Consider the following 72,089-nt stretch of genomic DNA (forward strand, 5'->3'; position numbering starts at 1 on the left):
TAGAGGATGTCTTAATCTCCTTCTGTGAGATCCATTGCACTAAAGTCGACAACCTGTAAATAGCCCCGTGTATTTCTGGAGTAAGGCATCCTGCGATCGCGATCGATAGTACAAACTGCCACAAATGAGAAAGCATTATGAACAATGGCTACACTCCAAATAGCAAAATGCACACGCCAATTACAATCCATTCGTAGTACAAATCTGGCATATCTTATGCCAGTCATGGTATTTTAGCCCTGATAATTAGTTGTCTTTAGAAAATGTAGACCTAAGAGAACGCATCATACCCGTTGGAGTGCGGATAGACTTGACTACTTGCTTCACAATGCGCTCTTCTTTAGTGGACAAAACCCAAGGAGCGAAACATACCCGTCGAAGTCTTTCATGTGACCCCTCACAAAGAGTGGTTTAAGTCCTATGGCCATAAGTCTAGTTCTTGTGGGAATCTTGTTATTGTACATGGTGCTAAGTCTACTACCCTCTATCCTTTGCATATATCTAGGTCAATTGACCATATTTTGACTATGATTGTAGTTCCACATGTATCTATTTGTCATCATCGTCTTGAGCACATGTCTTTGAAAGGAAGGCCATGTAGTATGTATAAGAAGTATGGCATGCAATGCATGGATGAGCATTTGGCTCTTGTTCATTCAGATGTATATGGTTCTAGGCCTTGTTAGACACTAGGTGGTGTGAAGTGCTTTGTCACCTTCTTTGATGAACTCATTTTGAGATGGAAAGCTCAACACGTGTGGACATTGATGATGGACTGTCTAGTTAGATGTTTCTACACATCTATACATAGCACATCATGTCTATACGTAGCACATCAATGGTCATTATGAACTTCACACAGCCATTGACTTATCACTTATTATATTTAGTTTATTGCACCTACATACAATCGGTATAGTTATAGTGCCAATCAATTAGTATAGTAAGTTATGCAGTGTTTGACTTAGTAAGCCACTTTCCTTTATGTTGTATCTTATCTATACTTTGTGTACATTGTATTGTGTAAAAAGGGAAGAACAAGAAACCAACAAGAAAGTGTTTTGGCCTCTATCTCTCCTCTTGTGTTCTTGAGTGAACTTTCTCTTGTGTGTATGGTATGTGTTTGTCGTAGCAACTAAAGCAAGTTTCCCTACCATGCAATTCGTGACATGGTATCAGAGTAGTGCCATTGAGAGAGGCTGGTTTTGAAGATTGAAGTAAAGGAGAAGAAGCAAGGATTCAAGCAAACAAGCAATAGGTAAGAAGCTCTTTCATTCTTCCACTCTTTCTCTTAGATAGTGCCTATGGAGGCACCAAAAGCGGGGCAAAGCAAAAATCTCAAACTGCTATGAGATTTGGTGTGCAAGTCTTGCCCACTCCTTTTTGGGCCATCTAAGGTCATTTTGAGCTCTATTTTAGAGCCATAAGGTTGCAAACATCAATTTCAAGGTACACTACAATTTCAATTATGTTGATCAAAAGTGGGTGTACATGTTACAAATTTTGAATCTGTAAGTCTTGAGGTATTTGCCAAGAAGTAAACACAAGATTTATCTACAAATAAGTTACAAATTACATGTATTATTGAGCAGTCAGTGAAAAAGGAGGCTTGGTGTATTGTTATGCACTTGTTGTGAAAGATTGTGTAAGACTTGCTTACTATTTTGTATCAATTTTGTGATAATGGCAAAGAATCTGGGCAAAAATAACTACCCCTCATGGAAGTTCTGTGTAATAAACTTTCTTATTGGAAAAGGCCTTTACATGTTCATTTCAAGTGAAGAAAAGGAGCCAGAGTTGAGTGACCCTACAATTATAGATGAATTAAAGGCTTAGAAAGAATGGAATGCAAAGGACAAAAAGATGATGTACTAACTATCTAGACTATCTTATATTCCAAGGATACTCCTTTTTTATGCACCCCTTGAGCAATATGCTACCCCACTATGTACATGAGACTCATGCACAAAGGAGGATTAGAGTGAGGGCAAAGTTAGAGCCAAATTTTGAGGTTGAGGCTGAGGCTAAGGAATCAGGGTCCTCAAAATTGAACGACGAGATAGTGCACAGATCCTCAGAGTCCAGATGAGTCATGACTCGTGATATATAAGAGTCAGTTTAGCAGTGCAGAGTCCTGACTATAGTTGACAGTTGTTCATTGATGTTGATACTTATAGCCTCATTGGACTTTGGAGTTTTGAAGAGACAAATGAAAAAGATACCCACATAAATCCTTACATATTTAATCACAATGATGGCAAAACAATTCCTATGGAAGACATGTCTATACCAATTATGGTGCTCGATAAAGGACGAGTACAAAAGCATGGGACAACCAAGTGAAGAGATGCATGTTTGAATTACAACCAACTATTATAAAAATTAACTATTGTTTTTATTTTATTTGAGGATGATTTTATTCACTAGGTTATTCTAATGAAACGTTGATCTCTTCACCAATTTCCTGAGTCGCTTCTAGAGTAAATTGTGTTTAGCAATGTGGTGTTAGCATTGTTTGTGTTGTGAATAGTGATCATTCGTTAGATATTCTATTATTATATATTAAGTTTTTTTCCCTTCAATTGGGTTACAATTGGCATTATCCATGAAGCATAAAAGGGCACATTATAGTGAGATTAGTCTTTCTACAATGTGGTAATTAGCATTCCCCTTTCTAGTGGTTGAATCACTCATTGTGCTTATTAGTACATTTATTAAGTGATATAACTCTTAGTTATGAGTGTATATGATCAACATCGTATGAAATCCAAATTCAAGCTTGAGTACAAAGCTTAATATAGTAGTACTTTGTATTATCCATGTGAATTATCTATTATTTCTTGGTAATAATAAAATTATGGCCTCTAAAGTAAAATGTTAAAGTTATTACGTAGCTTTTCCTAGAAACTCTAATCCTAATTCTATATGGTTTAGAGCACACTAGGCCCACATCTCTTAGTAGAAAAAGCATAGAAGACTTAATCTAATTCTACATAAGTTGTATTTATACTTTAGGAGCACATTACACCCACATCTCTTACTTGTATCTCTCTTAAGGAATACAACTTTACGCACATCCACCACACAAATACATGCACAACTATAACAAGCATACATGGACGAATCCCCATAGTTGTTCCCAACATCCATCATACCATTCTTCACAAGTTTATGCATTTTTTCAATATGATTTTGTCTTTGTTTCCATTGATTTATTGATATGTGTGTGGTAGTCCCTTGTACAGTTCTATCTTGTTCTCTCATTTACTTTTGTCTTATGTGCTCCATTATGCTAATGAATTTTTCATGAATTAGAGCTTTGGCAATGCTCCTATCAACAATTTTTTACTTCATGTATACCAATTTGCAGTAGTTAACTAGGCATGTTTCTTCATCTTTTTTTTACTAGCACTCATGAGCTCAAAAGAGCAATTGCCAAGCTTAAACTTTGGCATTTCTTATAAATATGCATGTTGTAACTAGAATGATCAACCAGACATCAATCATATTGATTACTAGTGAGAAAGACTAAAAGTTTATAGAGATAGTTCATTTAAATTAGATATTTAAGCTAAATCATCCATAACAATGCTATTTTGTCTACATGGTTGCTTGACTTGCATGTTGCATTCAACCCTATCTATGATTTGGTTTCAATCATCCTTTCCAACATAACCGACTCTTAGCATTACATTTTTTGCTAGATGAATAATTCATTATGTTTATTAAATGATATGATGTTTAGTTGTGACTATAGATTATCAACATTAAATGAGATCCAAAATTGAGATTGAGCATGGAGTTTGAGATATTATCATTTTGTATTATCCATGTGAATCGTCGTGTCTACTCATTTGAATGAGTTTCACTCTATCTGCAACTAGCTCACTTTGCAAAAGATATTTTTTGATGATAATAACATAAAGTCTATGTTTTTCTTTGTCCCTCTTCTAGAGTCTTGGGATACCTTATGTTCTCCTAGTAGCACTAATACTCTTGAGGATGGTTTTACATGCTTGTATGCAGAGGGAGTCTTGCTTATTGAAGAAGTGAATAGAAAGAATGTTAATGCAGCCCGTAGCTCTCATGCTCTTATAGTTAAAGATAGGAATCATACTACACACAATTACGATCACCGTGGTAGAGACCCACAATAGAATAGGTCTAAGTCTAAACCTCATGGGTAGAGTTGCAATAAATCCCACAGTCCATGTCATCTCTTACTTATGACTATTATGGGCAATAGGGACATGTGGCCACAATGCCACAAGATGCACCAAGATAAGTGTGAGAAAAACAAAGAAAAAGTATAGGATAATGACATATTATGAAGTCCACTGTCAAGATTAAGGAGATAAATTGGAGTATAATTCTCATTATTATATTTTGACTACTTCTCCACTTGATGCCACACAATTGGCTAAAGGCCGCTTTTTTTTCTCTTGATGTTGGTTACTCGATTTAGATGCTTTCTTTCATGTGACCTTGCATCTTAGTTGTTTTATACTTATTGTACTATTTCTGATTTAGTACACTCGAGGATGAACATGTTTGTGATATTGTTGGCATTGGTGATATACTTACCATACTATTTTTTATTTAGTATGCTTGGGGGATGAGTATGTTTGTGATATTGTTGGTCTTGTCGATGTGCATTTGTAGTTTCCCATTGGTACTTTGTTCTCCATGATTTACATCATGTACCAGCTTTGACCAAAAGCCTTATCTCTGCAGGGGACAGTTGGATGATGCTAAGGTATCATGTTTCTTTTGTTGAGTCTGCATGAAAAATCACTCATGCTAATCTCATTTTTGCTAGAGATACTAAGATTAGTGGTATTTATCCTTTACTTATCTCTAGCTTTATTGATCTCACGTATTGGCTATTATTGACCTCGCTCATGTATCTTTATGGCATTGCCATCTTGGGCATATGTCACTCAAAGGAATGAAAATTTTGACTTGTTTATAGTATGTCGTGCCCTTGGATTACTCATGTTTTGATTCTTAATATCATTGTTTATATGGCAAGCAAACACATAACACATATAAGAAGTGTTGGGGGTAAAGGCACCTTTGCCTAGCCACCTGTGTATTACTACACTGACAGTATCCACCCCACTGCACACTGCAGGTGGCGGGCACCCATCACCATCACTTTATTCTTTATTCTTCTAATGACAGTTTGAATAAAGGAAGGCCCGGTCACACATTGTGATTGTTGGAGTTCCCATTTGTGTGTGTCTCTCTCTCTTCTTGCTCTTGCTCTCTGCCATAGCTCACTTCCAAGCAAGCTTCGATCCTTCTCACCTTTCAATTGGTATCAGATCATGGTTGCTTGAGCATTCGAGCTTGGTCCATGACTCCTTCAGCTTCCTATTGATTGCCTACACTCATTGGATCTCCTTCCCAGTGACCATAGCCGACTCTCTCGAGCTCCCGTCACTCCCCGGCTTCCTAAGCACCTACCCGGCCCATTTGGGCACCCTCAAGGCATTCCTTCAAAGGTATTGAAGCATTCTTTTGATTATTTATTTCAGTTTGCAAGGTACAATAGGAAGGGACTGCAAAAAATCTTTTTTTACTTCAGCCCTCCCTTGGCACTCATTGGCAACCTTATTTGGGCACTATACACTTGATTTATGCTTGGCATTTGATCCCGAGCCTTGGCATTGAGCATTGATGTGATTTACTTAAGGTTTGGGATTGTTATACATAGTTTACATGCAGCGCACAATAGTGCTACATTAGCATTTTATGTCTGGATCATTTTGGCATTGACATTTGATGCCTGGTTTGTCCCGAATGCTCCCCGAATGCTAGGGGAATGTATTCTTATGATGTGAGATGTTTTTGGGGCTGAATTTTCTCAGCCACTAACTATTTTATTTAGTCCACAGGCAGCCCAAAACAAGGCAGCCCCCTATCATTACACTTTATACTTATGCTACATGGTCATTTGATGCCCGATTATGCCAGGTTGGTGGTCCTCGAATGTTTGGGGAATGTATGCCTATTGATTTGCCATCATTTTGGACTGATTTTCTTGCTGAAAATACTCAGTTTTAACAGTAAATATTTGTTATAATAGAGTGGGCTGAAGCTATCTTACATACCTCTGGTTATGCCTCTTGGTTTCGGGCTATGTCTTTAGGATATGCAATGAAGTATTGATCTTCAGGGTACAACATCAAGCTTGTCTTTGGTCCGAATCTTCATTTGAGCTTGAGCTTGGCTTTGGAATGCATTTGATGCACCGTCTTGGATGTACATATGGCATATATGTTACCTATGTCTAACCGGTCTTGACATGCTTGGCCTATGCCACTACTACATGCTAGTTACATTATTTGGAGTCGATTGCTACTAGAGCCTTGTCTTGGCTTGCATTTGGATTCCCGGAACTTACTTGTGATATTTCTTGGCTTACCAAAGTTGTATTTGGGATACAGTTGATGTCTATGGATGCTATAATTGGAGGCTACATAGCCTATATGCTCATAATGTCTTATTGATGCTTGGTCTTGGATCTTTCATCACTGGTGCTATCATATGTCTTTCTTGAGCTTCTAAGCTTGATCCATATGGCTTTTGTGCCAAGTAGGTGGTTTATGCTATTAAGCGTTGATCCTTCTGAGAGACTGGGATCTTCTTCACTTGGATGTTGCATGGTTGATATGCCATGGTTCGCATACATATACTTGGGCTGATTTGGGCTTTGCACTCCCTGAGCATACACCTCCTTGTGTCAAGTCTTGCCATTGTTGTGTACACTTTGCTGGAGCCCCAAGAGGAACACCAAAGAAAAATGGAATTCTCTTGCAAGAAAATCTATCTTATAACATCAACAAGCTTGTTTATTATGTTTTATATGATCACAATGAAGAAAAGAACACCAGGCACAACAAATCTTCATGCAGCATCATGTAGATCTCCCACGGATTTGATAGAATCAACCATATTCTTCAATATCTTCACAAAATCCATCAATATAACAAAGAAAGCAAAGGAATACACCATCTTTGAATGGAAATACATCACATAGTATTCATCTTCAATATCTTCATAGTCTTCTCTCTCAATCTCTCACATACAATCACTCTGTTTTAATAGAATTGGCTCTCTCTCTCTCTCTCTCTCTCTCTCTCTCTCTCTCTCTCTCTCTCTCTCTCTCTCTCTCTCTCTCTCTCTCTCTCTCTCTCTCTCTCTCTCCCCATCAATAATACATCATATCCTCACTACAATCTCTCATAATCACTCTCAATAATCCTTATTAGGTCGTGGATACCCCTCCCAAGAGGTATGTCTGATATGAAGAGTCACCAGAGCCACTACAGTGTCCTTTCATAGCTCACTACTGTCACTTCACTCCAGTCTTCACTTGAGTCTTCAGCAGCTACTTCTTTCACTTCTTTTAGCTCTTTTGCACTTGTATTCACCTCTTTCCAAGGCTAGAAAACTTTCCCAAGCTACACATACATTCTACAGAACACATACAAAAGCATACAGAACAGTCTACAGAACAGTAACAGAACAGCTACAGTACAAAGACAGAACAGAGACAGAAGCTCTACAGAAGATCTACAGAAGGTTACAGAAGGTCATCAAAACCTCATAACTCATACTTAAACCATTCCAAACTCTCAAAAACTATTCAATAAGCTTTCACAATATCTCAATCTTCATCAATCATCAATCCATCCCTCCTTACAGAAGACAATCAGAACAAAACAGAAGCTATACAGAAGGTATACAGAACCTATCAGAACATCACAGAACCTCATATCTCCACTAATAAACATCATGAACTTTCAAAACACAATCAATATCATCCAAAACACTCTCAAACCACTTCCAAACCAACCAATCATCTCATAAAATCAACCATTCGGCTCTCAAAAACAACAAAAATCAGTCAAAAAAACAAGTCATTTCAACACTCAACATATCCCCACACTTAATAAGGAAGCGTCCTCGCGACCCAGGAAAAAGGGAATACAAGTTCATTTAAAAGCTCAACTTTGATCTTCAATACATCTTCAAAAACAATCCAGCCAACCACGACCCCAACTTATAACCTGTATCTGATATAAAAAATACAACGAAAGGAAAACCCTTTATACATTAACACTTCTTATCAAACTGGAAATCACAACAAACTGGTAAAGGATATAAGAGTTTTCTGCTTCTTCTTCATCATCATCATCTTCAACTATCCAACCACGACCCCATCACCACAATTCTCCAAAAATGTAGCTCGCACGAAAGCCAATCGAATAGGCAACCACCACGATCTTTTTACATAAATTAACCCACAACACAAACACTACACACAACACAACCATCTAAATGACTCCTCCAAAAAGAGAGATTTTCATTAAAAATCATCCACCATACATTGGAAAGGGTATCAATGAAGATGATCCCTCTTGAAAGATTGATGATTCGGGAAACGATCCATAGACAAGGATTCATCTACAAATGTTTTGGGAGGATTCTGAAAAAATTGAAGACAGCACATCCTTTCCAACAAGACAAGGTATCTGCTAGGCAAACAAAGGGCATGAAAATACAATATATCCAGCTGCTGGGAATCAATGCTCACATTGACATTCATGCACAACTTTGGAATAGGCTTGGAATCATTATGAGAATGCCTATGCATATACGCCAGATACCAAGCAAAGTGAGCAGTTAATTGGACTGAAGGATCTACAGACTGTGAATACTGCTGAGCAAAATGAATATAGTTCTTGTATGCTTGACTGGCAACTGTCCATTCTCCTAGAATTACTGGCCAGTTTATCTGAGGTCCTGTAAGGGAATCATTCGAGCTCCATCCCCTTCTTCTGGAAATCTGATTATCAAACCCATCATAGTCACTAACCAACTGAGGTGGTTGAGATATAGAAATGTTAGGAGAGGGAAGTGGAATAAGGAAAAGTGGATGAAGTGAGGGGTAGGCAAAATCATAAAAGGAAGAATGATTTAAAGAAGGAGTAGCTGAAATTCGTAGGGAATCAGTTAAAAAGGGTGTTAACTGATAAATAGGAAATGTAGAAGGTACATGAATGGATGGAGAAGGACATGGTGGAGAAGGGGAAAATACTCTATCCTCAATAAAAGAACAGTATGTAAAGATGGGAATTTGAGGAAAAGAGGGAGGTTGGAAAAGAAGGGGTAAAATGGTTGTGGAATTAGTTTGACAAAGGGAAAGATATATATCATAACGCTGAGCCATTTGTTGGTAATACATGAAGGTAGGAACAGAAGGTCCTAAGAGAGATCTTCTATGATAGGCATCAAAAAAGCTAGAATCAAACGGATTATGTTTTGAAAGATAAGCTAAGAGATCCACCCTCAGTTGATTAGTGCTCTGGGCATAGGTAGGGGCTGTGTTCTGTCTTTGATTCAAGACCATAGAATCAATCATGGTATGCCAGGAATTATCAGGGCAATTAGCCACTTTGGAGGAGTAACTCTGGAATATGTCAGCTATGCGCAACTCCAAATGGTTGACATACAAAACAGCTTGTAAAACCACGTCACCCACATACCAAGCCATCTCCATTTCATCTGGAATCAACAAGTCTCCTCGTAGATACATGTATGACATCAACATGGTATCTGTCGTGACAGAATCTTCAAACACCATCCTTACCACCTCTATCAGCAACTCAGCAAACCAAGCCCCACTCCATCCATCCTCTGGAAGAGGTAAATCCATCGTGAAAAGCTTCATGTAGAAGGCCAACTTCTGTAAGTGGTAGTGGACAAAGAAAGAATGGTCTGGAGGAACATATTCCTGAAACTGCTCAAATGTAGACCATAGCAAATCCATCCTGGATTGCAATCTTTCCACTTTATCTTGGAAGAGAGGACACAAGGTAGCCTGTCTCTGAAGAGCTGCCAAGTCCTGCTGTGAGAGAGAAGGGATCAAGGGAACATGAGGGCTTGGAGGAACAGACCGTGACTTTGCCAGTTGATCTTGCAACTGCTTGATTTGGGAAGCTTGTGATTCCATTGTGTCATTAGCAGTCTGTAAGGCAGAAAGTTTGGCATCTAAAAGAGTTTGGAATGCTTGCACTTCTTTGGACATCCTCTCCTTCTCCTCTGAAAGGCTAGTAACCTCTGATTGAGTCTCTGTTAACTGAATCTTCAAAGAAGATATCTCATCTCGTTGGGTTGCAAATAGTTGGGTTTGTTGCTCCATCTGCTTAAACAAATCTGCTAGGGTATCCTTAGCAGAGGCTAACTCGGATGTTGCCTTATGCAACTGGTCCTAAGACTGCATCAGCTCTTCATAAAAGGAAGCGTACAGCTGTTGAACACAGGCTGACACTGACAATTCAATGGAACTCTGAATGTCTTTACAGAGGAAAGGGATTGCATCTCCCGAGACTAGACTGTTCAGTGAGGGGACTGATATATCCAACGAACCTTCTCGATGTGCTCTGAACAGGTTATTACAGGTGAGATACCCAGGGAGATCACTGCCAGAGGTAGTAGGAATGGACACTGAAGGAAGAACTGAAGGAGCTTTATCCGTTACCCGCTTCAAGCGTTTGCGCTGTATGACCAGGGGAGGCGGAGAATCATCATCCTCTATATCAATGGGTTCTGACTCGTCTGAAGGTGGAGGAGGAGGTACTGGATCTGATGGAGGAGGTGGAGGCACACTCTTCTGTAACCCTGAGTAGGTCAAGAAGGCAGACAAGTATGATCCATAGGTGACATTGGTAACATTGCCCCTGGTGACTTTGACGAAACGTTGATCCATCTTAGTGAGTAGGTAAGTGCTCCAATCAATAGCTACTCCTTTTAACACCATCCTTGAAGCTGTGAAAAGCTCTTTGGACAAGTACTAGGATGGCGTTTTTGCAGGCATAAACATGTCTTGGAGAAACTGACAGACCATCTTCCACACAGGATCAGTGATCATGGAAAAGGAAACTCCTGAAGAGTTGATCACCTTCTTAACATCTAGCATTTCCCTTGTCTGTTTTTGTAACAGCTTCAAAATCTCTTCATTAGAGAAAAGCTGGCGAGTGGTAACAAAGGGTTCACCTTTGGAAGGAAGAGACAGAGCCTTCCCTAGGCCTCGAGGTGTCAAAGTCATAGAAATGCCCTGGACCAGTCCCGACTTCTTACTGTAGGAGGCCAGAAACTCATCACACATCGATGGATCCTCTGGAAGCAATGGAAAGAAGGTAGCCACAAAAGCAGTGAGTCCCGCCTTCATGAGAGGCTCAAAAGTGAGTAGGGAAGAGTAATCCCGACTAACTAGTGGGACATACTGGATAGGGGGAGGAGCGTGAGAAGGCACCATTCAGATGGTTACACACACACCACAAACACAGACAAACAAGGAGAATGCCTGCAAAGCAACAAACAAAAACCAAGGATAAGATATCAATCAAAGTGGTAAAACGTGACTCGACCAACTATCCCCAAGCAAACCACAACCTAGAAAAAATTCGACATGACCTCTACACATATGCGACCGAAAGCTTCATGCTATGCAACATGCAAACACCCAAATCCCCGTATCAGGCAATAAAGAAAAAAAACTACACACCGTACCCTTAACCGTAACAAAGACACTGAACCAAAACATCACCACAACCCACACACATCAAGACCACAACTTTGATAAACCGGTGTTTGACCATGGAGATAACTCCAAAGACTGTGCATACCCATCCCACGAAACTGGGTTCATTAAAAAGGGGAATTAAGTGCAGCGAGGGGGAATTAATTTAATGAAAGGTTCATTTTAATAAATTATTAAGAATGGGTGAATTTTTATTAAGTGATAAACCTTAGCAAGAAAACGGCGGTTCCTTCTTAAAATTTTAATTACCAATTATTAGGTTAAAGCGGTGCTTGAATCCGAATCCCGGACTGCGATACCCAGACTGGGTCTCTAAATGCAAATTCATTTATTACAAATGAAGGTGATGTGGAGCGCTTTTTTGCTAGCGCGTGCTCTTGTGACGGCTGGTCCATTTTAATTAAAAATATTAAAGTGCCTCTTTAGCGCACTTAGCGCGTGCTAAGTGAACGGCGGGTCATGCGAAAGGAGCCATCTTTCTTTTTGACTAAGAGGATGAGGGATGAATAGGGGGAAGAACTCGATTCAATGAAACCCATCTCTAACAAATCCTTGATCTGCTTTGCAACCTCTTCGCACTCACACTGAAGAGTCTATAGGGGGTTTTATTCACTGGCTTGGAATGGGGCTCTAGGTCAAGTGGGTGGTCCACTTGTCTCTTGGGAGGGAGGAATGTAGGCATCTGAAATAGGTCATTGTATTCCTCAAGTAAGGCCTGCAAGGCTGAATCATGAGATATTGCAGAGGGCTGATCAGAATTGTCCTTATTTAATTGCAAAACAAAGATTTGTGAGCGTTTCTTAAACTCCCGTTTGAGTAGCTTTGTTGTAATGAGCTGAAAATTAGCATGATCTTGAACTTCCTCTAGGTGGATAAGATGTCCATGCATCATAAACTCCATGTAAAGCTGAGAGAAGTCCATCGCAATCTTCCCCAGTTGTTTTAGCCAATCACAGCCCAAGACAATGTCAATGGGGCCCATATTTAGGGCAATCAAGTCAACCAGTGCCACATAATTCTCAGCCAAGCATAAGGGAACTGTAAGACATACATGTGTGCTGATTTCTTCTTCTCCATTTTCTACTTAGACCTTCAAGGGGTGGTGTAATGCCATAGGGGTGCATTTCAACCGATCAATGGCTAATTTATTGATGAAATTGTGAGTGCTTTCACTATCCACAAGGATAAACACATGCTTTCCATTGATACTGACTTGAATGTGAAGGGTATTGGGGCTGTGGGAACCCGTCCAAGCATCCAAGGAGATCAAGCAAAGGGAAGTGGGAGGTGGGTGGGATGTCAAGTCAAGTATCTGTGATGGATTACCGCTCAGGTCAAAGGGAAACCAATCCTCGGGGTCATAGAACTGCTCGTGATCAACATCCTCCATAGGCTCAGCCTGGTCAATGGTAGGTCATCCTCCTCAGTGTGCCAATCTTCCATGACATACATACTATGAACTTTGACCTTAGCTGTCTTGTACGGACATATGGAGGCATGAACAGCAGTGTACTTATCTCCACACTTAAAGCATAGGCCATTTTCCTTTCGTTCCTTCACAACATCTGGGGGAATGAACCGTTGGTTACTGGATCCTTGGTACGGTGATGCAGTGGATTGTTTATTTTTAGCATACCTATTCTCAGCATTAGAGCCTAATGATGTCCCAAAAGTGCCTATTTTTCTTTCAGCATGGAAGGCAGGGTAAGTGGGTACTTTGGGGCTGTTATTAGGCATAGAAGTGCCTTGAAAACCACCTCCGTATGGGGTTGATCATGAAGGAATGCAGGGTTGTCCAATACCTTGCTGAAAATGCTCATTCTTATAGTACTTTCTTGCATATCTCTCAGCCAATTCAGTTGCATCAAATAGTGTGGTAGGTTTTTGGGCCATGACATCGGTCGATAGGCTCAGTTCCAACCCATAGATGTACTTGTGCAATTTAGCATCGTCACTAATGCTCTCCACATACATAGTCAAGTCCATGAATTGATTTGTGTATTCACATACAATGAGGTTATATTGGTTAAGAGTGTACCATCATCTTGCCAACTGTTCTTTTTCCACAAGGGACACAAAGACTTGGACCATATGCATTGATATAGTGCTGATTCTCAGTCAATGAATTGTCGATTCTCTCGATTGATATAGTGCCACTATGTGTGGGCAAACCCTTCCAAGTGGAGAGAAGCAAAAAGTGTTAACCGCCAAATGAACAAGGTGGAAAATCTGGAAAAGCTAAAGCAAAAGACAAAGGCCAAGGCAAAGTGAAACGGAAGACGAAGGCGTGCCAAGAAAAATCTAGAAACACAAGAAGTGCAAGAAAAGTCCTAAATAAGGGAAAAAGGCGCACAAGGAAAAGTGCAAGTCAATACTTTTGTAAAAGAGCACAAGCACATCATGATTTAATTTAAGGAGCGTCAGGCTCTCACATGTGAAATTTGTAAATGTAGACGGGCGGTGGAAAGGAAGCTAGGAAGATAAAATGACAATGGGAAAAAGGGCCTAGGCCACGGCCAGCCATGTAAAAAAGGGGATAAGGGGATGACATCCCAAAAGGGATTTAGTTTTTTGTATATAAAGTTGAAAAGTGAACGAGAAGCTCATTCTTGTGTTTAGCCAAAAGTGGCTCTCTTCTTATTGTTGTTGTTCTTGTTCTTGCTTGCTTGAGCTTATGCTTAAGAGAGGGAGTGTGAGTGTGAGGGAGTGAGTGTGTGAGAGTGAAGGACCGGGGAGGAGAAGCTCTCCATCTTCTCCTCTCTTCTTATATTCTCTTCTCTTCTCTTCTCTTGCTCACGGCAATGGAACTTGGAGCTTGGAGCGTGGAACGTGGAGCTTGGAGCATGGAGCTTGAGGATGGAGCTTTCTTGAAGCTTGCACTTGGATTGTTGAGCTACCGGAGTGCACGTGAGAGGAGGTAACTTGATCGGCATGGAGGTAAGCTCACTACACCCGTAGATATGGATGGCGCGTCGGCTATATGAGAGGTAGCCATTAGTGCTCAGCTTGGAACGCTTGAAACAATAAGCGGTCCGTGGGTCTTGGCGGTTGAGATGAGCTCCCACAAAAAGTATTTTCTGATCATCAGTGCAGGGGTAGATATTGAAGTAGGACTCCAACTTGGACGTCCATTCCTTCAAGTCAGATGGTGAGGGGGATTTCCCATTGTACTTTGTTGGGATAGCCTTGTCCCGCAGATCATAGGGGCCATGCTGCCCATGAAATCCTTGTTGTCCATACATGCCTTGCTGTCCATACATCCCTCATGGTGCATTAAGCCCATGTTGTCCATGATTGCCAGGTTGGTCATTTATACCATATTGTCCTTGATGAGGGGTTGATTCATATGGGGTGCATGGGGGCTCCTAGATAGAGCAGGGGAAATCTAACCCAAGGTGGGAGAAGGCCTCAAATGGATGTCCATTATAACAATGCAATCCATGATTGCCAGGCTGGCCATTTGTACCATATTGTCCTTGATGGGGCTAATTCATATGGGTTGCATGGGGGCTCCTAGGTAGAGCGAGGGAAATCTGACCCAAGGTGGGAGAAGGCCTCAAATGGATGTTGCATGCATGGTGGACAGGGGAATTCAATAGGGGATCATCATGCGTATGAGAGGGTTCCCCGATCTCATAGCTAGAAGGGAAAATTCCCTTAGCGCCAAGTATACCATGTTGACCATGGAATGGTTTCTGATGTGGAGGATGTCTAGACTCATGTCTAGAGTCATCGGTCTTCTCTTAGGATGAAGTGGTCGCTAATTGAGCAAGAAGAGTAATGAGCTGCTCCAAGGTCTGTCGAGTCTTTGAGTTTGAGATAGCCATGTGCTCGATCGCTTCATCAAACTTGGACATCATTTGGCAGTGGTTGGTGACCATATCATTATGTCATTCCATATGACGAAGCTCATGTTGGCAGAGGTGTGATTGAGAAGGGCATACGGGTCCGTTTCAGGCATCTCCTCCTATATGTCACCATGGTAATCTTGTGCCAAGATTGGTTCCTCATTCATGGAGGTCCGGGAGTCTCTAATATCCCTCTGGAGTTCCTCTTGGGCCTTGCTTTTGCCTTTCTAGCCAACCATATGGATGCAGTCCACAAGACCTACTGTCAGTAAAAGGGGCATAACTCTTTGTAGGAAACTCTGATTGATGAGATTTTGGGCTCAAGTCAGAGGGGACAACATTCTCTTTGAGATGAGCTATTAAAGCTTTTGACAAAAAATGATCAAAATTTTCTATAATGGGTTTACTATGCCTGTCCTGGAGCGATCTGCACCTTGTCCACAGTGACCCTAGTGCACAAAAATGGGCATAACTTTCAAAGCGTATCTCCAATTGGGGAGATTTTTTATTCAAACTGGAGGGACAAATCCGTCTTCGGGGTGAGCTATAGGGTTCACTCCCACATTCAGAACGAAATTTTCTACAATGGATCTTTGTGACTGTCTTGCAGGACTGTGACCAAAAACACTACCTATCCCTTAGTACCAAGGTCTTACATGGATAGAGCATAGTTCAAGGGGCCTGTTCAGCCACATCAATAGCATAATAAGCATACTAAGCATAATCCCAAGCATCATTGCATACCCATCAGCTATGCCATTAATACATAAGTACATTCACTGCCATAGATCTCCTTTAACTACATGTACTTCAAGTGTCATACATGGGTGCCATTAGCATTGTGGGATATCCAAGAGGGATCATTGGGATAGGGGAGTGGAGCTCTTAGAATTACTTGCACCTACATATAAGTATTGGGCTTTGGATCACCGAGAGGTGGGCAAAGTTCCCCCCGGGCCGAGGTTGCGCACCCCTTTAAGGCCTTAAGTGGTAAGGAAGGGTCACCTCTCTTTTGTCCTACCACCTCACCTAACATCAGCCTTTCTCCTCAGCCTTGGAGTATACATGGCATATATTTTTATTAAGTAATCAACATGAAATGCATTGGGAAGGAGACATTTGTCCTTTCCATGAGATGCAAGGAATGACAAAGGTTGGGGTAGGGGTTACCTTAGCAGTCCAGTGACTCACTTGCTGCTACTTACCCATTTTACAATGGCTATTATTCATTTTGGGCTCATCCAAGATCACAAGACCAAATGGGGGTTAATGTCAGCCATTACAATAAATTTTAGGAAAAAGTATGATCCATGCTCATGAAGATGATTAACTATTAACCCATGCAATCTTGAATCTCTCCAACAATGGATTAAGCTCAACAAGTGGCTAAATTGAGAGATTAAGATCAGATTGGCATACCTCTTTAATACTTGGGAGGACTGTTGAAGCTTGAATCATCGATCAAGTTCGGTTGGTTGGGGCATTCGTGGAAGAATACTTCAGCATTTGAATGCTCCTACTGATGAAGAAGGCTCCTGTGCTTGTCCCCAAGCTTGAGCTTCAAAGATGGGAAGCTTCAAGTGAAGCTTTCATGGCTGCCCACAAAGCTCCCATGCATGCCGACTTCATGTCTTCCTTCGAAGTAGGAGAGGTCAAGAGGGGTTGAGATATCTCTTGGTGGCTAAGCTCCAGGGTTATGGGCTAAATCAAGAGCTTGGACTAATCAGTAATGGCTACCCACAAGATGTACAGTAGGGGGTTCAACCGGAGTGCCAATGTCAGAGGAAGGGGAGGGTCAAATCTTGGTGAGGGGGTTCAACCCTTACCCCAGGAGGCTAAGAGTGCCAAGGGGAAGGCCAGGACCAGGAGCAAGAGAGGCAGGAGGAGAGCAAGGACAATAGCGCAATTTGCGCCCCAAATTGCGGGCTGCTACTTGCTGCTTGTGGCAGGGTTTCCCTAGTCACTTGGGTACTTCAGATGAAGCTGGAGATGGTGGGGATCAAGTGCAAGTGGTGGCTGGAGCCTGGAGGTGTTTGGAGCAAGTTTGTGGGGGTAATGTGGGATGGCAGCCATGGCAACTTGCAGAAGGAGAGAGAGAGAGAGAGAGAGAGAGAGAGAGAGAGAGAGAGAGAGAGAGAGGGTTGGAGCAAAAGGTAACTGAGGTTTTGCCCCCTTTCCAACTCTTGGGAATCTAAACTTGGCCTGGAACCCTTAAAATTTGCATGAAAAGAAGTGACGACCTGCTATTTTAACCGTTTTACCTCCAGATATGTCTGAGTCTCCAGCCATAACTCCTGCTTGCTCCAAAAAGCTGAAGTTAACTGCAGCCCTTTTTGCTGTACCTGTACCTGTAAGCTGAGTAACTAGGGTTTTTTGGATTTGAAAAGGGAGCAAAGGGGAAAGAAGAAAATGACCAAAGACTAAAGCTCTGATACCACTTGTAATGAAAGAAGTTGAGAGGAGAGAGAAAGAGAGCAAGAAGAAGAAGGAAGAAGACTAGAAGAAGAGAGAGAAAGAGAGAAAAGAGGAGAGAAGGAAGGAGGAAGCCATGGAAGCTGGAGATGAAGATGAAGAGTATGATCTTGATAATAACTGATTGCCCTAATCTAGGGCTCTTACACCTTAAATATCTCGGTCAGTGTGATGGGGTGTCTAAACCCTAGTCAGTGTGTATCTCACTTGTTACACTCAAGAACTTGACTTCACATGATATTACCTTTAATGATGAGGTTACTCGATTGTTTTTACTTGGGACTCTAAGGGAGTCATCGGATGTAGTCCCCACTGCCTTATGTGCTCCTACTACTATTTTGAACTTGCATGATGTAGAGAGTGTTATTTTGCAAGAAGAGATCAATCGTAAGAACTTGGATACCTCTCGTGTCGCACGCTTTGACTGTTAGAGGCAAAGATGGTAATGGCAAGAATGACCGTGGGAATGGCTGTGGCAAAGACTTGCAGAAGTCTAGGTCTAAGTCGCATGGTAAGTCACATAGTAAGTCTCGTGGGGAAAATGCTAATGTTATATGTCATCATTGTGGCATGAAGGGTCATATAAGTCCATAGTGTCATGAGTTGTGCAATGAGAAGCGCAAAGAGAAGGGAAAAGACAAAGTATAAGAAAAGTCCTCTGATCATAGCATTATGCTTATGAAATCCAGTGTGAAAATGGAGGAGATAAATGCCATGCAGATTGATTACTCCGATGGGAAAACATACTTGCAAGTAGTTCTTGTGATGCTACATCGTTGACCGATGTTCACTCTATGTATGCATAGTACTGGCTTTTGGATTCTAGTGCTTCATTTCATGTTACACCATGTTGTGAGTGGTTCCACTCCTACCGCACTGTCTCTAGTTCAATTCGCTTGGGTGATGACAGGTCACTTGCTATTGTTGGCATTGGGGATGTACGGCTGCAGTTCTCTACTATAATACTTTTTTGTTACAGGATGTAGGTCATGTACCTATGCTTACATGCAGTCTTACGTTTGCAGGGCAGCTTGATGATGCTGGGTTTCATGTTTCATTTCGGGATTCTACCTGGAAGATCACCCATGGCAGACTTGTGTTTGCTAGAGGTGCCAAAGCTAGCAGCCTCTATCCTCTTGTAGTTGATGGGTCCTCTGTTGACCATGTTTTGTCAGTGGGTTCCATCCCACATGTATCTCTTTGGCATGCCCATTTGGGCAATATGTCCTTGAAGGTAATGAAAATTCTTTTTGATTTGCAATACTTGCTGCCCCTTGACTACGCATGTTTTGATTCATGTGAGCATTGTCTTTATGGCAGACAGACTAGAAACATGCATAAGAAGTCTAGTAGGACACGCATGAGTGAGCCCCTGGCATTGGTACATTCAGATGTCTATGGGCCCATGCCCTGTCAGTCTATGGGTGGTGCAAAGTATTTTGTGATGTTCATTGATGATTTTTCGAGTAAAGTCTAGGCTTACCTCATTAAGCTTAAGTCAAATGTCTTGGTTGTATTCTAGAGATGGCTTGCATTGGTTGAAAACCAAGCTGGGCATAGGCTGAAATGCCTTAGGATTGAAAATGGGGGAGAATATGTGTCACATACTTTTGAGCAACTATGTGACAAGAGGGGTATTAAGCGTCACGCCCCCTACACCCCACCCCAGAATGGTTGGCTGAGCGAATAAATAGAACCATTGAAGAGCATGTACGCAATATGCTTAGCCATGCAGGCTTACACAGAGCTTTTGGACTGAGGCAGTTAGTACAGATGTGCATGTCATAAATAGATCACCTTCTAGTGGTTTGGATTTCTAGGTTGCAGAGGAGTTATGGACTAGGAAACCTCCATCTTATGCGCATCTACGTGTCTTTGGATGTGAGGCATTCTGCCATGTGCCCAAAGACAAGCATACTAAGTTGGATCCTAAAAGTGTCAAATGCATTTACCTTGGCTATGGAGATGCAAGCGAGATGGGTTACCGCCTTTGGGATCTGTAAGTGCGGAAAGTTATCTGCATCCATGATGTAGTCTTCCATGAAGTCAAGATACATAGGCAGCCTGAGAAGGTGGTAGAGATATGCAGGGTTATATTCCAGGAGGAGCCACGTGCTCCTGCATAGCCAGTTTAATAGCCTATAGCAGCAGTTGGTACATATAGCCAGGGTGTTGGACAAGCAGGAGAGCCTATAGTGAGAGATCTACTAGAGATAAACATCCGCCTAATAGATTTGAGCCCTCAATGCATTATGTCTTGGTTACAAATGTAGGAGAGCCTCTCACTTATGATGAGGCTACGCGCAGGGGTGACAATCACTCCTTAGAGAGGGCTATGCAGTTTGAGATGGACTCCTTGCATAAGAATATGACTTGGGATTTGGTTGCATTACCTCGGGGCAAGAAGGCTTTGCCATGCAAATGGGTGTACAAGTTAAAAATTACCCCTAGAAACCCCAAGCATGCTTATAAAGCAAGACTTGTCGCTAAGGGTTTTAAATAGGAGCATGGAGTTGACTTTGATGAAGTCTTTTCTCATGTGGTCAAGATGACCACCCTACGCTTGGTTTTAGCCTTATCGCGCAGCTTGACTTGGACATGTATCAGATGGATGTCAAGACTGCATTCTTGCATGGGGATTTGCATGATGAGATATACATGGAGCAACCTAAGGGCTTTGCAAAACCTAGCAGGGAACACCTAGTGTGCAAGTTGAAGAAAAGTCTTTATGGCTTGAAGCAAGCACCTAGGGAGTGGTATCATAAGTTTGATGCCTTTATGCAGTCACAGGGCTACAACAAGAGTGCTATGGATTCGTGTCTTTACATGAAGAAAGTCCGTGATAGCTCATTGCTTATTTTGGTACTTTATGTGGATGATATGCTGATAGCAAGGAAAGCTCATGATGAGTTGAATGCTCTTAAATCTCAATTGAATAAGAGCTTTGAGATGAAGGATTTGGGACAAGCTTCTCACATTCTTGGTATGCGCATTAAGCGTGACAGGCATAAGGGACTACTCTACCTCTCACAGAGGAAGTACATTCATAAAGTCCTTAAGTGTTTCCGCATGCAGGATGTGAAGCCTATTAGTTGTCCATTACCTTCTTATGTGAAGGTTTCATAGGTCGATTGTCCACAGACAGATGAGCAGAGGGACGAGATGGCCAAGATCCCTTATGCATCAGCCGTGGGTAGTTTGATGTATGACATGATAGCCACTCGTCTAGATATTTCCTTTGCAATTGGTGTTGTGGCACTCTATATGCCTACACCTGGCAAGAAGCATTGGGATGCCATGAAGGGTATCATGAGATACCTGAAGGGCACAACAAATATGTGTATTTTCTATGGCAACCAATATACACGAGTTGTGGACTACACAAACTCCAATTATACAGGACATGTAGATAGTAGGAAGTCCTCTTCCAACTATGTCTTCACCTATGCTAGAGGTGTTGTTTCTTGGATGTCTAGGATTCAGAAGTGTATGGCTCTCTCTACCACTAAGGCTGAGTATGTTGCGGCCATTGAGGCTTGCAAGAAGGCCATATGGTTGGGTAGTTTGGTTCATGACCTTGGGATTGATGCTACACCTACGCTGCATTCGGATTCTATGAGTGCTATTGAGCTAGCCAAGAATTCGGTCTTCCATGCGAAGACAAAACACATTGAGGTGAGGTATCACTTCATACGTGGGGTCGTGGAGGACAAGTCTATCGACCTTATCAAGATCTCCACTGACAAAAATCATGCAGATCTGCTCACGAAAAGCCTCACTACTGAGCGCTTTGCCTTTCTCAGGAGATTGATGGGCGTTGGATGAGATGACGTTTTTCCTCATCCTGTTGATGTGTACATTGTAATGTCTTTTCTTTTTTCTTTTCACTCCTCGCTAAGGCACATTCGCCTTTAAGTGGGAGGTTGTTGGGGGTAAAGATGCCTTTTCCTAGTCGCCCGTGTATTACTACATTGACAGTACCCACCACTATATACTATAGGTGGCGGGCGCCTGTCACTGTCACTTTATTCTTTATTCTTTTAGTGACAGTTTGAATAAAGGAAGGCCTGGTCACACATTGTGACTGTTGGAGTTCCCATTTGTGTCTCTCTCTCCTCTTGCTCTTGCTCTCCACCATAACTCACTTCCAAGCAAGCTTATATCCTTCTCACCTTTCAAGAAGTTTGGTTCTAAACATATGGGTGACCCCCTTGTTCATTCAAATGTAGGCCTATCCTATAAAGTAAAAGTCAATGGTTTTAGCCATGTTTTAACGCTATTGCTTTGGTTGAGAAACATGTGAACATGGCCATTTAGGAGAGGGTACATAGTATGCTTAGCCATGCATGCTTATTTCATATATTTTGGGTTAAGGTAGTGACTATTGCAAGTTGCTTGATTCATAGATCCCCATCATGCACTACTCTTGGTGATAGGGTTGCTAAGGAGGTATAGTTTGGGAAACCTCCCTCATATGCACACTTGCGAGACTTTAGATGTGAGGATTTTTTCCATATTCCCAAAGACAAGTGCAACAAATTGGATTCAAAGTCCTTCAAATGCATCTTTCTTGGATATGGTGATGTAAGTGAGATTGGCTATCACCTTTGGGATCCACATGCAAGGAAAGTTATTTGTAGCCATGATGTTCTGTATCATGAGAAAAAGATACATAAACAACCTAAGCAGGTCATTGAGATACGTAAGGTGATCAGCTTGCAATTAATATTGATGCTCTAGTGGCCCAAGATTAGCCAGTTGCACAGGATCATGTTAATGATGGATAGAGAGGACATGATGTACCAAATCCACAGCTAGTCTTGAGATGTTCTACTAGAGCCTCACATTCTCCTAATCACCATGAGCCTACTATGAAATATGTCACAATGACAAATTCTGATGAGCCACTTGCATATGAGGAGGCTATGCACAAAGATGACAATTCCTCTTGGAAAAGGGCTATGTAGACTTGAATCGCTATAGAAGAATCATACTTAGGATTTGGTTTCCTTGCCTAATGGTAAGCATGCATTGCCATGCAAGTGGGCGTATAAGCTAAAGAGCACCCTTGGTCACCCTGACCTAATATATATGGCCCGATTGGTTGCAATTTTAAACTAGGGAAAGTGGTTGACTTTGATGAGATCTCATCTCCTATGGTCAAGATGACTACCCTTCACTTTGTTTTGGCCTTGGTTGCAAAGTTGGATATGGACTTATACCAAATGGATGTTAAGATAGCTTTCTTATATGGGTACCTGCATGAGGACATCTATATGCAATAGTCTAAGGGCTTCATTGAGCAGGATATGGAACACCTATTGTGCAAGCTAGGGAAAAGTCTTTATGGACTTAAGTAGGGACCTAGGGAATAGTATCCTAAGTTTGATGCCTTCATCAGTTTTTTAGCCTTATCATTTTGGTATTATACATTGATTATATGCTAATTGTTAGGAGTGCTCATGATGAGCTGGATGCTTTGAGGACAGCTCAAGAAGAGCTTTGAAATTAAGGACATAGAGCATGGTTCAAACGTATTTGGTATGTGCATTACATGCAACCGCTCTAAGGGACTCCTTTACTTGTCACAAAAGGAGTACATCCATAGGGTAGTTGAGTTGTTTCATACATGTAGGGTGGTAATCCCATTGACACCCCTTTAACTTTCCACATGAAGGTCAATCGAATACATTGTCCTCAGTCAAATAAGGAGAGAGCCAATATGGCTAAGATCATGCATGCTTATGTTGCAATGGGTAGCTTGATATATGCCATGATAGCCACTAGACCTAGCATAGTGGAAGTTATGGCTTGTTATATGGTGATACTTTATTAGTACCATTAGGATGTCGTGAAGGGTATCGTGAGATGCCTTAAGAGCATTAAAATTTTGTACCTTTGCTATGGCAACTAGGATACTGAAGTCATGGGCTACACTCACTCTGCTTATGCAAAACATGCAGATAACTAGAAAGACTACCTCTAGTATGTCTTCATCTTTACTAGAGGTCTTATTTCTTGGATGTCTAGGGTGTAGAAATGCACTACCTTGTCTATTGTCAAGGTTGAGTACATTGTAGCCGTTAAGGTTTGCAAGGAGGCCCTATGGTTAGGTCATCTGGTTATAGACCTTGGTATCACTTCTATGGTTTCTGCATTGTATTCAGACTCTATGAGCACTATTTAGTTGGCATGTAAATCGGTATTTCATACAAAGACCAAGCATATTGAGGTCCATTATCACTTTATTGGAGGGGTGATTGAAGGTAGGTAGATAGAGCTTATAAATATCTCAATCAATGAGAATCCTACTAATCTACTCACTAAAAGTCTCCCAATGGAATGTTTTTCCTTCCTTAGGAAGATGATGGGCATAGGGTGAAATGACATCTTTCCTCATCCACTTGTACTCATATGTATATTTTGTTCTTTCTTTCTTCTCGCTCCCAGCACATTTGCCTTTATGTGGGAGGTTGTTGGTGATTAAAGGCCACCTATGCCTAGTCGTCTATATTTATCTTATACTTATTGTCCGCACCTATACACTAAAGGTAGTGGTTTCCCATCACTATCGTGTTTATTATTTTTTCTTTACTATGGAATAATAAAGGGAAGGAAAGTCAAACATTGTGAAGGTTGGAGTTCCCACATATTGATCTTACACTCTTGAGTTCAAGCCTCCACAGCCATTGCTCTCTTGCTTCTACTTGTGCTTATCTCTCACTCTCGCACTTGCTCACCCCTTTCACCTTTAGTGACTCTCTAAGTCTTCCCCTCCTTTACCTCTCAACTTAGTCAATTGGTCTCAAGAAATAGAAGCCATCCTTTTGAAACTTTAAATAACTAGCAATATCTTTGAAAATCAACTTCAATCTTTGACCACCCAATAAGTCCTAGACAATGGTATTATTGACGCATTAAAGGTGATGATTGGAATAAGCACACTCTTAATTACTCAGTGTGCTCCCAAACCAATTTAGGAACCAAGGTACCATAGTACATATCCTCTATGTATGATGCAAAAACCATAGTGTTGCAACAACTCAATCTCATCTTGCCAATCCAGGATGAGAACTTTAGTTTTGTCTTTGTTGACTTTGGACCGTGATAGAGTAGAGAATTTCTTGTACACTACCATCAACTATTGCAATGACCCAAATTCTAGCTTGAAAATACTAGAATTGTCATTTGAAGTTAGTTTTTTCCCATTCAATAGAGGGAGTCTGTGAATAGCACCAATTTGCACCTTATTGTCAACATTATAAAAAATGATCGTGTTACCAAGGTAAAAAGCAATGATGATAAAGAGCATTCTTGCCAAATTGATCTTTTCAATTCAACCACTTCAAATAAATACCCATTGAATCCAACCATTAGTAGATGAATTAGTAAATAATATATTAATCATTCAACAAAATACCTTACCAAACTTGAAACATTGGAGGAGCTCCTGAATGAATTACCAACTCACCATGTCATATGCCTTTATCTAAATCCATATTTATAAGGTAGTATCCTTCTTCTTCATGCATGGCAGGCCTAGTCAATCCCAAATATAAGATTGAGTATTGTATCATGAATCCTGTTGGACTATATAAATCTATATTGTTTGTCATGAAGAAGTCGTGGGGCAATACAAACTTGATTTTTAATGCCATGGTCTTGGAAACCAACTTCTACAGAACATTTAACATGATGATAGTGACTTGGTTTGCTTCACTACTCCTTTTTAGGCATGTCCTTAATCAAGCCCACATTTTGCTCCATTGGTATCTCACCTTTCTTCCTGATATAGTTAGCCATAGCATAGACCTCTCATATGGCTTCAAGAGGTTCAAGTGGAATGCCATCATGATCAATCATTTTTACCTTTTCTGTTTTTCTCAAAGTGAATTTAAGCTCCTCCTTTGTCAATGGCCTATCAAGCAACAGTGTTGTTTCTACATTAATATGTGCTTTCATAAGGACCCACAAATTTATCAGTCTCCCTTCATAATCCTCCACCGGTTGAGGCTTTGTTCTAATAATGGATGACAGATGGGCCATAAAGACCTTGGTGATCTCTTCCTCATCTTTGATCAACTTTCCCTCATCATCCTCAATGGGGCCACTTTGGTGTTCCTCCCTTTGCTTACTTCTAAGTGCTTTATAGAAATACTCATGATTGGACTTGCCCAATAACACTATGTCATGGGCTCTTAGATGCACTTTACAAGTTGAAACTCTATTACTTTGCCACACCTTAATCAAACCGCCATCATCTTGCACAATAAACAATGAAGATTAGGATCATCTAAAGAAAGCTGGATGCAATTAGCAACATGGTTCTTGGATTGGACGATTGCATTGACTTCTGAACTATTGCAAGTAGCAAAAGATCTTCCATGGTCTTTTCACACAAATGTAGTAGCATGGATGCAACATCTCCACTCCTTTGCTAGCTCATTACTAATAGCAACATTGTTTTTCCATATAAGCTTCATATGCTCCAAAAAGTTGGCATTGTGCAAAAAGGAAGTATTGAACTTGAAAGGTGGAGGGCATTTGGATGTCTTTCTAACACACTTACTCATGCATGCCATTATAATAGGGTATTAAACAAAGTCAACATGCTCCATCAAAGTATCGAGTATTTAAGATTAGGGGATGCCCATTTTCCGTTATTCCCAATATAAAATCAATCTAAACGGGGCCCCCTCCACATGTCTCCTACCTCTAGATCCTCTTACATGCCATTCCAACTAAACTTTTCATCTTCAATCATACACCTTGATCCATTTAACCTATCTCCTACATGAATTATCATGTTCTAGTCTCTTCCCACTAAGATCAATTGACCTTCAAGGTTTTGTAGCATCCTTGTCCAACATTTAGCTCTATCTTTAGATGAATCTGGGGCATATGTAAAGACTTTTAAGATCTCCTCTCCATCCAATAAAATGTAAGTGTTGACTACTACCTGAGCCATTGTCATCAGCTATCACACCCTCATGTTTAAGTGAATCCTTAAGGAATAGTAATGTGCCTCCTCTATAACCTTGGTATTCAAGATTTTTGGTCGATCCGGACCTATTTTTAATTCATGGACCATGGAAACTCCTAGGTTCCTTATTCTAAGATTTCTCTTATGAACTCCTTATCTGCTCTGACATAGCGTAATCCCCTAACATTCCAACTAATGATAGTCAACTTCCTTGTAACTATATTTAGCTTTATCCTATTGATTGGAGTCAAGATCACCCAATGGGCAATAACCATATGCAAAACCCCATGGCCTTCTAGCTAGTGTCTTCAGCATTGGCTTTTGATTTTTGCCTTAAGCCTTCACCTATCCTACCAAAGACTTCACAACGTCCTTGCTAGTTTGGATTTTTCATCCATCTAGTATCTTAATAGCAATCAATACTATATGAGAAGTAGTTTAAAGTAAATATTTTAGCTCTCATTGGTGGGAAGTCTAAGAAATGGTGATTTGTTGTCCTGAAAGGTCTTTATAACTTATCCTAGCAAGATATATATGGCAACTCCAAAGTTTTGTTTCAAAATTTTATTATGTTTGGGGTAAAGGCACCTGTGCCTAGTCACTTGTATATTAGCCACACTTATAGTATTCGCACACTTGTACATTGCAAGTGGTGGGTGCCCATCACTGTCATTTCATTCTTTATTCTTTCAGTAACATTTGAATAAAGGGAAGGCTGGCTACACATTATGACTATTGGAGTTCCCACATCTTCTCTCTCTCTCTCTCTCTCTCTCTCTCTCTCTCTCTCTCTCTCTCTCTCTCTCTCTCTCTCTCTCTCTCTCTCTCTCTCTCTCTCTCTCTCTCTCTCTCTCTCTCTCGTTCTTGCTTCTTCCACGATAACTCTTGCTTCCGCTCTATGCTTCCACTTTAGGGCTCACTCCCTCCAATTGGTATCAAAGCCATTGCACCGACATTGGGGAGCTCTTCCCCTTTAGCTTACTTCAACCCAGATTTGAAAAGCTGTAGCTCTTCATTTGTGGCAGCCATGGTTTTAGCCCATCAAGGTAACCATTGATGCTCAGCTTTCTTCGGGCCTCTCTACGCTTGTCGAAGACCTTTTAGGGGATACCTCAAGCACCATCAACAACCTTTCAACCCTCAATAGCACCAAAATTGTGCTCAATAAAGGCATCAAAAAAACCTGTGCAAAATTTCAATGCGAATTTCTTTAGTCTACTCTTCTTTACTCGGCTTGCTTTCAATCATCTCTTGTAACCTTGAACACTCTTGGGCATTAGGCAAAAGCCTGACATAAGATCCCAACATTTATATTGAGCATGTGGTAGTGGATTTGAGCTTCCATACTTCAATTCTTGATTGCCATACAAGACAATATGCTATAATAACATCTGGGATAGCATACTCTTAGAGTTTGGAGCCCTTGTTTATGTTTATTGATGCTCATATGGTACCTTGATTGAGGGATTTAATGACATTGTGCTGGATGCTTCTTGGACTAATTTGAGCACTCTTTTGCTCAGTTTTACAAAGGTTTTCTCGTTCATGTTTATAACAAGACTAAATGCTATTTTATTAGTGAAAGCATATGCCTATTGCTCCCATGTGCTTATCGATTATTTTGGGTGATGTACTGATGCTTATGGTTCATGTGTTATGTATGGTTCTTTGATACTCCAATAAGAGCTTTGTAAGATACTTGGGCCAGATGCTCCCAAATGTATATTACTTGGATCCTGGATGTATGGATGCCTTCCACATGATGTTTTGAGCTTTTTTTTCTCATCTGACATTCAACTTTCATTATAGTGTGAGTCGCTTCTTGACCTTTGGAGATTACATTGAGCTTTTGGTTATGCAGTTGAGATTGAGGGTCTTACAGTGAGACCATGGGACTTGGTGACATGCACATGCTCTTGTCATGCTTTATGTACTCATTTGATCCTTAGTGGTGATGAGAATAGCAAATGATGCTTGCATGTACGCCCGTAGAGGCTGGATGTATGCCTAAAAGAGGCTGCCCATAAGTGGCTTTGTGTGAGAGAGAGACAATGATGAATGCTCTAGGAAGAGATGTCAAAAATCCCATATGCACAGTGAGAATAGTGGTACTATCCAAAAGCTATATAAGCATGTACTTGACACTCATTTCAATGTAATGGTACTATCAGGTTGAGTCATTCAAGATTGTGTTTATGAGTCCAAGTTAATCTATCTTGGAACCTAATTCACTTGAGTTATAATTCTCTATCTCAATCATGTTTTATGTTTATAATCTTCATCCGCCATAGCTAGCATAGCTCTAGATCCATGTTTGTTAACATGGTATAAGAGCCATGGTGAGCTATGCCTAGCTTCATTAGAGTAGAATCCTTCTTTAGCCATGTTCTATTATGAATGGATAATAGGAGTTGAACCTACCTTAAGGCCCTCTACCATATCCATACCTTAGGCTTATTCTTCATCTCATATCTTTCTCATCCTTCTCTTCACTTAAAATCCACCTTAGGCCTATTTTTTCTCAAGCTATCATTTGAAAGAAGAGAGAAAGAGGGTGGAGAAGCAGGCTCATCTCTCACTCTCGCAGGGAAGTGGAAGGGCTTAAGAGTAACCCGGCTTGGCTAAAGGATTTGCATATGTTACCTGAAGGTAGATGATTTCCCCTCAGCAGAGCTATACTTCGAGGAAGTCTCTAGCCATGAATTACCGGCAGGGAGAAATAGAGGAATTGTAGCGCCAACTTCAAAGAAGGTTAGAGGTGGCCGTCAAGGACGTGTTGCTGAGATCCAGGACCATGCCATTCTCAGAAAAGCAAACTCAACGTCCTGCTGAACTATAGGGTATAAAAAACTAGAGGGCTAGTCCAACGCTTTACAAAAGCTCCAGCCAACACAAGGGGCTTTATCCCCGATAGAGCAAAGTATTCAAAACACATGATGAACTCCAATGCTTTGTCAAAGCTGCAATCAACACAAAAGGCTGTCTTCCAAGATAGATCAAAGCATCATAGAGGCAAGATGAACATCACGAGTATCTCACAGGTAGATGTGATTCAGGAGCTAGGTCGAGGGTGCTGAGTTTTGGCTATCAGCTTCTCTACATCTCTTCTAGATCCTCCGGTGATTGCCGTGCACAACGCAAACTTCTCCTGCAACGGCTGCCTGTTGTGCTAACTGATGGCAGAGAATGATCAACCAAACGGAGCTTGCGGAGCAAATGAGAGGGGACAGAAACTTTGTATCGAGCTCCATGAGAATGGTTGCTGTGATGATCGGGCAGAATCGGCTGTGAAGATATGAGGGCACAAGAAAGGAATGTAGCCATTTTGTAGCCATACTCTCTCTCTCTCTCTCTCTCTCTCTCTCTCGATACTCACCTTTAGGCTAGTACTAAGGTTAAAGCCCTAGCCTTAAAGTCCTTTCACACCTTCTCTTTCACACTTGAAGCAGTAAATCTCGTTTACATCACAATGTTCTGTATTTCATTCTTGATATCCAAGTGATTAACCATTTTGCCATCAAGTGTCTTTAGACACTAGCATTGTATGCCTTTCTTAATATCTGTCAAAGCACTTGTAAAAAGGGATTAGACATTGCCTGAGTATAGTCACGGTAAGACCTTCTCGCATTCAAAATGAGTTCTTTGCACCACGCTCAAACAATCAATACGAATGTAATGATGAGCCATGAGCCCAAGCCAAATAAATCCAACAAATCATGTATCCCAAAATCTATGACATGTATGTCAAAAGTGAGCTTGTCAAGCAAAGCAACCATAAAAGCATGAAGCAAAACAATAGTGTCGAGAAAACTAAAAGAAAAGTACAATGCATCAACAAAAGGGACAAGGGCATGAAAAGAGGTTGTCAAAGAAGCAAGAAGAAGATAAAGAAATTTCCACTGCTAACAAATAAAGAGTTTTCCATAATGGATCTCCCTTAGTGGATCTTGTTTCCCAAAGTGGATTTTGTAGAAACCCTACCAAGATGTAAAGTTTCAAGCCTTAACTTGACTAGGCTGCCAAAGAGCTAGTCTCCCGGGCCATGTTTACATACGGGGGGGGGGGGGCAAAAGCCAGCAAGGGTAGAGACTCATGATTTGAGGGGGGGGTGTTGAGAATAGCAAATGATGCTTGCATGTATGCCCGTAGAGGCTGGATGTATGCCTAAAAGAGGCTGCCCATAAGTGGCTTTGTATGAGAGAGAGACAATGATGAATGCTCTAGGAAGAGATATCGAGTTTGACACACTAATTCTTTGATACTTCTCGATGCCATTTGCATATTCACTCACTGCTAGTTGGAGTTATTCCTTGGCAGTTGTAATTTGTCTTATATCAGTGATTGCCCCTCTTTCGCATTGATTCCTTACTAATGTACTTTGTTTTCAACATGTTGTACTTGCAATTTACTACACTATTTATGCAAGCAATCACCTTCATTTGACTATCCTTTGCATTGAGTTTGTGGACAGTTCATTACTTGGTCAGTACCCCTTATTTTTAGCTTGATCTGGCAGTGGTTTTAGGGTTGTTTATAGTGATTACAACAACTTGTTTTGACAGTTTGTGCACTTGTTTGCCTTCAATATGGCTAGTGGCTCAACTGATAATGCTATCTTTAATATTGACAAGATTCGATAACACCGACTATAACTACTAGTAGGCCCAAATTTAGCAAGTTTTAGTGCAGAAAATGCAAGTTAGGCCCTTGAAATGTAAGGGTGTCAAGCCCAAACTTATGGATGCATATGATTGGCCCAAATTAGATGAGCTATGTAAGTCCACATCATAGTATCCCTCTCTAAGTAGGTGTTTTACAATGTTGTCTCTCATGGGAAATTGGCATGGAAATTATGGGAAAAGATTCACAAAGTCTATAATAAATAGAGCCTTGCTTCTCAACTGTATTGGTTGAAGTAACGCATGGATCTTCGCATGAAGGAGAGTACTTCTATGTCATCCCACTTAAATGAGTTTCATTCCATTATCAGTCATTTGTCTTAGTAGGGGATTGAATTAAATGACACTCTTCTTTCCTTGTTTCTCTTAGTTACACTACGTGAGTCATGGGATATATTTTGTAATGCTATGTGTGCCAACATACTTATTGATAGGTTACAATTGCAGGATGTAGAGGGTGCACTTTTGACTGAAGAGGTTAACAAGAAGAATGTTGATGCTTCCTACACCTCTCATGCTTTGACAGTTAGAGGCAATAATAGTAGGGGCGATAATGATCACCATAGCACCAGACTCTTAATAGTCTCGCTCTTAGTCACATAGATAGTCTTGCATTAAGTCCCATGGCCATAAGTTCTCATTGAGTTGTCATTGTTGTGGGAAACCATAGCACATTCAACCACGCTACCATAAAATACATGGGGACAAGCGTAAAGAAACAGGCAAGGGTAAAGCACATGACGAAAATGATGATCGCAACCTTGTCCCTGGCAAGTCCAATGTTAAGATTGAAGAGATTAATGTTGTGCAGACTCATTCTGATGGTGATTTCATACTTGTAGCTTCTTCTCTTGATACTTCACAACTGACTAATGCTTTGTCAGGGTATACTCGGTGTTGGCTAATAGATTCAGGGGCTTCTTTTCATGCGACCCCTCATAGAGAGTGGTTTCACTCCTATCATAGTTTGACTGGATCTATCCATTTGGATAATGACATGGCATTGGAGGTCATTGGTATTAGTGATGTCCAACTACAATTTGGTTTAGGTTGCATGTTTACCCTTCATGATATACATCATGTACCGGCTCTCACAAAGAGCCTTATCTCAGCTGGCACTTTGGTTGATGTAGGTTATCTAGTTTCTTTTGATTATTCCTTGTGGAAGATTACCCATGGGAATCTTATCATTGCATGTGGTGCTAAGTCCAATATTCTCTATCCCTTGCTTGTATCTAGGTCAATTGACCATATTTTTTACCATGGATGTAGTTCCACATGTATCTCTTTGGCATTGTCGCCTTGGGCACATGTCCTTGAAAGGAATGAAAATACATACTCATTTACAATATCTTTCACCCCTTGACTATAAGTGCTTTAAGTATTGCGATCATTGTTTATATGGCTAGTAGACATGTAATATGCATAAAAAGTTTGGTATGTATGACGCACATGGGTGAGCCAATAGCTCTTGTTCATTATTCGAATGTATGTGGTCTCATGCCCTGCAAGTTCTTAGGTGGTGCAAAGCAGTTCATTACTTTCATTGATGACTATACACATAAGTTCTGGGCATATCCCATTAAGCAAAAATCAGAAGTCTTGGTTACATTTCAACAGAGTTGGCTTACTTTGGTTGAGAACCAGTCTGGGTGGTTGAAATGCCTTAGGTTAGATAATGGGGGTGAGTGTGTCTTTAAAGCCTTTGAGCAATTTTGTGACGAGAGGGATATTAAGCATCAATTGATCACCTTGTATACCCCACCCCAAAATGGTATGGTGGGTTGAGCGCATGAATAGGAAAATTTAGGAGTAAGTTCGGAGTATGCTTAGCCACGCAAGCATACCACAACATTTTTGGGCTGAGGTAGTTAGTATTGCCGTACACTTGATAAATTGGTCCCCATGTACTACTCTCGACTATTAGGTGTTGCAGAGGAGGTATGGTTTGTAAAACCTCCCTCATATGCTCATTTGTGTGTTTTTGGCTATGACTTTTTGCCATGTACCTAAGGACAAGTACAATAAGCTCGATCCTATGTCTAAGAAATGCACCTTCCTTGGTTCTGGGGATGTAGGAGAAATGGGCTATCGCCTATGGGATCCATAGGCATGAAAGGTTATCCGTAGTCATGACGTTGTTTTTCGCGAGGAGAAAATGCATAAGCAATCTGAGCATGTCGTTGAGGTACACATGGTGATATTTTAGGAGGAGCCTCCTATTACAATGTAGCCAGCTAGATAGCCTGCAACAACAGTAGTTGATGCCCCAGTGGCCAAGGTCCTTGATGTTCCATAGAATGTACATGCCCCATAACTAGCTTTGAGACAAGGTCTATTAGAGATAGATATTAGCCCACGTGGTTTGAGCCCTCTATGGATTATATTATGGTGACAGATGCTGGTGAGCCTCTTACACGTGATGAGGCCATGTGCAGAGGTGATAGTCACCCTTGGGAGAGGGCCATATAGTCAAAGTATGACTTGTTGCAAAAAAATCATATGTGAGATTTGATTCCTTTGCCTAATGGTAAGCGTGCTTTGCCATGTAAGTGGATGTACAAGTTAAAAAGTATCCTTGGATGCCCCAAGTTGGGATATAAGGCTAGATTAGTTACTAAGGGCTTTAAGTAGGAACATGGTGTGGACTTTGATGAAGTATTTTCTCATGTTGTGAAGATGACTACCCTACGCTTGGTATTGGCTTTGGTTGCTCAGCTTGACTTGGATCTTTATTAGATGGATGTCAAGATGGCTTTTCTTCATGGGGACTTGCATGATGAGATTTACATGGAGAAACCCAAGGGCTTTGTAGAACATGGTAGGAAACACCTAGTGTGCTGATTGAGAAAGAGCCTTTATGGCCTTAAGTAGACACCTAAGAAATGGTACCACAAGTTTGATGCTTTTATGCATTCACAGCAAGGATATGGATCCGTCTTTATACACAAAGAAGGCTCATGATGGCAGTCTTACAGTTTTGATCCTCTATGTGGGTGATATGTTGATTGCTAGGAGTGCTCATGATGAGTTGGATGCCTTGAAAGTCAGCTCAAGTAGAGCTTTGAGATAAAGGACATGGGACAGGCCTCACATATCCTTGGGATGTGCATTACGCACGATCACTCTAAGGGACTCCTTTAGTTATCACAGAAGGAGTACATCTAGAAGGTCCTTGAGCGATTTCATCTACAAGATGTTAAGCCTATTGGCTATCCTTTACCTTCTCGTGTGAAGGTTACTCAGGCCGATTGTCCACAGTCTTATGAGCAGAAGGCTGAGATAGCCAAGATTCCTTATGCATCCATAGTGGGCAGTTTGATGTATGCCATGATAGCCACTCGTCTTGACATAGCATTTGCAATGGGAGTTGTAGCACGCTATATGGCTACACCTTGCAGACGACATTGGGATGTCGTCAAGGGTATCATTAGGTACCTAAAGGGCACAACAACTATGTACATCTACTATGGTGGCTAGGGGACATGAATTGTGGGATACACTAACTCTAATTATACAGGACATGCAGATAGTAGGAAGTTCACCTCTAGCTATGTCTTCACCTTTGTAGTGTATGTTGTAGCCACTGAGGCTTATAAGGAAGCTCTGTGGTTAGGCCATCTAATGGTAGACCTTGGCATTATTGATGTGGTTCCTATGCTACATTCGGATTCTATGAGTACTATTCAATTGGCCAAGAATTAGGTCTTCCATTTGAAGACGAAGCACATTGAGGTGCGTTAGTACTTTATTCGAGAGGTCACTGAGGACAAGTCCATTGAGCTTGTCAAGATCTCACCTAACCAAAATCCTATAGATCTACTCACTAAAAGTCTCTCATTGGAGCATTTTACATTCCTTAGGAAGTTGATGAGCGTTGGATGAGATGATGTCTTTTCTCATCCTATTATACTTATGTACATTTATACTTTGTCACTTTTTTCTTTTTCTCTACTCACTAGGGGCACATTCGCCTTTAAGTGGGAGGTTGTTGGGGGTAAAAGCACCTGTGCCTAGCTGCTTGTGTATTAGTTACACTAACAATACCCGCATACCTGCAGACTTGTACATTGCAGGTGACAGGCATCCATCATTGTCACTTCATTCTTTATTCTTTTAGTGAAATTTGAATAAATGGAAGGCCGGTCACACATTGTGACTATTAGAGTTCCCACATCTTGTGTGTGTGTCTCTCTCTCGCTCTTGCTCCTTCCACCATAGTTCTTACTTCCACTCCATGCTTTCACTTCAGGGCTCACTCCCTTCATATTGTATATTCATCTTTCTTGGTATATGACAATTTCCATTTGATTAGGCTCATTTTGGACTTCTCCAATTTTCATTTTTTGAGCCGAGTGCCTAATTAGACTCAAAGGCAAAACCTTGTGCCACTAGCTTATGATTTCGCTACTTCTTTTAAGAACATGTTCCTTGGAAGACTCCGCTAACCACCTCTACAAAGAGACATTAATTTGTGTGTCACTATGTGATTTTAGACAACACACTCATTTCATTTGATTTTTTTTAGAATGCTTCATGCAACAACAACTAGTCATTGCCCAAGTGGTCAACATGCCATTCATTTAATGAATGTAGGGGCTTCATAGTTTGCTTTGTGCACTTAAACTCATTGGTTTTTGGTTTTGGATTGGCCAAAGCATATGTTTGGATGTGTTTTAGAAAACCTTAGGTCTAGTTGGCACTTCTTATAAGGGCAATGTGGAGAAGGATAAATAGATTAAGCCTTGATTAGTAGCATTATCATTATGCCTATATTGTGTTGTCAAGACCAAAACAAGTTTAACCTTATTGAATCATATTAAGGCTATATTGTGCCAATGGAACTAAATAAAGTGAAGCATCGATGAATTAGATTAAGCCAATATTGCGTTGACTAGATCAAATGGAGTGAGGCATTGATGAATCAGATCGAGCCTATAGTTTGTTGAGGAAATTAAAAAAGATACAGTCTCAATAGACATGATTAAGCATGTGTTGTGTTGGTTTATTTGAATATGATGAAGTGTCGGTGAAAAAGAAGAGCAAGCAAACGCTGTGTTGATGATGCAGTCAGATAAGGTGAAGCCTTGATAAATAGGATTAGGCCTACATTGTCTTGATGAAATCAAGTGAGATAAGAGCTTGGTGGATAGGATTAAGCATGTATTGCCCCAATGAAACCAAATAAGATTAAGCCTATGTCGACAATAACATCTTGCTGAATTGGATTAAGCAACATTGTGTGGATGGATAGGGTTAAGGCACACAATCAAAATAAGATTAACCCTTGAGAAGTGTTGTGTTGTGCTAGTAATTACATGGATCCTTTGGTGATGGAATCACAGTGGGCGTGGGCTACTTGAACGACAAGGAAGAAGGTGCATATGTTGGCAAGCGTGTTCTCAGAGAAGAACAAAAGCTATGTGGGAAGGCTGCTCCAGCTTCCATCATCGTCTTCCTCCACTCCATGGAGGTGTCTGATGTGAAAATTCCTCCCTCCCAGCAGCAGCAGCAACCCCAGCGCCAGCAAGCGGTACGCAGAGGCCTTCTCAGGGTTGCCCTGGAGGCATCCCCCCTGCAGCAGGCTCAGATCCCCTCTTGCAGCCTCCGATCCATCGCCATCGTCAACAGAGAGAAGGAGGAGCCTGAGGATCGCCTCCTCCTCTATCTCGGCACCGACTCCGGCCACCTGCTCCTCTACACCTGGTTCCGGTCCCCTTCCCCCTCCCCTTCCAAGCCCCCCGGTGCCACCGAATTCAGCAGCAGCGCCCTCTTCCTCTCCGCCAGCGTCAGCCTCGGCAAAGCCCCCGTCGAATGCCTCTGCCCCCTTCCCCGCTCGGGAGCCATCGCCGCCGTCCTGGACAAGCAGGTCGCTGTTCTTGACCTCCATAGCCTCGACACTTTGGATTTGTTTCCCTTTGGCAAGGGTGCCGTCAACATAACCCGCGCGTTTGGCTGCACCATCAATAGCCTGCACCTGCCTGTGAAAGGAAGAGGCCCTTCTAGTGCTGCAGGTGCCCCGGGCGAGGCTCTCTCTCCACTTGAGACCCCTCGGAAGAGCTCACAGCTTGGTAGGTTATTTGGATCAGGGAAGCTCTCTGCGAAACGGGGAAGTTGGAATCTGCTTAATGGAGAGCCCGGAAGTATCTCCTCCCCATCTAGAGGGGAGCACCTCGATGCAAAACCTAATGCATTCACCATAAGTAAGTCCAATGCAGGCTCCCAAGGATCCGAGTCAAGCATTCAAGAGTCGCCAAACAGGAAGTTTAGTGGCGTTGAAAGATTTGCAGTGGCAGCAAAGCAGAAGCTGGTTCTCTATGAGGTCAGAATTGCAAGCAGGGGGAAAAAGGCTAATATAGGAACGGCGGACAACAGTGCCGTGGCATTGAAGGTGAAAGAGATCAATGGACCTGAAGACGTGATAACCATGGCATGGATAGGAAATTCTATCATCACTGGGAACTTCCAGGAGTACAGGATATTCTCAATAATAGATGGACAGTCTTCCCGTCTTTTCTCGCTTCCTGTAGACCTTGTTAGCCCACCATTATTGAAGCCTTTTCCAAAGGATGTAGAGGCTCTCCTTCTAATGGATACTGTTGGTGTTGTTCTGAATGCAAATGGGCAGCCCACATCTAGTAGCCTTGTCTTTCATGATGTTCCAGATGCCATTGGACAAAGCTTAACTTATGTGATTGTGGTCAAGCGGGGTCTGGTTGAATTATACCACCGCAAGACAGGTGCAAAAGTGCAGTCACTGATGCTGTCTGATACAGCCATTGGGCCGCATCTTGTCACTGATGATGATGATGGCAAATACATTGCTGTTTCTAGTGCTGTAAAGGTAGGCTGTGTAGCTAATTTTCCTTTTGGAGTTGTACATCCATGCACACATGCTTATTCAAACAGTTCTCCTCTGCGTGTGTGTCTTCACGGGAATGTGACGTTGTGTGTGTCTCTGCTCTGAATGCTTAAATTGATGAAGCAGGTTTATTGCCTTGAAAGAGTGCCTGTGGATGAGCAGTTGAAAGAATTATTGAGACAAAGACAATTTGACGAGGCTGTTGGATTGGCAGAGGAGTGTGCAGCGGAAATGGAGGTTGAAAATGCAAGGGAGAAGTTGGCAATTGTGCATGCGCAGGCAGGATTTCTCTTGTTTTTTGATCTAAACTTCAAAGATGCAGTGGACCACTTTTTGGAATCACATGTGATGCATCCAGCAGAAATATTTCCTTTCTTTCCAACTTTGACAGAGCGTTGGCGATCCATAGTAAGTTACATTGCTTTGCCATTCAATTAGCTAATATTTCTTTTTTGGAATGCATTGATTACTTGAAGAGTGCACCTCAAACATGACATTAATGGTTGTCCCAACATGTTTTTAATTGGGCCTTTGGTGCAATGCCTATGTGTGTTAAAGGCATGGTTAACTAGTTCAAGCAAGCGAGATAATGACATAAGCTATCTGATGTGTGTGTGACTCTAAGCAAAGCTAGCATCAGATACGTGGACACTAGGAGTACACTTATTATGAAGATTATAAAGGAAATATGGCTTTGAGCAATTTTCTAGTGATTCCCTATGGCTTTGCATGATGCTTTTATGTGATAATTCAAAACAGAAAGGTGGTACATACATGTGATGCAGTAAACCCTTAACCAACTAGACTCTTGCTAAAAGATGAATAACTTTTTGTGCAAGGTATGCGAGTCAGCTCCCACATAAGCCAAAGACTGAGGCCACATTTAGCCAAGCTAAACAAGCTCTCCAAGAGAGAGCAAGCTTCCAACATACAACTCTATACTAAGCTTACGAGCCAATGTGCTATAGATCCCTTTGTATAATTGGGAAACCCTAAAGTGTTCCTAGCTAATCCCTTAAGAAAGGCTTGGGTCTACAAAGCAGCCCACTACAAACCATCCTTAATGATTTTGTTGTTGAAATATACCACAACATAAATGATAACTGGTAGGGGATATACAAAGAGGATAGCAACTCATGGGTACCACTCTTCATCCTTGCGTTTGCAGATTTAGAGGCTCCTCACCCTTTGACGGTAGTCTCCCTACTTGAGGCGACACCTCCTCATCTTGTGTTTGTAGACTCAGAGGCTTCTTCGGTAATCTTCCTGCACTCTAGGGCTTCCTTTGTGCTATAGCACCCTTGTATCAAATTCACTTCATCAGCATGATTCATCTTTCATCATCTTCTATGTTACTTTTCTCTCTGTGTTTGCCGTATACGCTATGTTTTCCCTTGCAAAACCCACTCTCTCTTTGGTCACTTAGTCGTTTTGACATGGTATTAGAGTCGGAGGTGCTTAGAGAGCCACAAAGATCCTCCTCATCAGAGAATACAAAGACCGGTGGCGGGTTCGGCATCAACATTTGATTTCTCTAACATTTCTATTGCACATTGGGAGATATCCTTTTTCTCCCTCCCACCCTCCCTTCTCCAGTTTGCCACCCCGGTACCATGGCGTCTCCATCGACAGATTGCCCTTCTACTAGGTGCTACTACTACGGTACGAATGGTCATCCCCCTGAAGCTTGTCGACTTCGATCTTTGCTCCCCACCCCCTCAGAGTATATGCGTCTCCCACCTGGCACTTCTTGTGCCACCTCTCCTTTCTGGGCCACAAAGATTGTTTTGCATCGGCTATCGGAGTATTATACTCAAGGCAATAAGCTGTAACTGATGCACACTAAGTCCTTTTGAGCACACAGAGTCTCTAAGACCTTACGAGGTGATAAACCCTCTTGGAGACCACCCACTACGTGGAGGTTTCCCCCACCCACTTCCAGGTATAGTGGCTTCTACAGCCCACATCTCCTCCGTAGCCCACTCTCCTGAGAGCTCGCAACTGTTTCCCACCCTCTTCCACTCAAGTTCGAGAGGCCACTTTTGGGTGTTTTTCGGCTTCTTCTTCCGAGCCCCATATACCCTCTTCGGCACAACCAGTGGCACTTCCTTCATCATTTGATGCTTTGTAGTCGGTGAACCATGATTGGTTGGATTTCTTCTCTCTCTCAGACTGGGATTCAGAGGGGGATTTTCTTACTTTACTCTTAGAGGGGCCTTCTAGTTCTTCTTCGGCTTTAGCGAGGGCTCCAACTTCTATACCTTCCTATTTAGAGAGGGACCCTATGTGCCATGAAGTTCTTCCCACACCACCACCTTTCACTTTTGAGGAGTGGCTCTCCTTTGAGCAGTCATTTCGTCTACTCATACCTAGGATCTCGAGGACCTACTTAGATTGGGGCTCTTGGATCTTCCACAGCGATTTGGTGACTAGGCCTTGGTAAATGATTGATTTTCTTCAATTCTTTGCACCTACATGCTGTTGTGGCAGGGCAGCAGATGCACTTGACTGATTTTCAGTCATTCTTCGCGACAAAACTCTGAATTTTCTCTCTCTACAGCTTTCCCTCTCATGTCCCAGCCATTTCACAGCCTTGCTCTGAAGATCTCAACATTTGGACCCTTGGAGGTTGAGAAATCGCAAATTTCTCTGTTGTAAACCCTAATTTACAGCAGAAATTAGGGTTTAGCAGCAGCCTTGGGAAGCGTGCCAAAAATTAAAAGCTCCAAGACTTGGATTCAACAAGACTGAAGGTGAATTTCAGCTGAATTCAAGTGGAGGACTAGCCAGCCATTGAATTTGGGCATTTCCATCGTCTCTGAAGTTAGTGAAGGCCAATTGAGTGCCCGAATCAAGGGACAAAATAGATTGAAGACTTGCTATTCAGTTTGGACAGCAAGGGGGAGTTGAAATACCGAAAGGGATTGGGAGAATCCCATTGTAAGTCAACTTTTTCCTTCAATAAAGCTAAAGAAATATCGAAAGGGGCGCCAATTTGGGGGCCAATTGGGTGTGCATTGTCCAAGATCAGTAGGTAAATTTGTATTTTCAGATTTGCATTTATTGATTCTAGCTGTAATTAAGTTGTAATCAGGGATTTACTACCCTATCCGAGGAGGAAGGCTGGTTTTAGAATCCATAATATAACACAATATATCTTACAGACCACATAGGTGAATGACACGTATTGATCGACAATACCTTCAAACTTCCTCTCTCGAGATGGATGTGATCCGATACAACAAGACTGGAAGAGTGGAGTATCTATAGTCTTTGGCAGGAGATTCTAGACAAATGAGCTACAGCTTAGCCCCAAAAAGAGCAAGTTGATTGCCCATAAGGCGCTACATTGTTGAAAGAGTGTTATACTTAGATGGATTCTAAGTGCAGCAAACCACCAATGCGCAATGCTGAATCTGATGAAGAATGGACGTTGAGGCAGCAAATGCAACTCCAAAGGCTTAGAATGCAGCTCTTGGTGGTGATGGCCATCGATGAAGATTAAGTAGAGCCAAAACATTGCTAGCAAGAGGGGTGGCAACATTGGATGGAAACACAAGTATATGTATGGTAGCGATGAGTTGGTGATGGAGAAGCAATGACACACAAAGTAGTAAATTGATGTCAGCAATTGAGGAGAGAATTCAAAACACAACAATAAAGAGATGCTTTTGAAGGAGGAAGAGAGAATAGGGCCGGAATATCGGAACCAAATGCAAAAGTAAAGTGGAAAGAGTGGCAAGCTGGTAGCATTTGATGATGTTGATCATGGCAATGTTGCTGCTTCTCTAGTTGTGGACAACTCTTGTATGTAGTGGATCTCAGTTGCATTTAGTATATATCCAAGGTATTGTGGTGACAATATGGCTACCATGGGGTGACTACTTAGTGTACTAGTCATTGTGAGATGTATGCGGATGAGTATGAGTTTCATTCGGGCACTAAAACTATACTTTTGTATTAGCTTATGATTTGTTTAGCATGAATTTTGTCTCAATTTTGAGAGAAAAATTCAGATCAGTTTCAGCTAAGTTTTTGATCAGTTTGAGAACCGTTTATGGTCACTTTTAGGATTAGTTTTGTATCTATTGGATCAGTTTTTGCAATGAGTTTGTGATCAGTTTGAGGTCACATTTGCAACAGTTTGTGATCAATTATAGATCAGTAACAAGTGATTAGATTATACTTAGTTTTCAATGGTTTACAGCTGGTTTCATGGAAAGAAGCATGTTAGTAAATGCCATTGATAGCTTCAACCATGGTTCATGCTGAGAATATATTTTACTATGGATCTGAAGTTAGAATAGTTAAGAAATATGAGTTATGGATGCATCCAATGAGTTTCTAGTAGTAGTTCTAGATTGTATTTCAAATTTACATCATATTTATACTGGCTGGAAACTATCAGCAAGGTTTGGGACATATGGCATGGTTGGACAACAGTGACCAATGTTATGACTGTGATGCCTTATGGAAATTCCAATGTAGTATGCTTTTCTTTTGGCACAATGCAATGCAATCGAGGACGATTGCAAGGATTTCAAGGGGAAGGTCTAGCATGAGGACGTTAAATTTTTAGATGCTCTAATCTTGCTGATAACATTTGATTAAGATATTAATCAAACGTGCAAGGTTGTTTAGGACATGTGATGCACATGGTAGTTATTTCATGGTAACAAGCCAAGGACCTTGAGGATTCAGTGGAGTGTCAAAGGCAAAAGTTGTGATAAGTTATGTGAGTTGCGCTTTGGGGGTCAGTTGTGTTAGAGTGCAGCGATGCGGAAGCGTGGGACCAAGACTAAGAGAGAGAGTGAACGCAGAGAGGAGAGAGAGAGAGACAGTGGAAGATGAAGATCTGCTGTATAAAGTGTGCTCTATACAAAGATATGCAGATATGTACACGGGCGCAGTGCGTGGGACTGCGTGTCTCCACCTCGACGATGCAACCTGCTGTTCACCTCGAAGTACGCTGCAGTTTGCATGATCTCCAGCCTGTAATCTGCAAACAGAAGTGTGGAAGACTGTGCAGAATATCGACTATAAATAGCTAGAAATAATGCGTCCAAAAAAGCAGGTCGGTTGCATTAAATGCAGCCGACTCCGATAATCGCTAACATCCCCTCTCAGAGCTTGGGCGGGGCAGAAGCCTGAGGGATTTGGCATGTCTCCGAAGTAGAGCCTGGGGAAGTGCCTTCGTAAACAAATCTGCAAGATTGTCCTCCGTCTTGCAGTACTCCACAGTTATGGTCTCATCCAGAAGCTTCTCCTTGATGAAGTGGTACTGGATCTCGATGTTCTTCGTCCGGGCATGGAAAACAGGATTCCATGCCAAGGCAATGCAACTCTCATTGTCGCATTGCAGCAAAGTAGGACGAGTCTGGGGGCAGCCAAGCTCCTCCAACAATCTCCGAAGCCACACAGCCTCACATGTGGTGAAAGACGTGGCCCGATACTCCGCCTCAGTAGACGAAAGGGCTACTGCGGGCTGCTTCTTGCTACTCCACGAGATAACACCTACACCCAAGGTAAAACAGTAGCTTGTAGTAGACCGCCTGTGGTCCACATCGTCAGGTCAATCCGAGTCGCTCCAACCTGCAAGTACAAGATCTGAACCACCTGTGCTTGCTGGATAATGAATCCCTAGGTCAGATGTCCCCCTCAAATACCGAAGTATCCTCTGGGCAGCCTGCCAATGCACCGTCTGAGGTTCACTCATGAACCCCGCCAAGAGACCAACAGCGAAACAAAGATCAACATGAGTGTTGAGGAGCCAAATCAATGATCCAATCAACTGACGGTAGCGGGAAGCATCTGCCAAGGGAGAAGTGGAATGTGAAGTGGCCTTCCAGTTCGGATCCATAGGAGTAGAAATGGTCCGACAATCCTCCATCGCAAAAGAAACCAAGAGCTCCTGTACATATCTCTGCTGAGGGATGAAAAGCCCCCTCTGAGACTGATAAATCTCATGGCCCAAGAAGAAGTGGAGTAGACCCCAGTCTATCATCTCGAACGCCTGATGTAAAGCTGCCTTCGTCTCTTTGACCTCTGTGCATGATCACATGTGACAATCAAATTGTCAACATACAACACAAAAAGCACACAACCAGCCTCGGAAGTGTGTACATAAAGCTGCGGATCGGCCTTGGAACGCCGATATCCCAACTGTGACTGAAGGAACGAATCAATCTTCTCGTTCCATGCACGCGGAGCCTACTTGAGGCCATACAAGGCCTTCTTTAACTGGTAGACTTGCCCATCTGAAGATCCAAAGCCAGGAGGCTGCTCGACATAGATCTCCTCCTTCAAATCACCATTGAGGAAGGCCGACTTCACATCCAATTGATAGACAGGCCATCTCCTATGGCTAGCCAAGGCAAGAACAGCTCGAATAGTCGCCATACGAGCAGGGGGGCAAAAGTGTCATAACAATCAATCCCTGGGCGCTGTGCAAAACCTTTAGCAACAAGGCGAGCCTTGTGCTTGTCCAAAGAACCATCGCTAAGTTATTTGGTCTTGAAGACCCATTTGACGCCAATCACCTTCTTATTCGAGGGGCGAGGCACGAGATACCAAGTGCCATTCCTCTCAATAGCCTCCAACTCGGCTTCCATAGCTTTCTTCCATGGTGTGGACTGTAAAGCCTCCTTCACGGAGGTGGGCTCTCGATCTTGCATAACACGGGTCATCAAACAATAGTTAGAGCAAACAAGCTTCGTAGAATGTGCCTGGTGCCTCCGTGATTGCCGCGGACCATCCTGCGGTCCCCACTCCTCAGGGACCCCCTCGATCCCTGAATCTCGGAGTGTCTCACGGACCCAACGAGGAGGAGGCCGGACCTCGCCTCATCTCTCTCCAGCAGCTGAAGACTTTGTGATATCCATCGGTGGTAACTCCTCGGGGGTGACCGGTGGAACAGTAGACTCTGTATTGGAAACAGAATCAGAATCAAAAGGCACGGGCCCCAAAGGAACTGTCTCGGGAGCCCAACTCTCCCCTGGATCTCCAAGAACGGGATGCTCCTCACCCGTTGCTATGGCCGGAACCTCCACGAACCGCACATCTCGACTGGTGTACACATCCCGCTTGACGGGATCATACAAACGATAGCCTTGGGACTGAGAGCTGTAGCCAACAAACACCTGTCTTCGGGAAGCGGCTTCAAATTTATCACGATGAGTCTTGGGAATGTGGACATAGGCATCACACCAAAAAACCCGAAAATAAGAAACATCGGGCTTAGTCCCAAAATAAGCCTCAAAAGGTGTCATCCCATCAACGGCCGAAGTGGGGGATCGATTAAGAATGTGGATTGCAGTAGCCATAGCCTCGGCCCACAGAAACTGCGGTATCTGTCGGTGCTCCATCATGGTGCACGCCATCTCGATCACACTTCGGTTCTTCCGTTCAAGAATGCCATTTTCTTGAGGAGTGTTGGTGTTAGCAAACTCCTGGTGAATACCTTTATCTGCACAAAAATGAGCAAACTCATTAGAAACAAATTCACCACCCTTGTCGGATCGCAAGGTCTTCAATCGCCGGCCCGATCGGTTCTCCTCAAAGAGAAGCCAATCCTTGAAGTGGGAGAAAACCTCCAACTTCAACGCCAAGAAATAGGCCCAAGTCATCCTGTTGTAGTCATCTACGATCAACATGAAGTACGAGCTCCCTTTCAAGGACTCGTTCCTCATAGGGCCACAAAGATCCGTAGATACAAGCTCCATCGGGGAAGTAGACCGCCGCGAAGCGTTGTTGGGAATCGCATCCCTATGCTGCTTCCCACGAATGCAGGAGATGCATGGCTGCTGGCTCACCACTATGTCCGGCAACCCTCGAACAAGCTGTCCACGTGACGCCCTCCGAAGAAAATCATAGTTGAGGTGACCAAACTGAGCATGCCATAGCTCTGACTATGTCTGAGAGGTAAGAAGAAGAGTAGGGAGAGCGATAGAAGATGTCAATTTGTGGATGCCGTTCTCCTCATATCCTGATGAGAGAACCTTCCTTGACCCACGATCAAGGACTCGCACCGAATCACTGTCAAACTCCACCAAAAGGCCAAGTGAACAAATCTTATGGACCGAAAGTAGATGATACCCTAAACCTGGCACATGCAACACCTTTGAGGTATGGGTACCACCACGTCCATCTGGAATAAGCTGCATCTCACCCCGGCTTGCAATAGACACTGAAGAGCTATCTCCGATGAGAATCTGCCTATGCGAAGGTCGCAACTGGGCAACACCAACTAATGAAGGAGTCATGTGCTGGGAGGCACCACTGTCAACGATCCACTCTCGAGCCTGGGAGGCTGACATCGCAGCATAAGAAGCCTTTGGGGTAGAGTCCTCAATGACTGCTAGATGAAGAAACGCAGCTGATGAGGGTGCAGCCACCGCTCCAGAATCCTTCGTGTCCTTGTTGGTGTTCTTCTTGTCTTGGTCGGGGCAATTCTTCTTTCAATGGTCGGTCTTACCACAAATATGGCATGTGGATTCTTTTTCCTTGTCCTTCTTTGACTTGTTGTCCTCCTCCTCCTTCTTCTTTTGGTCCTTCCCCTTCTTCTGAGAGGCTTGACCTGTCAAGGCTTCCGACTTGGAAGCATGCTGTCCCTTCAGTTGTTCCTCTTGGTCCAAGACCATAGGAACCAACTCTTCCCATCGAAGAGTAGACTCACGCCCCGAAGCAATAAGGGCGGAGTAAAAAGCACCGAATCGTGGTGGCAACTGGGACAAAAGTGTGATCGCGATGTCTTCGAAGGAAATGGGCTTCCCTGCATTCTGAACTTGCATTTGAAGCTGTCGAAGCTTGTTGATGTGCTCCCGCAACGAAGAAGACTTGTTCACGGATAAGGTCCGCATCTGCACCTCCAAAGAAACCCGTTTCATAAGGGTCATCCGGTTATGCATTTGGTCAAGCTCCAGCCATATCTCCCGAGCCACTATCAAGTGCTCGATGTGGGCTATCACGGCTGTAGTACAAGACAGAAAAAGAAAAGAACGAATCCGGGCATTCAGTTTGTCCCAGTGAGACTGTGCCTTGGCCAACTCCGCACGAGCATCGGAAGAGAGTTTGGACTCATCTCTCACCGAGGGCCGGTCGATCTCCTTCTGTACAAGCTCCGCCAAATCGTAAGACTCAAGGATGGCCAACATCATCACGCGCCAGATGCGGTAATTGTCGCCATCGAGCTTTTGACCTGCGGGAAGAGCCGGTAAGATAGGCACCTTCAGATCCATGATCGTCTGGAACTCCAAGTCAATCTCTGTAGACATCTTTACCTATAATGCCTTCACAAACGCAAAAGCAGCCCCCTCTGATTGTGAAAATGCAGCCTGCTAGGGCTCTTTCTTCCGCGTCCTGAACCTTCTTCACTTGCCGGAGGCGATGAAAAGGTAAAACCTGCACTTGAAAGCTGAAAACTCAGCCTTCCTCCTCTTCAAACAGCAGTAAACAGCAGCAAATCCACCAACTGGACTCCTTTCCCGCGCGCCCACGCTCGCTTCAGCCTTGTTCCGATGCGCAGCCCTTCCGCTCGCCCTCGAACGCTGGAAACGCAGCCTTGTGTCGCGATGGAATTTCCTCTTTAGGCAGGTTCTTCACTCAGTCAGGCCTTCTTCACTGCTCTGATACCATGTCAGAGTGCAGCGATGCGGAAGCGTGGGACCAAGACTGAGAGAGAGAGTGAATACAAAGAGAAGAGAGAGAGAGAGAGAGACAGTGGAAGATGAAGATCTGCTGTATAAAGTGTGCTGTATACAAAGATATGCAGATATGTACACGAGCGCAGTGTGCGGGGCTGCGTGTCTCTACCTCAATGATGCAACTTGCTGTTCACCTCGAAGTACGTTGCAGTCTGGACGATCTCCAGCATGTAATTTGCATACAGAAGTGTGGAAGACTGTGCAGAATATCAGCTATAAATAGCCAGAAATAATGCGCCCAAAAAAGCAGGTCGGCTGCATTAAATGCAGCTGACTGATCAGTTCGACTGGCAGTCCGATTGGACTGCCACGTGTCAGTCCGACCAGACCAGACTCTGATAATTGCTAACAAGTTGGTGCTAGTTTTGACCTTAGGATAGTTATTTGTCCAATAAGTATCGGTGGTGAGACTAGGGACTCACATTAATTAATTAATTAATGCTAGTTTAAGGGTCAATAGAGATTAGGGATCACTCCAGGTTGCAAATGGCCTAGCCAATTTAATTATGGATGGGCCATTCACTTAGTTTACGAGAGAGAGAGAGAGAGAGGTGTTGGTCCATTTTCTGATCAAAGAACAACAATTTGCTGTAGAAGACAACCATTTGGAGGGCAAGGAGTCACCTTCCAGGGGTTGGCAATAGCATCGCTGATCAAGTGACAGCATTTTGGAGGTGCTTGGCAGTAGGTGATTGCATTAAATACAGGTTGGAGCAGGTAGTAGGATGAATTTAGGGTTTTCTCGCGAAGAAAATCAGATTTCTCTGTCATCTTGGCTTTCTCTCATCTTCTCCAACCTATTCTCAGGAGATCTCAGCATTTCTCAGCCATTTTGAGTAGATCTCAGCCAAATTTGGTGGATGATAGAGAGATCTCTGATGTAAACCCTAAATTTCTACAGAAATTAGGGTTTGACAGCCACCCTAGGACTCGTGCCAATTGGTGAAGGCATCATACATTAAATTTAGCATTTGAAATTTTGGTAATTGTCAAGGAATTCAGATGCCAGTCCATTCATTGTAATTTGTGGTAGCATTTGGACAATTGGTGGTTTCATTTGTGTTAATCCTGGGTGAAAAATCAAGGGATAATTGGCCCAAATTGATTGTTGATTGTTGCTACAGCAAAGAGGCTTTTGGAACAACAAAGGAGATTGTAAATCTCAGCTTGTACTCATTCCATTAGCAATCAAGTTAAAGAAATACCAAAAGGGGCGCCAGGCTTGGGGCCAACAGGATGTCCAATATTTGAGATTATTAAAGTAATTTGTGCATTTTAAGTTATGTTCATTTACTGATTTCAACTCACGAGAAGAAATTATGGATGCTCGTTGTTAACAAGTTGGTGGATATGCGGGATGAACTTGTGTCCCTTGTCAGGATAATCTCTTTAGAGGATATGGCTATGGTTTTTTTGACTTAGCTGCCATCTCCTTGGTTTGATGTCTTCTACACTAGCCTTTTGCATCAAGGATTCATGAGAAGCTTCTATGGAAGGAGCTTGCCCCACTTGTTTTGGAGCATGATGAATGCGCCAAAGAGGTTGCTAGTGGATCCATCTCCACCAAAGCTTTTATTACAGGTTCGGGAGAGGGAAAGAAGAAGAAAGGGAAGTCAAAGACTAAGCAACAAGAGAGTTCTTCCAGCTTTGACTTTGATTTGGAGAAGCCTAAATGCCCATGATGTGGGAAGGGGATACATCTAGAGAAGAAATGTTGGAAGAAGTATTCTCATCTTCGTCCATTAGCAAAGGATGGAGCTAAAACATTTGAGTCTTCTACCTCTACTTCAGTAGTTACCCATGAGTCTGTGTTCCTTCATATTGTTTAGTTGGAGGAGCCTTCTTCAGAGGCTTTGGCTGGTTGATAGTGGAGCTTGTAGTCATATGACTTCATGAGCGATTTGTTGTAGGATCTATGTCCTTTTGAAGGTTCAGTGATTGTTGATGACATTGTATCAGTACCTATTAGTGGTGTTGGAACTTTGCCTTTGTCTCTCGACTGCGATTCGACCACCCATTCACATGCCCTTTATGTTTCAGACTTGGGCTTTCTACTCCTCTCAATTTATGGCCTTACTAGGCTTGGTACTTGGGTCTTCATCGAGCAGGCTGTTTGTATTGAGAAATCTTCTACAGGGGCTGTTATTGCGACAGGTTGGCAAGAGAGCACGCTTTACAGGCAATTGTCTATTACTACATCTGTTTCCACAAGTTCCTTCCCATCCCCCATTCTCTCCTCCGGTGGTTCCCTCGTAATCCCCATCCCTTTTAGAGGAGTACTATCTTGGTGATGCGGCTATGGATTCCCTGGCTCCCAGTGTTTCAGAGGGAATTTCCCAAGATTGTGAGGAGCTTCTTCATCGGTAGTTTACACTGACAAACGTCATCGACATTGGCATTCCTCTTGCCATCCCAGGATCTGTTTCTTTCTTGTCCTTCTATCAAATGTAGAAGGTGAGAGGGGGTGTTAGCAGTCATGTTTGTTATGCCTTGCCAGCTCTTGTGTGTGAGCGTGAGTTTGAGTCAAATGAGGACTTTAGGAGTTGTGACTTGTTCGTCACTTGTTTTGACGGAGGAGGTAGCTCATTCTAGAACACTCTGTTTAATACCTTTTACATTTTCTCCTCGAGTCAGGATTTTGTGTAGATTTCTTGGGTAGTTTTTGCATTCGTCAGTTTGTCTCACCTACTAGACATTGTCCAACCTTTCGGGATTTTTCTAAGATTTTTTGGCATTTTACCAGCATTAAATGCTGGTTGTCCATATTTTGGCCCCGGATTTCAGGTGAGTCAGATTTTGGGGTATTTGGCTATTTATAGCCTCCCCACTGAGTTGGTAGATTATTCATTCATCTTCCTTCTTCCTTGGTAGGTGCACATTGACTCCGTCATCTTCCTTCGTCTCTAGTGCTGCGGTCATCATCAGCCTGATTTGGTGCCCTAATTGATGCTGTGGGCTGTGTGCAGGGACTGATCAGTCCTCTTGTATTCAGTATTCTTTCCTCGTTCAATGTATATTTCTTTCTTCTTTTCTTGTAGTCTCTCTCTGTTCCTTTGTCTTTGTGTTCATGTTCCTTCTTCTGTTGTGCACTCTCACAGAGGGTTAGGCTTAGCCATGCTCTAGTTGGATGCAAAGTAGTGGTAGATGTTTGGAGTGCAATTCTTGGGTGCCTTTGATGGTAGTAGATATCCTCAAAAGAAAATTAATTAGACAGGCATCTATAATTAAAGAAAAGGTATTTGTGCACATGCCTCCATACAAGCACTTATTCACTGAATGGTGGCATGCTATGTTTTGGTGAGAGTGATTTGGCAGCCTAGGGAATTAGCAAACTCAGTATGGCCTGAGTGAAGTTTGCTTTAGTCAGAGCATTGTCCACCCTCTAATTGAATGCACGTTAGCTGTGGAAGTGCATGGTGCAACTGTTGTAGGTGTCAATTAAGCAACTGCAAAGGAAAAGTTGGGAGATTACATGCCTTTAGACAAGCATTCGTAAGTGAAAGAAATGGCATACACACAGACACCTCCACACAAGCATTTCTAAAAAAATATATCCCCCTCCCCCCCCTTCCTTCTCCCGGGTAGTGGTTGTAAGAAACAATTACACTGCTAGTTGAAAAGGACGCTGAAGGTATAAATTCTGACAGCAAAGAAGAAGAGATTGGCCTAGATGGTTTACATTTTCTTCAAATTTTGCAGGTTCCTAGAAATAGATATTGGGGTTTACATCCTCCACCTCAAGCATTAGAAAATGTTATTCAGATCAAATTACAAGCTGTCCAAAGGGGGCTAGTTCTGCAAGCAGTCAGTGACTTTCCTGAAAAACAGACTGGACATGGTTTCTTAGCTGCATCATCACGAAGCAAAAGTGCAATGGTGGAAGATTATACAATGCAGGCAACCGAACATGTGATTCGGTAGGCTTTTCAGCCTACTTTACTATTTCTGCAATCTTTTTTGTATATTTGTGACCTCTCTCTAAGCATAACAAACAGATTTTAGGAACTTCATATTTATTGGCTGGTTTTTTAATATCCAGATACCTGAGGATTGCACGCAGCAAAGCCATGACAACTTCAATGAAGGAGGGCGTGGATACACTCCTCATGAAACTACTAATCAAAGTAGGTTCTATTGGAGAGATGGAAAGATTTGCAGCTTTGCAAAACAGCTGTCTTGTGGTATGTACATCTTTTCAAACTTTTCAACTTGTTATAATGTATGAACATTTTGTACTTGCAAACTTAGTAGTGCATGGTGCATTTTTATTGAGCTCTTGGTGACCTTAGAGCTCCATTCCATGCATGCTGTGTGTATGTTGGTGGAGGAGCAGGTTGATAAGAAATGTTGTAAGCTGCAAGCAAGAAGGCCACTCAACAGCTTGCAGGGAGCATGACAGTGCACCTTCTTGCATGGACAGTGCAGGAGGAAGTTGAAGAGCTATTGCAAGATTCCCAAAAGCTTCGTACACTTGCCTTCCTTTATGAGACCAAAGGTATGCTAGCCTCAGCACTGCAGGTGTGGCAAACATTGGCCCAAGGTAAACCAAACGGGAGAATGGCTGGGATTCGAGCTCATAGAGAAATCAATGAGGTGCTGCTGACAGAGACTGATCCCATGTATGCTTCCAGTTTAGCTGCTGCTTGTGAAGCTTCCAGGCTTTTAGAGTCCTCTTCAGATGGAGATTTAGTTCTAATGCATCTGAAATGGGTACTTACACTGCTTATATTGCACCTTAATACTCTATACTAGCCTAGGTTAAAGAAATGCTTGTTATTCAAGATAGCAATCCTGACAAGTGTGTGATTTTACTCTGAAACTGCAGATCCTGAAGGTCAGCCAAGAACTTGCATTTCAGATACTAAGCTCACCTAAACGTGCCAAGGCACTGTCTTCAGGTACGTCTTAATAAGGGCAAGAAGGGAGAGAGAGACCCCTGCCCGGGGCAGGGTCCCCACCCGGGGGGGGGGGGGGGGATTACTAAGTCGTAAGTCCTAAACATGATGCATGCTTGTGGATGAATGTATTATTGGCTTTGTGCATTATTCTACATTAGACATTATCTTTGGCTTTGTATATCAGCATATGGAAATCTACTGAACATGGTGGGTGATGTTCTGAACACATAAAAACAAGAAGCTTGAATTCAATGATTTGATGATGCCTCTCTTTTTATTCATCCACAATTTTTGCAGTCCTTCAAGGAATTTTGAGTTGATAAGATGGAGATTATGATCAAGAAGCACTGTGACTGATGTTCCCAGATATGCTACAGGATATTGTTACTAATAAATTGTAATTTTGCAAGTGGATTGGCCCACTGACTACCGTAGTAAGGAAGAGTTCTGATCAAGCCATCAAAACAAATAAAAAGACAATTGTTTGAAATTGGGAGCAAAGAAAGAGACACAAGCCTGCATAATATGAAATGTGAAGGAGAACTAGTATGTAGTATGGCGAAAAGGGATTGCAAAAACTTTTCATGATAGAGATTATAATCAGGAGTCATTGGAATATGGATTGTGGGCATGCATGGTCTTGTGCAACATACATCACATGCTTGCTAACAGAAATCATGTAATATGGCACATGTAGTACAGTGCGAGCAACAGATTTGTAGTATTATTATTAATTTTCTGGAGCCTAATCCTCTGTAAGGGATCTCCATATTTCAACTCGTTATTAATCCAAAGAAACCATCAATTGATCAATTCAATATTTTTTAAAAGCAAAAAAAGATTTACTGAAATTGCTAAAACAGTTAGGAATCCAGAGAATTTTGTGCCAATTTCGCCACTCGCATGGGACGGGGGGTACAATCTTTATCTTTGGTGACGTAGGTCTGAACTTCTTTGTTTCAAATAGATGGATAATAATCCGCAGTGGGAGGAGAATCGGATCTCTGACTGTGTGCCTGTTGAAGATTGGGGGCCTTGTTTTTATTCACAACTTTCTTGCCTGTTGTTGACTGCATAGTAGATTTGGTGTTTTAATTGTGTTTCCTATATTTGGAACTTAAAATGAACCTGTGGCTTTGTAGATGATGTTCTTCATGGGTTGGGGCCAAGCGAGACATACGTGCAGCAAAGGTGGACACCTGCAGCCTTGATTGCATCTGCTAAAGTCAACCCAAAGAAAATTTCTACGTTCTTGTGTTTTTTTGTATAACTTGGAATACTGGTCTGATTTCATAAGGATACACATTTCCATTACAGGTATTTGCAGTGGCTAGTGCAAGATCAAGGTGTGGAAGAACCTCGCTACCATACTCTGCTTGCTCTTTCCCTTGCCAGATCTGCAATGGAAAGCCTAGCAACACAGATCACAAGGTTGGAAGTCACTGATGAACCTGTCGTTTCAAAGTCTTCTGATAAAAGCCATGATATGAAATCAGGGAGCACAACAGAAGAGGAGTTCAAGAATGTACGCAATGGCTTGGACACAAATGGCTTAGCAGATGTAGTTGTTGGCATGCATCCTAGCCTTAAAAAAGGAGATGCTATACCTGTTGACTGTAGCATTTATACTTCTTGTATACCTTCAAATGATGTCAGATGCAAGTTGCAAGATTTTTTAGAATCTTCTAATAATTATGATCCAAGTACGGTTCTTGCTGTTATTCAAGGTTCTGACCTTTGGAGAGAGCAGGTTAGAGGTTTTTTTTAAGTAAGATGTGCTTTTGTGACTCTACACCAGATCCTTTTTTTGATGCATTACAAACGTACTATGACAGGCAATTGTTTACAGAAAACTAGGGGATGAATTGTCAGTATTTCAAATATTGGCCTTGTAAGTATGTTTCTAGATTTAGAAGTGTTCTTTTTTCACCGCTGAAGGAGTTCCCTAAAATATAGGACTTTTGATTTGATAAGGAAACTAGGAGACACTGAAGCTGCTGAACAGTACTGTGCAGAACTTGACCGACCAGATGCATACATGAGGTGATGCAGAATCACTTTGTTAACCTTAATTCTGGTGCTTCTAGTTAGTTTGCTTTTATTCAATGCTCAACTCTCTTTGATTTATATACGAGTACAATTTGCAGTTTTGTGCAAGTGCCCACATGTTTAGGTAGATGTGGGTTGATGATTAAGTGCATGGTATAAAGCACTTCACACATGTGCCAATGAGATATGAAATGTCCAATTTTATGTTGTTCTTTGTTGCACACTAGGTTACTGGACCTGTACTTGAAGCCAGGTGATGGGAGAGAACCCATGTACAATGCTGCTGTGCATCTGCTACAAGTTCATGGGACTTGTCTTGACCCCCTCCAGGTTTTGGCGGTGAGGCACTAATATTCAAACCACTGGAGAGGATTCTTTTTGCTGAATCCTCATTTCATGCCTAAGACTTCAAAACTAGTTCAAATTGGTCTTAAGTGTTGTGCACTTTTTTTGGTATAGGCCTTTTTTTTCATCGGGGGTGGGGGATGATCTATGCTATGCAAATGGATATAAACAAACACTATTATGATCTGTATTTCCATTCGAGGAACTCTCTCTTAATAGAAAGTTACTCAGTGTTGTGGACCAAGTTATGTGAGAAGTATTTATATTTGTCTTCCAGCTTATGATGGAAGCATAGTTGCTGGAATCTCCCTGAGGTTCCACTATTCAACAATCTCTCTATTCCTGTTTCTATTTTCATGTCCAGTTCTGTTTCTGCCTTGTTACTGGGAACTTGTATAGTTAACCGGAAAGCCCCTGAAACTCTAAATTCACACCGTTCCCACTTCTGTTTCCATTTCCAATTCTCTTTCTGTTACCTGGCTTCCCAGAACTATGGATGGAAGTGTGCAGAGGTTTCTATTAAAGTTGAAGTCTGTGGGACTGAAATGTATTACACACATGGGGTATCTTGAATGGGTCACTCACTAAAACTCATCACATCCGAACTGTAAATATCTAGTGGGCTGTGCCAATCTAGTTCTGGATTGTACACGAGTGTATGTAGGGATGAACCTCTTAAGCTTCTCTCTTTTTTCAGTTTTCTGTTGCAAGGGGGTTGGATTTGTGAATGTGGAAGGCAGGGGCGGATGACACCGGTTCAGGAAGTTGAATGATTAGCTATATGGTTTTTGTAGGCCTTACCATTGAATGTACCTGTGCAACTGGCTTATGAAACGATTGCTCGAATGTTCAGGTCCCGAACACACTTTCATCGGGAAGGGCAGGTATAATGCTATATCTCTCAGACTTGTTTTACTTAAAGCAACTGTTTTGTTTTTCATTTAAAAATTGGTTGTGGAATTAAATGCATGCAGATTGTAAGGCATCTGTCACGTGCTGAGAATTTCGAGGCTCGACTGTTGAGGCTTGCTGAACGTGCCAGATACGTTCGCATTACTGACCAAACATCTTGTGGATCTTGCTTCTCACGATTTGGAACTAAGCTTTTTGCTCTTTATCCCAATGGCTCAGCTGTCTGTTACAAGGTTTTAATTTTCTCATATAATCATCTTTGGTATTATTATTCCTTCCCTCTAGTTTTTAATCTCCTCTAGATTGTAGACCAGTTTGAAGTTCACTTGCAGGTTTGTCTGTTGGTGTTTTACTAAAGTTGTATTAGAACTAATGTGGATGTATGACCTCAGTGTTTTCGAAATTCTGGGAGCAGCATTGATCCAGTAAGTGGTCATGACTTCAAAAAGGATCCCATTAGAGCTGAAATCTAATGCTTTCAATAGATATACAGCGTCAAAGGTACCCATAATTACGACCTTGAAAGGCCCTTGATGTAAAGGGCAACAAGCCACAGCTTTGAGTCAATGGTGAATCTTATTAGTCACCATTTTTGGAGCGGGGCTGGCAATTTTTTCTTTTAGAACATACACCTATATATTGATTTCATTCGCATGCGATTTGGTGCCATGAAGTGTGTTTCATTGCACAGAATAGAAAATGTAAATTCTAGCTGTAAAAACAAAGTGCCAGCAAGCTATGTCAGCAACTGACAGTGGGCTTAGAAGGGGTGTTTGAAAAGCAGTCTGCCTTGAGAGCTGGACTGATGAATCAGACTTCATGATTTGAAAAAGGGACGTTTTCACATCAGTAGAGCCAAGCTCCCAAACTACAGGACTCTCAAGGGGACAAACAAAAAGTGTGTTGGCATTGTTGAGTTTGGACTTAAAAGCAGGCAGCAGGCGGCTGCCCTTGGGCTTTGAATCTGTTATGAGAGCCAGATTGTTTTAGGGGCTCATAAAAGCATATATGTATGTCTGAGATTACACCCCAACTTGCTTTCTGGTTCTCTGCTGACTTCACTAATACACACTTTGAGAGTCCAGTACTGCTCTGCATAGCTCAGGTGTTGTGTGTCCAATCAGTACACTTAATTAGATTAAGAGTAAATAAATGGTTCTTTTGCAACCACTGGGAACTAAATTCCAAGTTGTGAGCAACCCTTACTAGTTCACTAGTGGTGAGGTAGAGATGCCAGGGTTCATGGCAATTGTGATGAATGTAGAGCTGTGGGAAATTTGTAGCTATATTGAGTTACTGTATGGGAAGATAATAAATATCTTGAAGGTGTTGACTTGGCATGGACACTTTACAGTTGAAGTACCCCAAATAGGAGGGGAAAATTCTTTCTTTCTATGGTTGGGACAGTCAAATCTTATCTATTCAGTCCTAGTAGTTTGTCTCCTTGGAAAGTGCTCTTACACAATTTAATGCCCTTGGTGTTACCATGTAATGTTGTATGTCAATCTTTCAACCCCTTGGGGCAAGTAGTGCGTCTCTTGCAAGTCTCGTCCTCATTTGTAACATTCGTTTGCTCAAATCAACCAAGTTAAATGTTTACTAGAAACTTGAGCTATGTAAGGGCCTAGATCTTATTTATTTAAATTAGCTCTGTCAACAAACTTATATTGGCCACTCACCAAAAGTGATTTTTTTTGTGATACAAAGAGCATGAAAGTCTATTCTTAGTTGAGTACACAAGTGATTTTTTTGTGATATAAAGAGCATGGAAGTCTATCTTAGTTGAGTATACGAGGATTCTAAATAGACACTAAAATAAAGTTGGGAGGGTGCCTTTGTAGGCTATAGACTATGACTTTTATTTGATTGTACCCTTGGTTACTTTTCTAGAACTGATGTATCAAATTTATGTTAAGTGTTCTTTGTGTTATAGTCGTATTGGGAAATGGACAAGAGTTGTGATAGTAGCTATAATGTGAAGAATGCAATTGTGCATATGATGGTATTTCTAAGATGTAAAGAATCTAGAGCATTACATTGTTTTGCTTAGTCTTTGCATGACAATGTATAATTTGCTATTGAATATTTGCTTGAAAGGTTAGTTGGGTTTTGATACTAGCGAGGGCTGATTGTTGTGTTTTCAATTGCACACATGTAAATAATCACTATGTATTTGTGTGGCTTGTTCAATGATGTTGAGTAATTTTTTGTGAGCCATAATACAAAACAAGAGTGAAAATAGTAGCTTATTGGAACTCATCTTTGTCACTAGTAAGTAATGTGCATATGCTATTTGCATTTATGCTAAGAAGTTATTTGCGTATTTTACTAATGGTTTGTGATGACTCCACAAGACTTTAATGGCATGCCATAGTAGCACAAATGCTCAATGAATGAGAAAAGGCCAATGTCTCATAAAGATAATTATGCAGTGTGACCTTATTTCTTGTGTTTTGTATTTGGAAGTGTGGAGATTGATAGGGATGGAGCTAACAAACCATGGATGATGGGAAATCCAATGTAGTAGGTGGTGTAAGCGATGAGGAAGAGAGAGCTAGTGGTATTATTTTGTTTAGGTTTTTCTCCAACTACATATTTGTGAGGGATATTTTCAAAAGTAGAATCTTATGATCTTTTGTCGTCCGTACTTCCAAAGGATATTCTTACAAGAAAGAAATTAAAAAAAGCAAAGCGACAATGGTTTAATTCTTTCTTTAAGTATCAAAAGGATGCTAAAAGAAGAAATTAAAAATGCAAAGGGAGAATGCTTTAATTTTTTCTTCAAGCATCATTGTTTGGATTGGGAGCAAGTGTAGAAGACTTTGGATAGGATTGACATTTGTTGAGATAGATGTGCTCAAAATTTTAGCTAATTATTAAAGATTACCCATGATCAAGTACACATGTTTTTTTTAAAGACCATCTTTGATGAAGACTATTTGATAGACAATCAATGGTAAAGTGACGGTAGAGCAAGTTTAAGGGGTAGAAAAAAGAAGATTCTTCTTAATGAATTCAACATTATTTTTCTCAAATTGTCTACTTTGTAATGTTTTGATGATCAAATTCTATAATTTATCTCTAAAAGAGACACAAGGAGTAACCAAGTTGTAACCAAGCTAGATGAAAGAGAAATATTGAAGTAGAAAGAGTTTCTATTACCTTGATGAATAAAGCATTTTCATAAAGTTTTCATTGCAATTCACTATCCATTAGTGTTCAGTTTGAACAAAACATTTGGTGGTGGTGAGCTTTTGAAGTAGATACAGAGTATTTTTAGATAATACATTGGAGTTTCCATTAGACTTTAATACATGGTGTGAATAAGAGTCAATGAGTAAAAGGATAGCTTTTTTATTGAGGGGTTTGGAACTACAATGTAGAATGATATATAGTTGGGGATTTGAAGGCACTCAAATGCATTTTCAAAGGGAGTTAATTCTAGTTGTTCTTGTCTCTATTGTATTTCTCTAGCAATAGTGTTGGACTCAAGTAACTTTAACATAGCTTTCTTTAGGTATATTAAAGACCCACAATTTAAGGAAGTTTTGGATATTTCTTTAGTTGATGTTAATATAAGTACACTTTATGTACTTTGCAAGAAAAGCTAATTTATCTTTAGAAACTTAAATCCATGTCAACTAGAAAGCATGCTATAGTTAAGTTTGAGAAAATTTTATATTTAATTGGTTTGCATGGAGGTAGTGTTGTCATTGAACCAAACTTTAGGAAAGTTTAGGGAACTATGTTTGAAAAAAAAATCTATTGGTGATATAATAACTAGGAGATTTTAGACTTTCATGGAAAACTTGGTAAGGTAGACTTAAAAAAAAGTGGTTTGATTATTAAACACAATTAATGAAAACCTATACATATTGCAATTGAAAATCTTGTTGATAATGGGCAAGCTTGAAATAGAAAAGCTGAAGTTTAGGAAACATTAGACAAATTCAAATGTGAGAAAATTTTGTGGCAAGATGAAAATCTCAAAGACTTGAAGGACTAATTAGAACTCTTTAAAGAGGCAATCATAGAAGTTGGGAGTAATCAACACATATGGTAAGTAACTTATATTGTTATGTGTCTTGTTGATTAACTTGTGTGAGATTTTTAATTAACTTTTCTTGTTGGTTAATTGTGTACTATATGCTATATAACGATGTTTTATATTTCATCAAGCAATATGGAAGTCCCTCTATCTGGTCAAATCAAGGCATGGAAAAATTGCATTATGAAAAATAAATCAAATATTTTAGATATATAAGACATGGAGATGGAAGAGTCAAAGTAAATAGCTTGTTGGTCTTTTAATGGGTTTATAGATTCAAGCTTAAAAACATAACCATATCATGTAATATGTCCTCTTTGGTAAAAACTGTACAAATAATAACCTAAAAAGGAAAAGATGAACATGTAAACTTGTGTAATGAGACATTTTTAGAATGGCTACAAATATGGTAGAGAGAAGGCAAAAGATGGATTTCAAGGTAATCCGTAATTTTCTTGAGGGCTCTTTCTAAATATCTTGGCAGAAGAGTCATTGGTTTTAGTTTGCTCAATAAAACCTTTGCATTTTGAAAACTCCTATTTTCTATAGCCTTGAATAAGCTTTAAATATTTTACTCTTTCTATATAAGAGACTAAGTATGATCCTAGAACTCAAAAGCATTCTACTCTCTTGTTCCAATGCAACAAAGCATATAGCCAAACATTCTTATGATTACCTGTTTCTCTATGAAGATTATCTTTTTCACTTATTTATTGAAAGGATATATCCAATTACCTTGGAAATGACTTATAAGGCCATAATTGGCAACCTTCAAGAATCAAACAATCTATTGTAATAAGCTCAGTTGACTTTTGTCAAGCTTGAGTGGCTTGGAGCCCTTAGCTCTTCCTAATAAATTATAATAGTTTTAATTTAAATTTTCACAACCAAAATAGTTTTCTTTATCAATAGATGAAATATTCAAATCACTTATACATTAAGTATAACAAACATCTCTTACTTCTCTTACATATTATGCCTAACAAAAATATTATAATCTCTTACATACCTTGGGGTTTTTATCTTCTTCAAGAAGGCTATTATCATAACGACTGACTAAGTCCTTTGGCTTCTCCTTTGATGGAGGATTATAATTATCTTCACCCCCTATGTCTTTAATGCTAAGTACTTTTTGAACCTGTACGAACTCGTATGTGGGTAATCCCTTCTTTTAATAATCCACAATTTGATTAAGACATAAGGGAACCATCTTAAAAAAATTCCCTCTCCACATTAAGAGGTGCAAGTAAGCATGAGACATGACTAATGAAATCCTTGTCATTTTGACCCCACCTTATAAGGTTAACTAGGCAATAAACATCTTTAAGGTTGAAAAGATGTTGAATATCATTGAGTGACACATATGTTATTTTGTTCATAAGGTAACTTGGAAATATTGGACAAATAAAAAAGGGTCTTCTTCAACCTATACATTCACATCTATATATTTTTTCTTTACTTTTGTAATATTCTCACTCTTAAATAAAACAATATTAAAACCTTAGACCAATTGATTCTCAATCTCCTCTTGAAATATCTCGACTTTCTCTTAAACCTCTTTATTTAGATATGTAGCTTCTTCTCCTTTTTTCTCTTAGACTTCTTTTGAAGACGAAACTTAAAAAAAAAAAAGTAAACTAAAGTTCTCAATAAGAATCAATATGAAGACATTACTTTTATTCATTGTAATAACGTCAGTTTTTTGATATTTCTTGAACTCTTCATTAATTGGATTCCACTTAGTAGTAAGGGTTGTCTTGGGAGCATTGGTTGCTTGAATAATATCATTGTTATAATGCACATAATTGTCAATTGCCAAACTCTCTGTATACTTGATATAATTTTCTTTGTAAACTTGAAGCTTGTGAGCAAGATCCTCAAGAAGCTCTTTGATAATGATAATAATATTCAATATTGATATGATATTGTTGAACTTACAAAAATTCCATGTTTTGTGAAGGAAGCCAAATAACCTATCATTAGTTCTCTCTTCAATGCATTCTATCTCCATTCCTTTCAAAGATAGTCTTCTCTTTGTCTTTTGATTACAAACACCTTTATAAATGTCTTTTCTTTGCCAAAAATGAAATAACATAAATAAATCAACATGTCTCATGAAACTTCAAATGTAGGCTTGTGTAGCTAACAATTATAGCTCATGTTTTATAAATTAACATTTTAAAATATGTTCACTCCAAAAAATACAAAGATTAAGCTGTAAGATATGGAAAATATAATTATATAGCAATAAATTAGCAAGTTATATATCGAGTTTCATTAAATAAGATAACTTTGAAAAAACTTCTTTTAAAAAATGTTGAGAATTGTCATACAATAAGTCATACATCCTTATAAACCAACATGCAAATATTTACCACATTTCACATCTTGAAAGAGCAAACCAACAATTTGATAGGAGCTAAGAGGCAAGTTTTACTTGGAGATTGAAGAGTTTAAGTTCTCGAGGGAGGTTATGGAGTTTGAATTCAAGTATAAATGATTGTTTTGGAGAAGGAAGAATTTATAAAGGTGCCCCATAAATTGATAAAATGGGAGTTATTGGCTCGTCGAAAAGTGTGTACTTATGAACAAGAAGCAAGTCTTACATGGAGATTGAAGAGCTTAAGTGTCTAAGGGAGGTTATTGAGTTTGAAGTCAAGTAGAAATGATTGATTAGGGGAAGAATAATTTATAAACGTGCCCCATAAATTGATAAAAAGGAGTTATTGGCTCCTTGAACAGTGTGTACCTACGAAAAAGTAGCCAATGGACTTTTGAAAATAGAGTCATTGAACCATCTTTTTGAGAATTTTTATATAAAGGGACTCTATTATATACTCAAACCTTTTGAGGACACATATTTTACTTGGATCTAAAACAAACACACAACTCAAAGTTTCAACAAGACCACACAAGTTGGATAACTATAGACATTGAAACATGTATTATCTTCATCTTCTTGCCACATTTTGATCTTTAGTTGATGCAAGTGCTTAAATATGCTTAGGTATGCTATAGAAGAACTTGACATTGCTTACAATAGCTTATAATTTTAAAAAGTTGTAAGAATATTGGATTTTCCTGCAAATGCATTTTTCAGAATGTGGAGTGTTGACCTATGAAACAAAAAAATAATGATGTTGGCATTGTTTGCCTTGCCTAAAATTATGCTTTTAAAGTCGTGTGGACAAAACAAAAGCACACTGAAAAAATAAGTTTTATGAAACACAAAAATTACATTGTTTGAGCACTCTACAAGGCCTAATTCAAATTTGGTAGCATTGCAAAAAAGGCCTAAAAATTATGTCTTATGGAAATTGAAAACACATGTTGTTTGTTGCACATTACTTTCAATATGGCAAGGACAAAGTTAATTGCTAGAAAACAAAAATATGATCGTAGACAATTGCCTCAAGAGATTTCTCAAGCCTTAAAGCAATCCAAACTTCCTAAGTTAAGTGAACCAAGGAGAAAATTTTCTCAGCATGTGAGTCGTGTTAGGGAAATAAGAAAAACAATGAAATCTCTCAACCTTGCAATTCTAAAGCTTCTATTTCAAAGATTTTATAGGGAGATATGTGATAGTCATAACCTTAATAGTATAAGGTGAACTTGGGCAACACTTGATTATATCTGAGAGGCTATAAATAGTTTTTTGATTGAGTTTTTCCAAGATGCCTACATTTGTGTTACTCATGCACATAAATTAACTCTCATGAATAAGGATATAGTAATGTTGAGAAAGTTGACGTATAGGTTCTCTAAGATTCTTAAGCCATCTCTTTGAAAGATACAAAACATACAATATTTTTAATGTGCTATCATATAGAAAGCCAACGCAAGAAGAAGGCATTCAAATTGAGGATATAACACATGAAAGATATACAAGAGTAGCAAAAAAAGAGGAAGAGATTGTAGAAGGACAAACAAAGAAATTAAGGGAGCATAAGAGAAAGAAACTAGAAGAAAATGAAGCATAGGAGTTAGAATCTCTAGAAAGTAAGCTTCTTGATCTACTTGTAAGTATAAATCCAAAAGCTTCTTAAGTGAATTACTTTTTGCTTGTTGATATAGGCAAGAGGGATGGTTTTGTAAACTTTGACTTAGAGTGTGTTGAGATCTTAATGGAGAGGAATAAATGATTTTATTATTCTTGCTAAGCCATAGTATAACATGCTAAAATTTTCATTCTTAAGAATGGTATATGTACGGTATTGTTTTCTTATTAAAATCTTTAACACCTTACTTTAATTTTCAAGCACACGATATATGAGTTTCCTCTACACATATTGCAAAAATTCAAGTACTTGATTCCTCTATCTCCCATTTCATGAAGAGAAATGAGCTTGACACAAGTGGACTTTGACAACTTCTTCTAATTCCATACTATGAATGGTAAGTAGTTTAGCCTTTCTATCTCAATTTCTCAAAATATTTCTTTTTTGCATACTGATTTGCCATAGATTGCATTGATAAAGAATGTTATTTTCTTTATTCTCTCAAGTAAGTCCATGAAAATGGTAAAGATATTTGTCAAATAATTCAAGGTTTCCGTCATCATTTAAAATTTTGTTACTAAGTATCCTAAATGTTATGATTTTTGATAGAGATACAAAAAGATTGATCGAAGTGCTTAAAAATGCACTTAGTGCCTTCTAATCTTCTTGTCAAAAGAGAATATAGATTTTTTGTTGTAGGTTTTGGATCAAAAGATGTTAAGGTAGTTGATGATATAAACTATCATAAATAACTTGAAATATTTGTAGTTTGTTTTTGATTTCAGAGTCCTCATCAAGAAGACAGCTATTCATGTGGCTAGAGAGTAATTGCAAATGCTAGAAGATTGATTCATTTTATTTTCTTAATGATGACAAACTTATTAAGATAACATTAGAGAAAGCAAACCTATTGAAGTATACGATCACCAACAATGCTAAATTATAATAAGAGAAGGATTTTCAAGGTAGAAATAAGGTTCATAAGAAACTAGTGATAAAGAAGGGTAAAAGGGATATAGAAAAGGATGTCAACCAAAGCAACAAGGAAGCCATGGAGAGTGTGGAAGTGTACACAAGGAATAATAGGTGCCCAAAATTGTACCAAATGAAGGCATGTCCTCAACACTAGTGGCAACTAAAGTGTTAAAGAAAGCATAGAATGCAAAAGCTAAGGATAAAACTTTTAGTAGCCATTGTGCATTTACAAGCAATAAAGTCATGATTTATCTTATAGGTTATCTTACCTTCGATTCTAGTATCCCATAATTCATCAACAAACTTTGAACATGATCATATGCTACCCTTTTTATCGAGAACAACAATCTTTAAGCATGATCATATTCTACTCTTTTTATTGAGAGCTTGGCCTTTGATCTCCTTATCTCAACATTGGAAGAGAAGTTCACAAATCTATCAATAGTCATAAGTAAAGCGATCCTACTTAACCTAAAGTTATTTGGCTTCAATGCTCTTTGTATCTTAGACAATATTTTGCACATGTAGCCTTTATTATTGTGGTTGGGCTTGACAAAATCCATTCAAAGCTTGAAAATTTAGACAAAGGAAGGGGGGATATTGCACCCCATTGGCCATTTTGTGTGGGGGCAACATAAACATGATCATAAAAGCATACCCCATTCATTTTGCAAGCTATGCTTTTTTCCTATCTTTGTATATTTCTTCTCTAATGGAACCATACAAAATACTAATACATTAGATGGGTAGACATCTACAAAACAAATGAATTTTATCATAATTAAACCTAACATCAAGTTTAAAAAAGATAAACATTAAGGATCAAACACTTACAATTAGGTTAGTGCATTGAAAGGTTTGATGTTCCTTGTTTGCAAATGTAGCTCTCTATGTATGAACACATGCTATATGAGTATCTCTTTTACAATACTCTTGCTTGCTTTAAGTATGAAATCTTCGATTCTCCCTTCCAAGTAGAGATAAATGAGCTCTCACATCTTTGTCTTTTCCTATGTCGTACATTTGCTACATGTCGATGCATCTATCTTTGCTAATAATAGTATAAATTTAGTTTTAATTATTTTAAAATAAATTAAACAATGATATCAATGCAAATTGAGAGCTTGGGTATCTTGTTGAAGGTCAAATTTCTATATGCATGGCTAAGAGAGAGGGAGGGAAAGGAACAAGGTAAAGGAGAGAAAATGGACAAGAGGGAAGTTCGAAGCACCATGAATTTTTGTGATTTACATTTAGATTTAATCATGATTATCATGCAATCATGAACATCATTAATGTAAAGTGGACTAGGCACTATGTTATTAATATAAAAAATGCCATTATCATGGTCACATGAGTTAAAAAATAGATATTTAAACAAAGAATTATAGTTAAAAATATTTATATATTTAAAAAATTTGATTTGAGACCTCAGAACTCTCCTAATGTAATAGTCTCTATTTGTATTTGGTGTATGATAATATATAAAGCTAACCAATGGCACACCATAGTCCATGGCATAGGTGTGTGTTAATGTATCTTGATCGAATCCCAAAACCATGATGGGAAGAATCCAAAGATGCTTAGCATCTTTTGGTAGAAAGCCATCTTCATCCATAGATCCTTAGTAGGCATCAATTGAAGACTTGCTTGTATGTAGTTAACCAATGTCCAAGTTGATGATCCTATTTGTCTTTTTTCAAGCCTATGACATATGTTGTAAACGATGAGTATTCCTTGTGTTTGTCTTTAGTTAAGTATATTGTGTTGGATTAGTTTGATTGTGTTACATATTGATATGAGTGCAAGTTAGGGTGAAGTACATGTTACAATGTGTGTTGGATAGGGCACTAGGGTTGGGTTGTAGATTATAGAGGATGGAAGAGTCATTCTTGAGGGATCAGTGATGATTTAATACTCTCCATATCTTTTGTATTTGCAATGAAAAACCTCGTGTATATTCTCTTCTTGGGGGAAGTGCTAGTCTTCTTTTTGGTGCACATGGCCCTGATGATAAAGGGAATATTCCATGCCCGACTAGGAAAGGTTCATAATATGGTCGAACATGTTGACTAGAAAACCTTTCCGGGCTATAAAAGGAAGATCCCTCTAAAGCCATCACCAATCTATCTTTCACCCAATCTGATTTCATCTAGCTACCCTTAACTTCTTTGCCTACTATCATCTATCTAGATCGCCATCTAAGCTTCACAGTGGAAGTGCACAAGTGGACAAAGCCATATTTGTATCAATTTATTTGAAATTAAAGTAGCCTATGTTCTTCTCATATTGGTTGTTTTCCCTACTCCTTCAGATTTTGTCCGCTGTGCCATGTAATTTTGTACATTATCATGTAACTATTATGTGAGTACACCTATACTTAGATAGTTTCTTAACTAGCAGGAAAATCCATTGCTTCTTCACAATGACATGGTCAATGAAGTAAGAAAACTTAGGAAGATGAAGCAAGGAAACTTAGAAGATGGAATGATTGTCTTTACTTGAAAAGGGTGCTTGAAGAAGATCATAGGGAGATGATGATAGTAGATTGGACAAGTCCTAAGAAAGTAATTCATAAAGGATAAGGTCTCTAGTGATCTCACTTATGAATGGTGGTTGAATTAGTTAGTCTCTTCCTTAAGTGCCTTTTCACCTTGCTTTCATGAAGTAGAGAGAGAAAAGTGTAATAGACTTAGGGAGATATATCTAGCTATAAGCAAGTAAAGGTTCCCTAGGTGTTTGCTACCATCAAAGGCCTTGCATAAATGTGAGAGAATTGGAAGAAAGGATAGGGTGTTAGAGATGAAGCCAACCAATTGAGGTCCCCATGCATACCTAGCTTGAGGACCCCTAGGTGTGGAACAGTGCTTGTGGGTACATATTTATTTCTTTTTGTTTTTCTTCTCTCTTTCTATCTCTCTCTACTGAATGAATATACATGTGCCATATAATGAGGCTTCCAATCTTACAAAAATTAATGGAAAATATTGGAGGTTAGAAAGCTAATCATAATGATGATCTTGACTCTTTGTATTGTTGATACACAAAAGCACATAGGACAATCTAGCCAATTCAATTGAAGCCCAAGCCTTGATGATATTGGAGCAAATGTGTTGACAAAGAATCCTAATTAGTGACAAGGATTGGAATTTTTGGAGGACCAATTTGCACTTGCTTCAGAGGAAGTAGAGAGCTCTTAAGATAGAGGTCAAGGTACATCTTGCATGAAAAAACTAGGAACTCCATGTTGATGGTCTCTTATGTGCCTTTGATGATTATTGATGCTCTTGAGTCTCTTTGGGTTAATATTTGAGCTCTTCTAAGGGACATATTGCTTGTTCATAAGCTTGATCTTGTGGTTCTTGTCACTTGTGTTATCTTGCATTCAATTGATGAAACTTGATAGCAAATTGTAGTTGGTTATAGTTTGAAAAATTGGAAATTTTTTGATTATGAATTAAGATTTCCACCACACATTACTTGTATTTTTATTTGTGTGATGTGTTCTATTGTTCACCTCCTCTCTCTACAAGAAATATTGCATTGCTTTTGAGCATTGCAGGGGATGGGTTCTTATCATGAGTGTGGGCTTTTTGTTTTCTTCTTAAGAAGTTATCTATACACAATGAAGGCAATGAATTTTTTACTTATATTTATGTGGATGGACTATAGTATAGTGTTACTCAACCTAAGAATAAACCATTTGTAAAAGCACAGATTATATTTAAAGGTAGTACAAGTGTCAAGAAGTTTTGGCACCTTGATCAGTATAGGGATAAGTATGCAACAATGTCAAACAGCATATTTCCTTAGCCTAGTCTGCTCCTCAACATGCATCTCTTTCTCTTTGAGGATTTTTTCAAGTAAGGGGTGATGTAGGACTCTTCTAGCTAATTCTACACCTTGTGTAGTGGCAAGCACTCAGAGGGAAGTTAGAACTATTCTTGGAATTTCATATAGCTCATTTTTGCTCTAAAGCAACACATAGTTGACCTTCATTTTCATCCATTGAAGCTCAAATAGTGCACTGATATTATGCTCATGACAATACTCTCAGTAGGAGGTCATTGGTCCTTTAGTATTCCCATGGCCATCCCTTGAAAATTTATTTCCTTGGATCAAGTAGTGGTAGTATGCTACTTTTGTTGTGCATCTTGTTTTGGTGAAAAAGGTTGCTTAGACTTGGGATAATTTAGGCATTTTGATGGACTAGCAATTGGCTTTTAGTAGGGTTCAATGTTTTTTATGCCCCCTTTTTAGGCTTTCTTCTTTGGACTATGCAATATTAGGGGGGCTTCATGGTTTTCTTTCTTTCTTTTGAGGAGAGGGCTTCTTCGATAACTATGAATTCTCCCTCGAGTTGGCCATTACATTATCATGTTGCTTGAGGATAGATTCTAGTGCCTTCTTTTGATAGATAAACACTAGCTTTTTAGAGATTGACTTGGATGATTTTGATTTGATGGTCAACTTAGTGTTTGATTGAGGTTTTTATTTAGGTCTAGTTCTCTTTCTTCATGGAGGCATTAGATCCATGGCATTGGTCAGTGGAGGTGGTTCTATGCACAATTTAGGCAATGATAACCATGTCTTTCCCATGTAGTGTCCTTGAGCATGTAGGAGAGCTTTGGGGACCCATCACTCTTTTGTGCTAACTCTTTGTTGACACTTGCAATTGTTAGTCCTTTGTCTCCTCCATTTGGTTGGATCCTTTCTTTGATGTTTGATCATGATAATGGCTATTTCAATGCTCTTAGCATCCCTAATGGTAGGAGTTGTGCTATTTGGATTTTTCTTTTCATCTTGTACTTTCAGTAGCTCCTTGAGCACTTTCTTGCTCTCCTTACTAGGTTTTATATTTGAGTCAAAGGTTGGTCTCTTTCCATTTCCTTTGGAGTAAGCAAGGTCTCCTATATTATTGAAAGCTATAATTATGTTGACTTTTGGCAAGGTTCAATATATTCATTATGCGCTATAGCTTGATTTCCCATTTCATCACATACTTGAAGGTTCTTCAAAGTACGTCTTCTTTTACTATATCTTTGTGATTAGGCAACACATAAAATGTACATGGAAAGCTTTCAATTTCAATGGATGTAAGGAGAGTGTATGGAGATCACTTGTAAGGACTAACTGTCACATTTATTGGCACAAGATTAGGCTATCTGATCTTAGTCTGTTTGTTGTAGGTGAGGATATTAAAGCCTACTTCTTATCAATGAAAGTCTTAGTGACTTGCTCTCTTTTTTCCACAAAGATTGACCTTGAGATATGTAGATGATATTAGTTTTTTGTCTTTCGACCTAAATATGTGGCCTTGACCTCTTAAATTAAAATGTTTCATCCTATAGATTTAGTTTGTTGATAGCTTTATAGCACCTCTCATCATAAACTAAGTTTTTTGAGCGCTAGTGTGCAATGCACTACCACATATGATACCTCATCCTCACATCTAACTTGACACAAAATTTAGTTAACACATTCCTATGTCTTCCTTAGCTTATACACCAAGAACTTTGTGCATTCCGCATAGAGAAACTTGCATATTCCCTCATTGCACTTAGATGAGTCCTTAGGAAATGTGGAGTAAACAACTAGAAACACAACTGACATAACCATTTTAAACATTAGACGAGTCTATTGTGGGAAATGGGTTGACCGAGCTGTCAAAAGTATTGTACTATGATTGGTGAAAACATTGTGTCGACTTGATCACATTCCACGGAGCATCAAAGCTAGGGGTTACACTAGGAACAATACTTGAGCCAACAACTTTGTGAAGAACTCCACCCAAAGAAGATATGGCATGGAAGATGAATTGTTTCATGCACCACTTTTGTCTCCAACCTAGCCAAGCCCATGAGACTCATCTAACAACTTCCATTCATTGCCCATAAGTTGGGGAAACAACAAAAATAAAAACTATTTAAAGACCACAATTCAAGTATAAGAGGAGCCAAAATTAGGTTCATTGTGAGCTAAGAAACTTAGAAGAGACACATAGGTGCACAAAATCACAAGAGAGTGCATTCTTTGGAAAATCAAAAAGGATTTTAAAGGATAGAGGACTATAAAAGTCTAGACTAGGGGTGATCAAGGCAAAGAGATCTAACAAGGAAACAACAACAATGCCCACATTAAACACACATGCACATACAAGCCATGACTCATCAAGAGCAAAACACGATGGCAAGATCTAAATACAAGACAATCCTATAGAACATAAACCAAAAGTTGATCTTGGAGGAGGATAAAAAGTGAAATGCATGGCTATATAGATCCCAATGGTTTATGCACTTACGAAGTGGATAAAAAATTCCAATGCCAACACCCACTAGTCCCTAATGCTTGTGCCATCAACTAGAAGTTAATATCATTTCATTTTAGAACTCATAGATAACTAATAGAGCTAGCCAACTGAGAAACAAGCCAAGGACTAATGACAAAATGCCAATAATAAAATTTTGGGAGCATGCCTTGAAACAATTATAGACATCTCTCTAGAACTTCAAACGTACCATAGAATTTGATATAGGCATGTCAAAAAAATCACAAGATCCCCACACCACCCAAGGAAAGAGCATTCTCAATTGATTATTAGGACCAAACTTTGTGGTTCAAGGAGAGGATGCCAATATGCAAAGAGAAATTGATGACATGCATGTAAACTTAGCTCAAACTCACAGTAACTTAAGTGCCGATATT

General features: G+C 40.4%; 1 protein-coding gene across 1 annotated transcript; it reads left to right on the top strand.

Annotated features, from left to right (window-relative positions):
* Positions 1–36,912: 36,912 nt before the first annotated feature.
* On the top strand, positions 36,913–58,894 carry LOC148034569 (Vacuolar sorting protein 39). Its single transcript, XM_087679519.1, has 14 exons — positions 36,913–38,440; positions 38,585–38,866; positions 51,859–52,076; positions 52,199–52,340; positions 52,585–52,869; positions 52,985–53,057; positions 54,200–54,248; positions 54,375–54,807; positions 54,893–54,948; positions 55,032–55,100; positions 55,334–55,445; positions 56,246–56,335; positions 56,426–56,596; positions 56,756–58,894. Exons 1-14 carry the CDS (start codon positions 37,064–37,066, stop codon positions 56,834–56,836), a joined length of 3,438 nt encoding a protein of 1,145 aa, XP_087535645.1. The 5' UTR covers positions 36,913–37,063; the 3' UTR covers positions 56,837–58,894.
* Positions 58,895–72,089: the final 13,195 nt, after the last annotated feature.

This window comes from Lygodium microphyllum, chromosome 6 (genome assembly GCF_053477565.2).
Source record: "Lygodium microphyllum isolate KBCC chromosome 6, Lygodium_microphyllum_v1.1.10, whole genome shotgun sequence".
Taxonomy (NCBI): Eukaryota; Viridiplantae; Streptophyta; class Polypodiopsida; order Schizaeales; family Lygodiaceae; genus Lygodium; species Lygodium microphyllum.

Excerpts from the sequence above, each read along its gene's own strand:
- LOC148034569 (XM_087679519.1), top strand. The coding sequence starts at position 37,064 with ATGGAGGTGTCTGATGTGAAAATTCCTCCCTCCCAGCAGCAGCAGCAA. Across the intron at positions 52,341-52,584 it reads TGCAAAACAGCTGTCTTGTG|GAGGAAGTTGAAGAGCTATT; the intron begins GTATGTACATCT and ends TGGACAGTGCAG. Across the intron at positions 54,808-54,892 it reads CTGACCTTTGGAGAGAGCAG|GCAATTGTTTACAGAAAACT; the intron begins GTTAGAGGTTTT and ends GTACTATGACAG.